The 72,089-nt window shown below is 40.1% G+C and overlaps 2 protein-coding genes across 2 annotated transcripts; one reads left to right on the top strand and one right to left on the bottom strand.

Moving 5' to 3' along the window:
• Positions 1–3,370: 3,370 nt before the first annotated feature.
• On the bottom strand, positions 3,371–4,780 carry LOC111237049 (D(5)-like dopamine receptor). The gene has a single exon (XM_022766007.1). It carries the CDS (start codon positions 4,778–4,780, stop codon positions 3,371–3,373), a length of 1,410 nt encoding a protein of 469 aa, XP_022621728.1.
• A 20,006-nt stretch (positions 4,781–24,786) lies between these two features.
• Positions 24,787–52,213, top strand: LOC111237048 (serine-rich coiled-coil domain-containing protein 2-like). The gene is made up of 14 exons (XM_022766005.1): positions 24,787–25,608; positions 25,651–26,107; positions 26,896–27,042; positions 27,153–27,329; positions 27,437–27,510; positions 28,224–28,397; positions 32,959–33,049; positions 33,995–34,079; positions 35,444–35,539; positions 36,002–36,116; positions 38,135–38,218; positions 38,376–38,462; positions 38,849–38,974; positions 51,779–52,213. The coding sequence occupies exons 1-14, from the start codon at positions 24,787–24,789 to the stop codon at positions 52,211–52,213; spliced, it is 2,970 nt and encodes a 989-aa protein (XP_022621726.1).
• The last annotated feature ends 19,876 nt before the right edge of the window (positions 52,214–72,089 follow it).

The raw sequence follows: 72,089 nt of genomic DNA, 5'->3' as shown, positions 1-72,089 counted from the left end.
CGTCACTGAAACAAAGAAGAAACAAAGAAAAACATCCTTGTAACTTGAATTCTTCCAAAAGACAAACATTTTCTGTTGGGGTAAGTGGAGCTGTGGTTCCTCGGGCGGCCATTTTTTTGAAAAAAGTTTTAATTTTCCCAGAATTCATTGTACCACAGTCTGGTTGAAGATAGTCAAGAACTAAACTGCGTTCTACAACGGATGAATTCAGACTCAGTCTATCTGAAGTCTGACTGTTATATCTATAGACACAGTCAAAGTTTGTCTTTGTGAAACCAGCTTCTGAACTATCAGGAGAATGTGCAGTAGGTATATGACACTTTCAAATGACACATTTCTTTGTATTATAAAATCCTGTAGCCCAATACTAAATAATTGAGCCCACAGGTCATCTCAAAGAGGGAAAATCTCTAGCGCTGCCTCTGACAGTCACATGACTCCTACTGTTGCCCTCCTGTGGAACTCATCAGGATGAACACTTGTGAAGACACACACTGCGCATCCCATAAAATCTGTATTAAATCACACACACAATGATTCTCCACCAGTAAATCTCCTGCTGACAGTCACACCGCTGCCTCGGTGTTTGAAGCTTTTGTTCCACTTGTAGCATCGCTGCTGCTGTGAGGTCGAAGGTCAGGGAGCAAAACAGACAACAAACACGAGAGCTGTTTCTAACACACACTCCACTTTCATCTCCGGGAAGAAGAAGGCTGGGATTGTGCTGCAGCCTCTTTCATTCGCTCTCTGAAGTCACTTCAGCTCAGTCTCATACAACATCGGCTTTTAAATGACGGACTGAGACACTGGAGAATAAACACTGCTGTTATCCTCTCGGTGATGTTCAAGTCGTCCTCAACATAAATCTCACCACACTGAGTCTGGAACATAAGACCATTCAACTTATGTTTGGTAAAAAAAAATTTCTGGCAAATACTTGCACCACACGTTGTTTTTCTTCTGGCTCATTTAAGGCCCGGTTTCTCAGGCCGAGGATCCAGGTAGATGTTGGGCCAGAAGTTTAATTTTTTTGCATCCCCATTTTGAAAATATGCAGACGAACATGTGGATGGAAACCGACTCTGTCTCCGCCTCCATCAAATGTCATCCTCTGTGGAACATGAATGTGTGCACAAACTTTCATAACAACCCATCCAGTGGTTGTTTAGATATTTCAGTCTGGACCAAAGTTGTTTGCTGACAGACCAACATTAGCATCCACAGAGCCATGAATGTTTGCTATTGTTCTCACGATTTGCGGACCTCCAACATGGTCGCTGGTCCTCTACAGTTTCCTAGCAACAGCTGGAGATGCAATTGGCGCTTCAGTTTGGCATTTGTTGAGTGGCACTGGCCAAGAACCAGCAGATGAAACCCGTGTGAAGAACCCTGGCGAGGAGCCCGAGGAGGGCTGCCTGAGATAATCCAGCAACCTTCAGCTGGACCACACTGAGACACTCACCACAGTCACTGTCAGACCTTTACAACACGATCCAGTCTCAATGGACTCAAACACTCAAACCAGCGCATCTGATCTGAGCCTCCGCGGACTCCACCGGAGCTGGACGAGCACTCAGATGGAAGCAGCCCGCAATTACCTGAAGGGCCAATTAAATACTGAAACTAATGATGTAATTGTTATTAATTATCCTTCCTTGTCCTATTGGCTGTCTTTAACATATCAAAGGCAGGTTCAGTGAGAGCTGCGGGACAATGACTGAGTGAACCTGAACACTCACATCAAACAACTGTGGTTCAAAATGTCACTGCTGCTGACAATCAGCTAGAATCTGTGAGTATAAAGCAGGGGTTAAATTCTAATGTTTAACTTGTAAATGAACACCTAGACTTGGGAGGTATGGTTGAAACTAATATCCATATACTAGTAAGAATATTTTGGCAATCATCACTGCAGAACTCCCTTCAGAATCTTCATGTTTTTAAATTTTCTGCAGTATCACAGTGATACGATGACAGTTGTCTGTACACCCAGGGGTGCACTGCAGACAGGAGCTCCTGATAGCTAATTCAGCTACTTTTAATTGTGCCAAAATGTAAACAATTACAGAGAAACACACAAGCAAACAAACAAAAACAGGGGTTTGAGGAGGGGCAGTTGTCTCAGTTTTGTCTGATGGTGACTTTATTGGAAGTAGATGCAAAATTAAGAACTAAAATAATGAAACTGATGTTCTGTGCAATTTACTGTCTCCAGCATTTTTTAATATATCAGACAAAAATCTTGTTTTTGTTTCTTGTGATTATAAATTAAATTAATTGTTGACTTCTAGTTGTACCCAGCAGTTTATGGAGTCATAGGAGTGCCATAAAAAGAATAAGAAATTAATGTGGAAATATAAACAGGAATAAACAAGTCAATTTAAAAATGATGAAATATGAAGAGAAATATTTGAAAGAAAAAAATAAATGCTTTCCCCCTTTTGCTGCCTAAGCAATAGGGGGAGACAGATATATTCTTTCTTTCTTTTTGGTACTCCTATAACTCTACAGCAGCTGTCCTGTCCAACAGGAAAATGTCACATCACTGTATTGATCTGTTAAAGCTTGTCAATCAGATCAATAAACATGTCTTTTAAAGATCGATCACAGGTTCGTTAATGTTGACTTATTTATTTATTTGTTTTTATTTGATGTGTATCAGGCTATGTAACCTATTAAAAAGCTGAAATCCAATGACACGTATTTTAGTTTTCAGCAGAAATACAATATTTGATTTGTAACAGATCTGGATGATGATGAGCAGAAAGTTCAGATGTTCTCACACTTTAAACTTGATGAGGTTGAACTTCAAAACAGGCAGATGGAGTGGAGGGTAAAACACCGTATAGAGATGTAACAGAGAAGTTTTAATATGGATCACAGCAAAACAAAACAATATACAGTTCTGCTGTGAGAAAGTATTGATCATCTGCAGCTCATAATTTGTCCTTTTATCTCTGCTGACATTTACAATCTGCTCCTTGTGAAAAATACTCTCCAAACAGATAAAAGTTAGAAGAGTGGTTCCCAACCTGCAGGTCCAGACCCCGAGAGAGGCCCCGACATGAGTCTGAAGGGTCAGAAGACGGTGAGAGGGAAAAGAACATTTGTTACCTCAAATCATTTCTCTGGAAATTCTTTAAATGAAACAATAAAAACTCCAAATGTCATCTTCAAAACAGTTGGGAACAACTGGTTTTAGGTCATTTTGGCATCATGTGTTTAATAGCGTCATCAACAAGAGGTCAAAGGTCACCCACTCACACCCCTGTGCACTACTGTGCATGATATGGAGAGAGGCCCAAAACTCAACAGGGCCCCTGCCTCATGCAATAAAATTGGTATTTATTGTTCCAGGGGTCCAGTGAGCTCACAGGTCCTGGATTTGACCCGGGATCACGTAACAGTCTGTGGGTCCGGACGAGTTGAAGGGCATCATGTCTAAAGAGATCTCTGCCTCGCACTCATACTGCAGGATGGCGGGAAGCAGCGGGTTCCTGTGGTTCCGGGATTCGTCTGAAATCACAGAAACTTTGTCGAAGTTCTGCTCCAGGTCTCTTCCTCCTGTGTGGGGGGGCGGCGGCGGCGGCGGTGGCATGCAGGTGGCGAGCCTCTGCGCCCCGGGCCCCAGCATGGCGCAGGCCTCCTTCTGCATGGTGGTGTCGTGGTGATAGGACACCAGCTCGTTGCTGAAGTCCACCGTCTCCACCGTGGAGCTGGAGCAGTATTTGTTGCAGCCCAGGATGGTGGAGAATGCCTTCCTGAAGTCGGCGTTGAAGGCGTAGATGACCGGGTTCAGAGAGGAGTTCGCCCAGCCGAACCACACGAAGATGCTGAAGGTGGTGTCGCTGACGCACGGCTCTCCGACTTTGTCCAGGTGACAGAAAGGAACCACACAGTTCAGGACGAAGAACGGCAGCCAGCAGAACACGAACACCCCCATGATGATGGACAGAGTCTTTAAAACTTTCGTTTCTCTCTTAAAAGATGTTTTGAGCGAACTTTCGTCGTGCGTTGACGAGCGGTGGCGGTGGTTTTGCGCACGGGACCCCGCCGCCCTCTCCAGAGAAGAGATCCGTCTGATCTGGGTTTGCGCGATGCGGAAAATGCGCGTATACGTCCCCACCATGATCACCACGGGGATGTAGAAGCTTATGAGGGACGAGGAGATGGCGTAAGTCCGGTTCAGGCTGGCGTTGCAGTCGTCCGGGTTGTCCGCCGTCAGGTTGTCCGCGTCCGCGCGGTGCCAGTTGAGCTGCACTGGGATGAAGGAGATGAGGATGGAGAGAGTCCAAGCGACACCGATCATCAGGAAGGCGAACCTGCGCGTCATCTTGCGCTCGTACTTGAACGGGCTGGAGATGGCCCAGTAGCGGTCCATGCTAATGATGCACAGGTTGAGGATGGACGCGGTGGAACACATGATGTCGAAGGCGACCCAGGTGTCACAGAAGCGGCCGAAGAGCCAGATGCCGGCGACCTCGGACACCGCTCTCCATGGCATCACCAGCACGGCCACGAACAGGTCGGACACCGCCAGAGAGATGACGAAGGAGTTGGTAACTTTGGAGCGCAGGTGGCGGAACTTGATGACCGCGGCGCATACCAGAGTATTACCCAGCAGGGTAGAGACGATCAGGACGCACAGGACGCAGCCCGTCAGCGCGCGAAGGCTGACACCTCCACCAGGCCCGGGGCTGTCCGCTCCCGCTGTGACCACCTGGAGCCGGTCCCGATGGTCCTGGTGGAGATTTTGGGTCTCGTTGTAAACGCTCTCCATGGATGGCCAGAGTCACTCCCTCGGTGCCATGTTCCTCTCTCCACCATCGCCTGCAGCGTCTCACCACTACACTCTCTGCTCCTGTTCCCAACACGGAGACAAGAGGAGGAAATCCACCTGTGGTCCCGGGAGTCTCACAGGGAGGTGATCCTGCACGAGACGCGCTCACTTCATCCGGTTCCTCCGCCGCTGTCAGACTGACTGAGGCAGCAGATGGCGACCCTCAGCGCCTAAACAGCCTAAAGTATATTTACCTCCTCTCAGCCTTTAACATATTCCATTACAGCATATTAATTTCATTGTCTCCTGATCAGTTTATTCATTGATCTTAATCTTTAGAGATTTACAATCAGAAGACTTGGAGGATAAAGACATCAAAACATCTCAAATGATAAAACTAAACAGAATAAGAGAAAACTTTCCTCTGTAAACTCAAATCTTCAAATAATTAATGAGACTGATGATTGAGAGTCTGAATAATGCAGCAAATAAATATTAAAATAAAGTATCTATCTATCTATCTATCTATCTATCTATCTATCTATCTATCTATCTATCTATCTATAGGAACAGGAAACTGCAGGACAGAAAAGCAAAAAACAGAATTTACATTAAAAAAAAAAAGAAAAAAACTTTTGTATGCAAAAGCCCAAAACAAAGAGGAATGGATGGATCTGGGCCGGGGGCCAATGAGAAGTTTCTGTCTGTCAGAGTGAAAAATCCTCCACAATATCAATTTTGGGAAGAAAAACTTTTAGTTGATATTTTATTGGTTTAAGGTGTTTGAGACAGTTTCATGAAAGTCACTCAGTGGAGAATGTAATTGTCCAGAAATGCATTTATAGATATGAACTTTTCACCTGACAGTAATGAAGTTTAATTAAGTTTCCTATTAGATGAATATATATATAAATATATATATTTATGTAACATATGTCTACAATATAAACATACACCACATATTTGTATGGGCTGGACATATATGTCAATATATGAAATTAGTCCAACTTCTAATAGGTTTTATATATAATTTTACTTATATTACCAGTCAAAAGTTTAGACACACTTGAATGGGGAAGTGTTTCCAAACTTTTGATTGTTTTTGTATATGTTTTTATTTATATGTACATATATGTCATATATGGAAATTCATTAGGCCTATATGAACATATTTTAGATTTGCTTATGTGTTGCCACAATGACACAAGTTTTACTTTGAAACTGTCACAAATTTATTGTTAGTCCTATATGACATTCAACATTACAAAGGACACACACATTACTAACAATCAGAAACATGTAAGTTTAAACATGACACTTCACAGCCACCGTGTTTTAGTTTGGGTAAATAACACAACAGTCATATAAAAAAAACCAACACAAACACTGGGTTTGATTGATGAGCCAAGGTGACACAATTTTGCACCTGTATTGATTTATAAACTTTATATTCACAGATGTAAATGTTCCTATAACAGTTTGTTGTGTTTGTCACCAGAACTCCAGCACAACAACACGCAGGATGAGGAGGAGTCTTCAGAGCAGCAGTGACAGTGAAGGAAGGTAAACTCTGCCCTCTAGTGGACAAAGGCTCACAACACACCATCAGCAGCACAACACACGAATACTGATTTCTGTTATGGGACAGTTTTACATTTCCACATGTCCACATCTAAATCCTTAGAATTTTTTACATGTTTAAAAAATTTGACAAAATCTTGCCCCTACTCTATAATTTCTACATGATGGAACGGTTAATGAAATACGGCACACACAGTGTAAAAGTTGGACATTGATATTATTCCCATAAAAGTTTGTGGTATAAGTATATTTTTCTGTGTGTTTTTTCTCACTGTAGAGAGATGTAAACCTGCTCTGTAACCTGATTAATCCCTTATAAAAACTATATTGCTAAATTCACACGGAGTTAGGCCAGGTGTGGTTTTGAGAAGGTGAGGAACTCACATGAAAAAAACAAAACACACATGAGCACATGTGGTTTTTATTTTTATTTTTATGGGAGCACATTTCTGCCATGAAAATATAAAAAAGGAAAGAATCTATGAATGAAAAGAATAAAAATACACATATAAAACATATTGTTTTTATTTGTTAAGGAAAAGCTAATGGGTCTCAGTACTTCCTCCACCACTTTCTTTCATTTTTAATTTTTTTTTTTAACTTTTTGTTTAACTTATATAATCTACACTGTCTGTTTAACTTTGCTTTAGTTATTATTAGTGTTATAAGCTCTATTACATATATTTTTAGCTGCCTTTTTTTATTTATCTTATCTCTTATCTTACAAGTATGTTTACATGTATATATTATTTATTATTATTTGTATTTATGTATTCATTTATTTAGTGTCGTATTGCTTTATGTAGCTTTTTTGTTCAGTTAAATTTTTACATTAGATTCATGAGTCTGGGCATGAAAGGGTTATGTTTACAGTGAGGGGTGACGTCAGTGTCAGCTGTGTGTGTGTGTGTGTGTGTGTGTGTGTGTGTGTGGATGATTCAGCAGCAGCAGCAGCAGTAGTCAGTCAGTCGTCAGTCTCGTCTTCATGTGCAGCACAGACAGATCTCAGGCGGACAAACGGCTTTACTTTGGCTGTTTTTTTTTTACTGCTAACAGGACACTAACAAAAATAAAGGTAAACCCGCACAGGTGTTGAATTATCTGTGGGAGACCCCGTAGTGTGGGGAAGTGTTTGGCTCGTACAGGCCGGAGAGCAGGAGCAGAGCGCCGCAGAGAGGTTGCCGCCGTGTCCTTCTATCGGCTCCCGGTGGATTTTAACGTCGTTTATCGGGACTGTCGCTGTATGTTGTCTTTCATCAGAATCTCTCCTGACGGATTTAACCTGAACACATCCTCACTGACGTCCAGCTGCTTTCATTCAACCACCTCAACTTCGACATTTCCGCATTTTGACGACTGATGCTTCGTTTTCCCGGCAGGTGAGTCTGAGTCTGTTCGTGTAGAAAAAAACAACAAACTGAGAAAATATCTGCGTTTAACGTCACTTTAACACACACGTTCATTTATAGTGACACACACACAAGTAACATCATACACATTAACCTCCACTTATATAACACGTCACAAAGGGGACAGATACACCTACTCACTGCTAGCTAACTGAATGAAAATTGACGGTTTTCTCAACGAGGTTCTGAATGACAGTTAACCATAGTTACCAGTACGTTTGTGGTGCATGTTCAGTGATCGTGACTTTGTATTACTATATGGTGTCTTTTTAAAAAATATATAATATTCTATACATATCTAGAATATTTGAAAATATATGTAAGTACAACACAAACCACATAATAGATCCATAGAAATGATCACCAGTGACTATCTGTTTATAAAAAAGACAGTACATATAATTTTAGTGATATAATTATACTTTTGAACATGTATTCTGTTGAAATCACTGTTTCTAATTTGTCATGAGCCTTTTATGAATATTAATGGTGGTAAAAATTATTGTTATGTTTCAGCGGAAATCGGATCGGTTAATAACAATAACTTTATTTATAAATAGTTTTACAAAGTGCTTTGACAAATAAATCAAAAGCAATGACAGAAATAAGTTGAAGTTACAGAGGGAATAATAATATAAAATAATATAATTCAATATAGAGAAGGACAGTAAGAGGGAGCAGATGTATAAAAAACACAATCCCTTAACTGATCACAGGAAATTAATCAGCAACTATTTTGATAAGTAATTTTTAAAGCAAAAATGTCCAAACTGGTTTCAACTTTTCTAATATGATGATTTGATGCTTTTCTTTGTCATTTATGGCAATCAACTAAACATAATAATTAGAAGATTCCACCTTTATATCGGACATTTATCACTGTTCTTAAACTTTATAGACAAATTGATTAATGGATTAATGAAGGACATAATCTGCGGATCAATCAATAATGAAAATAATTAGTCATGTTCTAATCTATAATATTTATAGAGACTGGGTGTTTGTAGATTCTGTGCATGTTATAGATGTAAATACATGCATAACTATTATAGCTGCAGCTAATGATTGTTTTCATTAATCATTTAAGTTAAAAAGCTCCAGAAATAAGAGAAGAAATAAAACTTGATTAAAACTCATTGATTTCTTGTCAGTTGTATAGTTGTGTGTTTACTGTCTTCTAGTCTGGTTCTACTGTGGTTATGTTTTAATAGAAGTCGTCAGAGTTGTGTTAAAGTTCCCACAGACCTGATGATCTAGAGACATTGTGAGGAACCGTCCTGAGGCTAATGACTGTTTTCATTCCTCATGGGACCATCCACATTCCTCACGTCTTTAGCCCCATTGTTTCCATCCTTCAGCTCCATGTGCTTCACTTCTTCAGTTCCACCGGGTTCTTTCTAAAGGATCGCTGCCAGCTGTGTGTGATGGAGAACGTCAGCCAAGCATAGAACCTGGTTCTCTGTGTTGGTGTTGGATGCTTTTTATCTCTGCACCACTTTGTTCCAAACTTTAGATCATCTGGGTTTTGTTCTTTTGTTTTTTTCTTACCTTTTAATTTTCTTTTCACTCATTGTCATTTGGTTCTGTAGGTTATCTTTGGCTCCACTGCTTGTGTTCTGCAGTTTGGGTTTCATTTGGTTCCTCAGACAGTCTTCAGGTTCTCTCTCCTGGTTATGTTGTTCTACAGGGTCTGTCCTGTAGTTGTTTTGTTCTTCAGGTTTTCTCTCCTGGTTGTTTTGTTCTGCAGGTTCTGTTTTCAGGATGTCTAATTTTGCAGGCTCTTGTTTGGTTCTGCAGGTTCTCTGCTCTAGATCTTTTGCAAGTTCTGTTTTATTCTCTAGGTTCTGTTCTCTAGTTGTTTGTTCCCCAGGCTCTTTTCTGTAGTTGTTGGTTCTGCTGGTTCTTGGTTCTCTAGTTGTTTGGTTCTCTAGGTTCTGTTCTCCAGTTGTTTGGTTCTACAGGTTCTGTCCTCTGGTTGTTGGTTCTGTTGCTTCTCCAGTTGTTTTGTTCTCTAGTTCTCTCCCCTGGTTGTTATATTCTACAGGTTCTATCCTCTGGTTGTTGGCTCAGTCGGTTTTCTAGTTGTCTGGTTCTCCACTCCTCAGTTCTGTGGTTCCACTGGTTCTCTGTCTCTGTCCTCTATATCAGGTGGAACCAACAGTTCACTGACAGTGGAACAGAAGCTGTTGCCCATCTGGTGTCAGTCCAGAGAGACCCTGCTGACACGCTGACACCGTGACCTGTGTGTGTGTGTGTGTGTGTGTGTGTGTGTGTGTGTGTGTGTTTGTGTGTGATGTGTGATGTATGATGTGTGTGTGTGTGTGTGTGTGTGTGTGTGGGGTGCCAGCAGCGGCCCAGTCAGTCTTTCCATCTGTCTGACTGATGATTGACTCTCGGCTGCTGAGATGAACCGGCTCATGAAACTGAAAATAATGACACAATCAAATCAGAATCCAGTAAAACTGAAGAACACACTTACTGTGGTTTCACTGGTTTTGTGGGAACATGAATCCAAATCCAGACTGTAATGGAGGCCTTTGTCTCCAGCATATAGACTGTACCCAGCCCTCATGCTCCTAGATCTTTGAATGGGACTGTCCCTTTCCTTGAAACATATAATGACGATGCAGAGGGAAGCACAGACGCTGAGTTTGACTGATCAAAAATTTATATTTTCCAGACTGTTCTCAAAGAGCAGAAACTCTTTGGTGAATAATTGATGCACAAAGTGAAGCTCTATCCCTGCAGGCAGAGGAGGAGGAGGGATTCACTTCACTTCTTCTGTTTCGGACAAATCCCACATTTCTCCAGGCTCTTTTTTTAACACGCCCTCCTCCAACCACCATAATTTAAACGCAGATGACTACAGCTGTTCTACCAGTTCTGCTCAGGGAATATAAGGGCCACATCAGGCCCAGCAACAGCATCAATAGGAAGGTCACAGAGTCGGTGAGGACACGAGATGAAAACTGATTTTACTTTTTATTCCTCCAAGCCGATGGCAGCCACATTGTTTTCAGGTGTTCAGTTGTCCGAACGTCTGTCTGTCCCCTTCCTGTGGACACAATATCTCAGTAACACCTTGATGGAACTTCTTCAAATTTGGCACAAACGTTTACTTGAACTCAAGGATGCACTGATTAGATTTAGGTGGTATAAGGTCAAAGGTCAAGGTCAGTATGACTTCACACAGAAATTATGACAGAATTTCACACAAATGCTTTACATATATATATTTGTGACTCTGGATAAACAGGGTTGTAACCTGAAACCGGTCTGAGTGGAGGAGGCACACAACAACCAGGAGGTGATTCTAGTTTTTATTGAACGAAGACACTGTTTCTAAAAGACCTTAGACTTTTCTCTGAGCTTTCCTCTGTCTCATATATAACCTGCAGTGTATGATGATGATGATGATGATAATGATGATGATGATGATGATGATGATGATGATACTGTACATCTTCATCGAGCCTTGGCCTGTTGTTTCCTGCATTTTAAACTCAAACCATGAACCAGTCTTCAGATTGTGACACGATTCCCAGACTCAGTTTAAAAGCAGGAAACGTGAGAGCGGTGCTGATGTGAAGGTGAGACCTCTCTGTGTCCTCAGGCTTCGTTAAGTCTCTGTGGTTTATTAGTGAGAAGCTCTCAGCCTGGACTTTAACGACCTCAGTTTAAAGCACAATCATCGTTTAGCTTCCCGGCTAATGATTAATCTTGTTAAGACGAGCTATAGCTCTCTCTCTTTCTCTCTCTCTCTCTCTCTCTCTCTCTCTCTCTCTCTCTCTCTCTCTCTCTCTCTCTCTCTCTCCCTCTCTTTATCTCGCTCTCTAACTCTGCTTTAATGACTCACTGACTTTTCTTTTTCTACATCACTGCAGCTCTGTCTGATGTTGATTCACTGTTTCTGTTTGTTTGACCTGTCTCTCCTTCTCTTTGTTTGCTCCCTCATCTTCGTCCTCTCTGTTAAAGTTGGCTCTAAATGTGGAATCTCAATTATTTGCCGTTGCTCAAAATCCAAGTTGAGAAGACGAAACAGAGAAACACACCACAGTATGTTGGGAATGTTTGAACGTTGACTCTGCACAGAGACTAAATGGAAGCAGCGATACACAAGTTTATTTATAAAGCACATTTAGAGCAACCAAAGTGCTGAACAATAATATACAGTGAAAAACTGAAATGGCTAAAATGTGATGTCTTAGCTATTCCACAGTCTGAAACAGAGAGGGAACAGTTTTAAATACAAACTGGATGATAAAAGTGAAAGATAAAAAAAACCTTAGGGACACACACATGGGTTTTAATGTTGATGGAAGGAAAACACTTAATTAAAAGAGGTAACTGTTCCAAATTATTGGGACAGCTAAAAGTCACAAATCTTGTCTGTCTTTCTCCTGTCTCTGTCCTGTCGTCCTCTTTCTTCCTCCTCTTCCTCTGACTTTATCTCGGCCTCTCAGCTGATGGATGTTTGTGGCAGGAAATGTTTGGTGAATCTTTTCATCTCTCTGTGCGTCCTCTCGTCTCTGAATGGGTGGTGACCGTCTGCAGTGTTTCCTCCCTCTCATCAGATCATCTGAGCTGCTGGTCCTGCTCAGCCAGTTGTATATATACAATAAGAATGTACATGTCATTTTCTGACATGGTTTGTGATAATTTTCCTCAGTTTTGCAGACCAAAAGGAAGTTCTTTCTCCTTCATAATTCAGAGACAAACTGTAAAAGAAGCTGCAGTAAACCGACTAAACTAACACAAACTGCTGCAGTAATTATCATAAAAATGAACCAAATGTGTTCCAGTAAAAATTTAAAACTCATTAAACAGTAACAAAGCTGCTGGTAGCTGTCAGAGCAGATGGCACAGATGGTTGTGTGTTATTAAAACAGCATCGGGAACAAATAATAAATATTATAATATTCTCTCCACGTGGCTTAACTCAGACTTTTGCTTTAGGAGATGTGCTTGATAATCTCATTGATCTTATTTAAAATGAGGCCGGTGTTTTACAAAGTTGTGTAACTGATGTGGCTAACTCATAGTTTTTATAATATTTTTTAATGATTAATTTATAATTTATTCTGTAAATTGACTTTTGCACAGTTGGTAAAATTCAGTCCAGAAGCGTATTTTTTAATCCAAAATCTCAAAGATAGTTGACTAAGAACAATCCTCATCTTTAAAGGTTGAACCAGAGAATGTTAATCAACAAAGGAGTTAAATGATGAATCAGTTACTGATGTTGGTGATTAATATTCTGTCTGACCTAATTAATCGATATTGGACTGAAAAATGTCAGTATCTTTGCTTTGATGACCGATGCTCTGAATCAGGAAATATCTAATGACGGATGACAGATAAATCTGGACTGACATTTGCTGCCAACTTTCATTATTTAATGTTTTCCAAACTCAATGTTACAGACATATTTATTGATACTGAGCTGCAGTGTGACATTGCTGTAAATGCCCTGCTCAAGGCCATAACAATAAGAGGCTCTTCTTTACCCACTCAGAGATTCTAGGCCTCCTCAGGATTTAGGCCACGTTACCAGGTCTCCAGGTCAACTCGGTCTCATGTGAAGTCCTGCTCTGTTCAAACATGCTGCTTATTAGCTGCTGGATTTCCAGGACCAGGTTCCTGGTCTGTGTGGATGAAGTGGAGGATTAGAGGAGGGAGTTTAGTGCAGAGCAGCAGAAAGAAAGAGCTGCTTTGTGGCAGATTAATGATGGTGTTGGTTGGAGGAGGTGGGGGGTGCATTAGAGGGACTGGAGGTCCAGAGCTCCCTGTACAACAGGGATGTTGTCTGTGCCAAGTTGCTATGAGACCCGGGGGGATGGGGGTGGGGTGTTGTGGTACTAAAGGGCTCCCAGGAAACGAGCGCTGCTTTCATCTGTGACTCCTGACGCCACATGTTCAACATGAAGATGAATTTACATTAAACCAACATGTGATTTTATGTTTCTCACTCCTTCAACATGAGATTTACTGAAGATTAATAACCTAGAATATTACATTTCATTAAAGTGTAGTGCTACAATGATTATTCAATTAATCAACAGAAAATTTATCAGAAATTATTTTGATAATCGATTAGTTGTTGAAGTTTACAACCTCTCAATATGAAGATCTTTGGGTTTCAGTCTGTTACACATGAAGCTGTCACCTCAGACTCAGAGAAATTGGGACTGATTTCCTTTTTCCATTTTCTTTCTTTTAAATTCTTTTTTTCATTGTATTACTTCATGATTCATTTAAAGCCTTCAAAAATAAAAATAATGAATCAAAGTCAAAATAGATATCACAAGAAAATTAAATTATAGGCATCCATCAAGAAAATTAAATAAAATACAAAAAAATAAAAAAGTAGAATCCATAAAATGTCAAACAGAGAAACAAAACCTTCCAAATAACTAAAACAAATGATTTTTCTATTTTCACACACCAGACACTGACAACTCACCATGTTTCTGCTGCTATTTTTTATTATATTTAAATAACTAATTGTACATGTTTTATTATTATCTACTATTTCTTTAAATATTTTATATTCACATTTTTCAGTTTTTCTTTTCTTTGCTCTGTCCACATTGCTGTGGCAACACTGCAAATTTCCCCACTGGGATTAATAAATAAAGGAATATCTTATCTCTTATAACCAAAACAAACCATATCATATCAATTATCAGAAATCAGATAGGAGACCTGAGTAAATGTTTAGAAACACGTCCAATACAGATGTTCTCATACGACAAGAGGCATCACTCTGGAGTCAGAAAATGACTCACTGTGCTTTATTGATCTACAGGGTTTAACATTAAAACACGCCATGGTTTCAGACTTAACTCAAACAGCTGGTAACGTTTTAACCAGTTAGACTAGTTATCAGTGTAAAAGTTAAACAGACCTGCAGACAGGCAAAGAGCTGAGCGTGGTGGAGGTGAAGCTGTGACGTCAGAGTCTCAGCTCAGACTGTAGACCGTCTGTCTGTGGGCGAGGCTCAGTCAGGCATGGTGCTGGGTTCATTCAGCCATAGTGTGTGTGTGTGTGTGTGTGTGTGTGTGTGTGTGTGTGTGTGTGTGTGTGTGTGTGTGTGTGTGTGTGTGTGTGTGTGTGTGTGTGTTAGTGTGTGTGTGTTACTGTGTGTGTGTTAGTGTGTGTGTGTTAGTGTTAGTGTGTGAGAAAGTCAGAGTGAGGAGGGTGTGTGTTGGTTTAATGCCCAACAAGGCAGGGCATTCATGTTATGTGTGTCATATCTGGCCTGAAGCTGGGTTGTGTGTGTGTGTGTGTGAGAGAGAGAGAAAAAATATATTTATATTTATTTTGTTGTACTTTGAGACCTCATCTTGTGGTTTTAAATGATCGTTATTTTAGAGTAATTCATTGGATATGTTGTTCTATTTATTGCTTTATTTACTGCTTTTATTTATTGTTTTACTTACTGGAACTGTCCCATGCCTTTTTTAATATGTTTCCTCTGACATTTTAACTATATCTGGTTGGTTGGTTGGTTGGTTGGTTGGTTGGTTGGTTGGTTGGTTGGTTGGTTGTCTGTTGAGCTCGAATGTATGGACCGGGAAGCTACAAATGAATTGCCCATGGGGGATAAATAAAGTTGTCCGAACTGAACTGAACATGTAAAAGACTCTCCTGTGTTTCCTATGTGTTTTGCTATTTGAGGCAGTGTGTCCCCTGGAAATTGCTGTAAGGCTGCCGTAAAGTGTTGGTTGTTGATGAAACTGTTGAAAACTGTCTATTTGGGTGTGCACCAAAACAATTCTGAGACCATTCAGAGGAAGTGGTCTCTGTAGTGTCTCTGCAGTGAATTAAACATCTGACAAATGGCAAACTGATGCAAAAATCAGAACCAGAACTATTGAATATGCAGATAAAAAATGTTAGTCTATTTCTTAAAATCAAAGACATGAAATAAGAAGCAATTTATGATTAAAAATTCAAGAAAGAACAAAACGTTCACTTAGTAATCTTCTTTGGAGTCAGTCAATAAAATATGAGATGTTTTCTGTCCGTAATAAAACAACTGAATCAGGTCAGAACTTCATGTTATAACCTGATAAAGTCTCCGGGCAGACGACAGCAACCTGTTTCTTTTTCTGTCTGACTGGATATGTCAGCTCACACTCTGGACATCAGGCCGGGAGGAAACATGTCGCTCATTCTCCATGGATCAAATGTCGTCCGTGGCCCGATGACACGCTCAGTCTCCCAGATGCCAAAACACGCCCTGCGTCCAACCAGCAGCCATGAATAATACAGCATAGCAGCTAAATGTGGCTTCACTATTTGATAAGGAGAAAACGCACTGACTTTAACTTCCTATATTTTAATAGGCAGCTAGTTTTAGAAATAACTCAGGTGATGTTGAACTGTAGAACAGAGTCTAGTCTAGTTCTTCATTAGTTAAATCACTTTCCTGCCTGTTTACTGGTTAGATATATTTGTTGGCTCATTTCACTGATTCCTAATAATACATTTTAATTCATGTAAAATGTCTCCAAGAAAAGGAAACATCATATTTATGTTAAAGCCTGTCCTCTACTGGATTCTAGTGCAATATGTGTGCATCATAAAAATCCAATAATACATCAGATATTATTTTTATTATATCATAAAATTATAATATATAATAATAATTTCAGATAAGATACGAGAGGAGGAGCAGGTTGTGTTTCTCTTGACCTCTGCTAAGAATATCTGTCCTCCAGTGATCTGCTGTAGAGAGGCTGAGGAGGAAAACAAGGACATGATGGAGAGAGAGAGAGAGAGAGAGACAGATGGAGGAACAGGAGAGGAAGAGGAAGGAGATGGATGATGGATGACAGCTGAGGCTCATCACTTTAAAAGTTCATAACCCATGAAGAAATGAGCATCAGTCCAGACTGGTTTGGTTGCTCTGCCTGGACCCTCTGCACCCACAGTCCTTTGCTGTTTGGGTTTGGTTAAGATTAGAGGAAGAAGCTGCTGTGGATATTTGATGCTATCAGAGTCGTATATAAAAACAGCAGAGTTCATATGAAGTTGACTTTATCTCCAGCGTGGAGACAGAAGCTAACGTGTTCTCACGAGTGCAGTTACATCACATCTGACCTTTGAACTCTCCACAGCAGCACAGAGTTCACTGGATCTCTGAGAAGGAGCAGCGGGAACAGGTCATGTGTTGCGTAACAGACAGACTGAGGCAGTGAACTTTACTGCAAGTGTTTGTTTTTAAGCATCTTATTCAGGATAAACCGGATTTAATTTACATGTATTTATTTATACATGAAAAAACTCAGTGAAAACAATCTCTGTTCTGCCATCGATTAGTGGTGTAACAAGATGAAGTGATGAAACACAAGTGGAAGTTACATAAAGTTTAAAAGAAGAAAATAAAAAAAAATTATTAATTAAAAAAACAATAAAGATAATGGGTAAAAATTCAGTCACATTCAGACTGTGGTCAGGTTTCAGTGATCCAGTGAATAAATTTAGATGAAATATGTTGTAGTGCACTGCACCAACATACTGAAAACTCCAAAACATATAGTCAACATTTTGGTAAACTTTATACTACATGTTCCGCTCAGTAACTCAGTCCAAGGAAATTAAAGACTGGCCCGACTCTGAACTGGCAAACTGCTAAAGATTCCTACATACATTGCTCACGTACACCAAACGTAACCAGGAAGTGGATGGGGGGATGTTTTTTTAGGGGGGATGAAATCTGTTGTGAAACAGAAATTGGCACAATTATTGTTTTATCTCAATTATCTTGTAATAATTGGAAGACAATTGTCAGTCTGGGTGGGCGTGGCCAGAAATGCAACATTGAGGCAGCTGTTTTGATAAAAAATTTATATTTTAAGCAAAAGTGTTCAACAAACTCTGATTCCAGCTTCTCAGGACGCCTCAGGACATTGTGATTAACATTTTTCACTGATTTATAGACATTTTAGATGTTTTATAGACCACACAATTAATCAGACAATCAGGAAAATTATTAATTGACATTCAAAATATTGATTAGAAGTGTCCAAAAACACTAAAACGTGTTTTAGGTTGTTAACTGATATGTTTTTTTGAGTTTTTATGACATTAAACATGCCTGGATGTAGTGCAGTGTTTTCTCTGGGTTGTGTTTGTGATTCAGACTGAGCAGCAGGAAGCTGATCAGGTTACTATTGATTCATTTATCATTGAGCGATAATGGAAGATGATCCCGCTGCTGTTGCAGCTGCAGAACTTCGGCCTGTGAGCATTTTTATTCTCAGCTGCCGAGAGCTCGTCTTACACTGTTAATACAGCACACGCACACACGCACACACACACATGAACACACACGCACGCACACACACCAGGAAACTGTTCTGTAATAAGAAAGGGTGTGTGTGTGTGTGACACAGGATTGATGGTGTCCAGTTTTACACACACTCAGTGGGGTCTCAGACCATCTGTTGTGTTGCCGTTCCATCTGTAAGTTCTGCAGATTTTTGGCCTTTTCTCAGCCAGAGTGTGTTAATGAAACGTGACCTGACAGAGTGGAAAGACTCACCTGAGAGACCGGGCCGGTTCAATATGGAGGAAACGGCATCTGTCAGGAGACAATGAGACTGTTGTCACTGAGAAATGAACCCCAACAGGCATCAGTGACATTGTCTGCTTATTACACAGCAAAAAGTTTAAACAAAACCACCAAAGCTTAATGGATCATCTGTGTGTTCATCCTAGAGCTGAAGTAATGAGTCAATTTAACAATTAGTCGATTTTCTGTCAATCGACTATCAGCAGTTTTGTTTTAGATTAATCAGTAAACAATTTTTTTTAAATAAAAAATGCCAAATCTTGAGAATATGCTGCTTTTCTGTCCTTGTATTTTTGTAAATTGAACATTTTTAGGTTTGAGCTATTGTATGAAACTACTCGGCTAATATAAAGACCAATCTGGATACGTTTGACCTTTCCTGGCTTTCTAGCTGCCAGCTCTGGATTCCTCTCAGCTCAGTGAACAGAGAAATAGAGCATGAAGATATCCATGACCTAGTGTTAGACTGAATGATCTACAGTACAGGCAGAGGGGGCGGAGGGGGAGACGGAGGAATAAAAATAGGCTAATGAAAAGAAGAAGAGGGAGGAAGAAGATGGGGTCAAAGGGAGACAAAGGAAGTCAAGAATGGAAAAAAGAGCAAGAGGAGTCGGTAAAAGAAAACAAAAGAGATGCTTCATAACTTGGTTTGATTTAGACTGAATCAGATCATTTAACGTTTAAGTTTTAATATTTGTAAGTTATTAAAAGCAACTAAAAAGATGAATGAATCAGTTTCAGTCGAGACAAGTCACCTCTGTAACATCACTGTTAGACAACGAGACAACGACAACGAGTGATGCATGATCTTTGTTTGAGAACAAACACTGGTCTGCAGACAGCACGTTAACTAGCCTGCTAACATGACCTGAATGTTTTCTGCATCGATCTTTGCTAATAAAATTAAATGTGTGGGAAGAAATGAAATATTTATTAGTGTCAGCTGAAGCTGAGTCCTGATCAGAGATGATTATTTGTATACTGGATATACTGATTATTATAGACCGAAAAAAAACAGCGAAATAGCGAAAAAATTGGTCCAAGGTGTCTTCTTAAAATGTTTTTCTGCAAATATACTGCAAGTATTTCTTTGAAGACTCTTAAAGTTCCACATTTCTCAAAGCAGTTTTTAAGATCGAGTAACTAAGAGTGAGCCGTACTGTGTGTTTTTAAAAGAAATATATATCCATCACAAAGTTTTACTGTTGTAAATAACACAAAGAAGTATTGTATACTCTGAATTGTTCAGTATAAAGTGAAGCATAATGAAGTTTGAAGAAATGACGTTTAACAAAGTAAACTCAGATTTAGCTGCTACTCGATGCACGAATTAAACTTTAAGTAAAGCAGCGATTGTTCCCATTAGTTATTCTGTCATTTCTGTGTCAGACCTGCTGTATATAAACATGTGGCTAACAGAAAATAGGCTAAAAGAGCTGTAGTGGTCTGCAGCCTCTCCAGCAGCTCACCACTGATACTGTGGAGTCTCCTCTGACTCTGTCTGACTGTCTGGAGACTAAAGCACCAGGTGAACATCAGCGGTGGATGTGGTCCCTGCAGGTCTGACCGTGACTTTGCAGCTGCTGAGTGCAGCTCTGTGTCCTGATGCCTGATGGGCTGTGAACTCCATTAGTGAAAGTGACTGGTAAGCACGACACAGTCGGTCTCAGCTCATCATGGGATCCTTTTTATTGATTAGGGTTCAATCGATAACACGGCTGTCAAGGTCAGGATGCGTTAGCAACACCGTGGCATCACTGTTGAAAAGATCCAGACTATGATATTTTACTTAGAATTAAATTCCTGTTAAATTAATCATTGTATATTAAATGTTTTTAGCCACACTGTCATGTTGACCAGTCATCCCACCAGCTGAGACAATTAGTCGATTTATCGATTATTGAATCAGAAAAATAATAATGCAACTATTTTGATAATCGACTAATCTTTTTTATATCTGTACCTGCTTTCTATCACAGTAAACTCTCCCTTTTTTTCACTATTTTTTTTCATTTACTAAACAAATTATCAGAAAAATTATCTGAAAATAAATTAATTTAAAGTAAAAATAATTGTTAGTTGCAGTTCAAGTCCAAGACAAATATTGATAAATATGAATTCCAATCATTTTTTTTGTTGATCCTCTGATTTTTCAACTAGCGCTACCATCAGGTCAAAATGATCATTTTCTGATACTTTATGACCAAACACCTACAAAAGCCTCAGCTGTCTTTGTGTTCAGTGCTAATTAGCAAATGTTAGCATGCTACCTTGCAATATTAAGTTGGTGAACGTAGTAAACATTATACCTGCTAAACATCAGCATGTTAAAGGTTAAGTTCTATGTTTTTCTCACCGTCAGTCTCTCGGTTCTTCCTGACTTCCTGTCTGTGGCTCTCAGCTCTGAATTCATTGGTTCCTACTGAAGATGTAAATCTTTAAAAACACATCACACATATATAGTTCCTGTTGGATGAGTTCATTGTTGGTTTGGGATTCAATAACAAGATGAAGGATACAGAATGGATCAGCTGTGTTGGTATCATCATGATTTTTACCTTCACTTTTACCACCCTCTCTCTCCTCAGGCAGAGAAGCTGCAGCTCTGCACAGTGATCATCCTCCAGTAGTTTCATATCCATTAAACGAATGAATGTTGTTTCCTTTACACCTGGAGTGTCATTCATTCATTCATTCATTCACTCATTCAAATGGACTCTCTGGCTCGTAGCCAAAGACTGAAAGCTTCAGTGTTCATGGTGAGACAGGAAGTTACCCGTGTCGTTCGAGGTCAGCTGACTCATCAAAGTGTTTCCTCATCTAAAACACACACACACATTCATCTGACATAATGATGTTACAGTTTAAATGTCTTGTGCATCAGCCGAAGGCAATAAAATCAAATTGGATTATTGATGACACATGAACCTTTAAAGATGCCTCCTGCTGGGAAATCAAGAAATAGAAGACGTCATGAAACATTTGATCTGAGAGAAAAATATAAAAGGACCCACTGGGATTCATCAACTATGAAAGTATTTTATTGCAGCTCAGTGTCTTTTTTCCTTTCATGCAGCTGATGGTTTACTGTGTTGTGTTTTGGGCAGCAGCTAGTTCAAGTCAAGAAGTGACATAAGTGATTGAACTTCCACTGTCGGTGGTCACATGCTGACACTTTGACCTCATTCCCCTTTTACCTCCAGCCTACATGTTCAATAGGAAATGGACACCACGTTTTCCCAATGTGCCTCAAGGCAACCTTTCACCTCGTCCATTTTTACACTCGTGTTCAAAAACTTGTACAGATACGGACCAGTAAACAAGCTGGACAATTATCACACACTTTTCATAACTTCATCCACATCAGATCAGACCAGGATCATAATTTGACAGTGTTATGGTTTCCTTGAATTCCTTACTGACTGTAGACTTGTTTTCTCTCTTCTGGATCACATACAGTGCTCTCTATGTTCATGTCTGTACCATGAAATCAGTGTTGGAGAAACGTCACAGTGCCTAGTTTAACAAATGGAAGCAGTGCAGTTAATGTCATGTTTCCTCAACTGGCTTGAGATTCACTGATATGTGTCAAATCTAATCGTTACACACATGCTGCACATGATGGATTCAGAGACTTGGATGTGACCTTTTTCAAGTTATTCTGGTTCATTTATTGTTTTTCATGGTTGTGTTTTGAGACTGAATGTTTCATATGAGTTCAGCTTCCTGACCAGTGTCCCTCTGAATCCAGCCACCGTGAACCATCAGTGTCAGAGCTGTGAGAGGAAGTGTTGTGGAAACCTGTCAGACAGGTGGTGATGATGCATTCATGAGGACAGACAGACTCTCAGCTGAATAATATATATCCATTATTTCCTCTCTTTCTGAGCCACAATGTCTTTGTTATAGTTAATGAGTAAAAGCAGATTTATGCCGTGCATCCACACCTGGTTTAATGATGTTGTAGCTCACTTTAGGTGGAGAGAACAGGGTAGAAACAGAGACCAGAGGCCGAGATGTGGAGAGACAGTTCCCAGATCATCCTGTCGTGACCTCGTTCATCAGTCTTTAATCCTCCTGTGTCCTTGGTATCACAGCAGTGAGTCAGCAACACACACACGCACACACATTCACTGGAGGAAAACGTGGCTGCAGCATCTATAAAGTCATCATGACTAGGTATTTGGTGGTATATTTTAAAAACCTGGAATTTGGTTCTAATGAATTCAGAAACCTGTTAGTTTACTGTAACTGGCATCTGTCAGGTAACTATCATGGGGACTGTCACTTAACTGTCGGGTTACTGTCACGTTACTGTCAGGTAACTGTCACTTAACTGTCGAGTAACTGTTTAACTGTCAGCTGTCACTTAACAATCAGGTAACTGTCACGTTACTGTCACTTAACTGTTGTGTAACTGTCACTTAACTGTCAGGTGAAGGACAGTTAACTGATTGGCTAGTTTTTTGCTATGGTGAACGAGAGGCAGGTCTCGGTCTCAGTTGTTATATTGAAGGTCGTGACTGGAGGCCTTGAGGGTCGTGATGAGTCTCTCTGCTGCTGTCTCTCGGCCTGTGGCTGTGACACAGCAGTGGGGAAGTTGTGAGTCAGCTTAATGCAGCGTCTCTTATGGGAAACACTTATTTAGTTTAACTTCCTCTTTAAAGTCAGTGTGTGGTGGGAAAATGTTGAATAAAATTAAGTCTTGGTTTAGAGATGAGGCCTCATGCTGCTGGGTCTGTGCACAGTTTTCTTTATGTCAGTGACAAATGTATCTGTGACTCAATAATATCAGTAGTTATTTGTGTCTGACCTCAGCATCATGTTCCTGCTCTGGGGTTTTTTTTTCTATAATCTCCCTTCAGGACATGCAGATGATCATTTTAAAAGAATCCAGTCATAATGTTTTGACTTTTCTGCTTCTCTCACATTGAAATCACAAGTTGTTCAGCTGCGTTTTGCCTCTTGTGTTTGAGAGAACACACGTCAGCTGTTTTAATTTAGGCTTCGACAGAAGCTTGTGATGCTCAGGTTAGTTTAGGGTACGGTGGCCTTCAGGGGACAAATGACTGAGGTTGTTTTTTAATTTGTTCTTACAGAGTCTGTGCCATGTGCTCAGACTGCAGGGTGTGTTCTGGTTTTAGTTTCTGGCCTGATGAGAAAATGGAAAGGTTGCTGAGTAGACTGATCAGTTGTTTTTTTTTTTAATTATATAATTACAATTACAATTAACAATATAATAAAACAAGTTTTTTATAGTGAAGTGTCACTGTGTTACTTCTGCTCAAAGAGAAGCTAAAGTGACTCCACCCAAAATTTGCCTTTTTAGTATCAAACACTCTCACACCCCCATTGACCTGAAACAGGCCTGCCTTGTTTTTTCCTGCCTCAGGGCTTATATCCTGTCTCACCTGTGTGTGTGTGTGTGTGTGTGTGTGTGTTTCAGTGTGGCTTCACAGTCAGGATGTAATGGGTGTGTCTGATCGCTGTCTGTCATTTTTCTGCAGGAACAGCTGATTGTTTTTTATTAGGGGTGTGGCGCGTGTGTGTGTGTTTGTTGTGTGTGTGTGTGTGTGTGAGAGAGAGAGAGGTAGAGACAGTGGTGGTTAATGTGTTATCTCCACACTAACCTTTGTCAGCACACACACACACACACACACACACACACATGCTTGAACACAGCCTGCAGTGTTGAAGCTGCAGATCAGTCCAGCTGCCACGTGTTCCAGCTGTTAATCACAGTTTAAGTCAGAGCTGCTGCTCCACTCTGAACTGTAATTGATTTTCTGTAGAGGCTTCTTTCTACGTGTGTGTTAAAAATCTCTCAACAACCACAACCAGGTTCATCTTCAGTCTTCAGGGGAATCTTTTTGTCTGTTGTCTAAAATGTCCAACAAACAGAATAAACATGAACGTAGACTGATTAATCCTTTAGTCTCTTAAATGTCAGAAGGTCTGGGCGCCATCAAAGTAGAAAAGAACAGTCCAATATATGTCGAATATAAAGATATTTAATTTACTATGATTTAAACACTCACATTAAAGTTAAAACCAGCCAATATTTCAATTTTCTTGATAAATGACCTAAATGATAATGATTTTTTTTAATTGTTGATGATTCATTTTCTCTGTATTGCTTCATTGCACATTAAACTTTCTCTAAAACCCACTAGTCATGTCTGTTAACCTGTAAAGTGAGATTTTAAAGTGTTTTTTAAATATTGAACAAAGCAGAAAAGAAAACCCAAATAATGATCAGATGTGATGTTAAATGTATGAGATATGTTAAAATAATCAGTTCCCTCATTGATCGATCTTAACATCAGTCTCCATCTTTTTCTCTCTCCAGCTCGTCTTGCTCAGTGTCTCCATGGTGAAGTGGGCGGGGTCTGATGTCAGCCCCTCCTCTCGTCGACCCTCCTGCCATGCCCACCATGGTTTCTAGACTTCCCAAGTTCGGCTTGCGTCCCAAACCTGCCACACTCTCCAACGCCGCTCAGACAGGTCCGACTGCTACCGCCAATGCCGCCACCTTCACCGGCGCCACTGCAACCAGCACCCGCCTCACCAATGGCTTCTACCATCACCCCGGCCCGGCAGGGGTCAACAGCGGTCTGACTGCGCCCCCCTCCTCTGTTAAGCAGAATGGGTCCATCAGAGTGCCGACCTCCATGAAATGGAGGAAAGAAAATGGGGCGATGGAGGAGGGAGGGGCTGATGCAGAGAAGGAGTGGAGAAGAGGAAAAGGCGGGAATGTTGGACAGAATCACCCCAGTAACAACATCCATCAGTATTGTTCCCAAAGGCAACACGGATCACCAGTGGTGTTGCAGGGTGACCCCAAAAAAATGACCACATCCTCTGCAGGAAAAGGGCGTGGTCTTGGCCTGCCTGGGACATCATCATCATTGACCTCGCCACAGCCCAGCCCCAGAACACTTCCTGTTTGTAAAAGTGGATCTGTGGGTTCCAAACCGAGCCAGACTGTGTCCAGGCCGACCAACGGCACAAAGCAGACCCTGAACGGTCTTCCTGGATCTAAACCCCGGAGTGGAACCAGTGGGTCTCTAAGACAGCCTCAGGGTTTTGCTCGTCCTGGCGGTTCTAGGCCAGGTTCTGGTCCTGGGTCTCGATCTGGTTCCCCCCTCCAAAAGAAACCGCCAGCCAGCCGCTCACAGTCTAGTGACAACCTTGGATCCACTGCATCCGTCCAGCTCACCGAAAGCGACCGGTTTCGGTCACGTAGCCTCACCCAGGTCCGACAGCAGCCCTCCCCCTCCCCTGCCCTTACCTCCACCTCCACCTCCACCTCCTCCCTTGCCCGCTCCCCCACCGCCACCCGCTCCTACTCCATCAACAGGGCCGCTGAGCGAGGCCTCAAAGAGCTAACAGCTTCCTCCGCTCAGGCTCCACCCAGAGGCAGCTCAGCAAAATCACCTGTTCCCAGCCAGACTCTGGAGGGCAGACGTGGAGGAGTCAAAGTTCAAAGTGCTGTTGCTTCTGGTAGGTCAGGGTTCAGCATCCCTTCCCTCCTACCCCCCTCTGCCTTAAAGAAACCCCTCCTGCCCAGCCTTGGCCCCGCCTCCAAGCCCAGTGGCATCAGCTATAAGCTGTCACGCCCGTCACTCATGAAGCAGTCCCGCCCCCTCCGGGTGACCACAGACAATGTGTCCAGAGGTGACCAGGAAGTGAAGCAGGCACTGAGAGGGCGGAGGAACTCACTAGAGATTCCTTCTACGACAGAAAACAGCCCAGGTACGAGATTATCATCAAAGTCCTGTCTGAAGTTAAAACCAATGATCTCACTGTTTTTGTTTTTAATGATGTTTCATCTGAACAGATTTTCAGTTTCATACCTTCAACCATCCAAATCATTATGAATTTCTCCTCTCAACTAATCTCATCCCATCTCTTTCTTCTCAGTTCCTCTATCTCATCTTATATCATAAAATCTCCCCATTGTCATGTTTTATCCCTCATATCTCATGTCATGTTTCATTTTCTTTTTCATCTCAAATAACTGATAAAATCATTTCCCACATTTAATTTCAACCTCTCTTCCCTTAACTTCCTCTGTGTAGTTATTTTAAACCTCATAAAATCTCACATATCTCATATATCTCCTTTTTCATTTGAAACCTCATTTTAAATCTCTAATCTCTCATTGCATTTAATCTCATCCTATCTCGTCCCTTTACTTCTGTCACTTCTTATAATTCATAAAATCTGCATTGTCATATTTTATCCCTAATGTATTATTACTTATGTCATCCTTTATATCATATTTCAAATCTTTCATCACAGTTTATCTCATCTTATCTCACCCTCCTCTTTCCTTCCATCATCATTCTCATCAGTTCTATAGTTAGTTATATTTTATCTCTCCAGTGTCATCAACTGAAAGATCATGTGTCGTCTTTTTTTTTTTTTTTTATCTCTTCTCATCTTCTCTTCTTCTTGTATCCCATCAAATCACATTGATAATGTGTCACTCAATTCCCATCATATCTCTTATTTCATATATGCCCCCCCCCCACTATCAGAGAGCACCCCAGAGGCTCCAGAGCCAATATCCCGGGCAGAGGTGTCGATTGTGGGGGAGACACTGGAGGACATGTCACTGTCTTCAACCTCCTCTCTGGATAGGAACGACACCAGTCAAGAGTATATGGACGACTTTGACAACCTCGGTAAAAACGAATAGAAAGACAGACAGATACTTCACTGTTGTCCACTCTAATTTATAATCAATCACTCCTGTATGTGATCACTGGAAACCACTGACACCTTGTGTTTGTAGGAAGCGGAGGAGTCGGCATTATGCTGCTCTCCTCCAAAAATGATGAAGACGACTCAGGGCTCGACCAATCATGTGCCAGGTTTGATGATGACAAGGTGGCCATCAACGGTGTCACCAAGGCAACAGGACTGTGTTTCCTGGACGATGGTATGGACTGGACCGGCATGAGACTAAGTGGTGAGTTTTTTTTTTTATATATATGTGTGTGTGTATATATATATATATATATATATATGTATAAATATTCAATGAACAAGTTTTTAAAGACGTCTGTTTCTCTCCAGGCGATCGAGGGGAACATCGTCTGACCCAGCTCTCACGCCGGAGACAGTCCAGTCAGCCAGATTATCATGACCAGGTACCGTAACAATCGATCAATCAATAAACAGATTGACAGAAAACCTCTGTATCTGCGCGCTTACAGCTATCACCATCTGTAATCTGTTCACTGTGAAGCTAATTAGATTTCCATTCTTCACTGTTTCATTCTAACATAGATTAGTGCCACATAAATTTCGCTTGCTAATTTGTTACGATGCAATTATGTCATTAAAATTATGTAATATCACAGATGCAAATGATGTGTCATGTGTCATGATACTTGACTCACAGTTTAAAGGTGCAGCAGTTACCGTTGGTTTCTCTGACCTCACCCAGAGATACTTAGAACATAGTGACAAATCAGTCCCATTTTTAACAGGGTGAAAGCTTCTGACAGCTTCTAACATCCTGCCATTTTTATTTCCTCCACTTCTGACAGACTCATATTTTCCTTTGTTTGTTGTTAGCTTTCAAAGTGTCTCGTTGTCAGTCAAACTTTATTTGCACAGATAAATGCATTTTCTATAGATGACTGATAAATAATAAAATGATAAAAACCAATAAAACACGGCGAAATGCATCAAAAAGAAGACAATAAGAAATAAAACAGATTTTAAGGAGTGAAAACATTTAAAAAAGATGAAGCACTTAAGTTCATGTTTAAACACAACAACACTTTCAGCTGCAGTGAGTATTCACTACTATAAACTCCTCTCTGACTCTAATGTTCTCTGGCTTTTGCCTCTGCAGGGTGGGTCGTCCCTGGATCTGTCCCCCTCCGACAGCTGTGGGTCTGGGGGAACCTACATGTGGGACGAGGAGGGTCTGGAGCCACTGGGGGGTGCCGTCACGACCGCTTCCATCACCACCAACGGCAACACCACCCACCACATCGGGAGCTTCGACTCGGACCTCAACAGCATCGTAAGGCCCGAGTCTGAGACATGAGAATTTGGTGCAGTGATTTAATGTGATTTAACTAAGTGGTAACAGCATACAAAAAACTGAGATTTTTTCATTTTATTAAATTTGAAATGATTGTTTGATTGATATAATATTATGTATAAAGTTTATTTAATCAGGTCTGCAACAAGAAACCTTCATAATCAAACGACCAGCACACAAAGCACAGATACACAAAGAACCAGTAAAAACAAAGACAAAATTCATAAAAACTTCAGATAATAAAGCTTTTAGAGTTTGCAGTTAATTCCATTTAAAAGGAGCAAAGAACCTGAAAGTAGTTCTGCTGAGATCGGTTGTTATTAAGAACTTTCCTTGGTTTTTCTTGGTGAAACACACTGAACAGAAAAGAGACAAAGTGAGTATTTAATATTCCAGCAGCGTCAGCTCCGTCCTGCCTCTCTCCTCTATATGAGGCCGTTTTTTTGGCCTCAGAAACCACAGACCAAAAACCGGGTCAGGGCTGTCTCGTGGTTGGCAAGTGGCCGCCAGTGAGCCGAGCGAAAAGAACGAGCTGAGCGTGGAACGGGCAGAAACAGGCCGTCGCTGATGAAGTGAAATGTCAGAGCGTTGCTGCCGGTCACAGTTGGCAATCGTTGCACATTTCTGGAACTAGTCTGAACTTGAGGACTCTGAGAGGAGCTCAGACCTCAGACCTCCTCCAGCTCTGCACAGATCTGTAACTATCACAGCTGCTGCTTCTACAACCATCTGATTGTCCAACACTTGAATTTAAAAGACTTTATCACCACAGCAGAGGAAATCAAGTCAGTTCTGAGCCTAGTTCTGCTGAATCAAAGCTCATTCTCGACACTTCCAGTCCTAACTGAATCCATGTTCTGATCCCTGTCATATCATGTAAGTACAAAAAGCAGAAATAACCAAAAGGTGTTAAAGTCCTCACTTTCTTTTAAATCAGAGATCAGACCGGCTCCTGGTCTCGGAGGTTTTTCATCTTTAAATCATCAGCTTCTACGTGTTCAAATCTGGCTTCATTAGGACTGTTGAGGTCTGAATGAAATCCTCTGGCTCCATCTGGTGTCTGTGCTGTGAATTACAGCTGCCACTGTAAACACGTCAGCCTTTAATTGGCTCAATGTGCTGAATGAAGGTGACCCAGCTCGAGGGTTTTTACTCTTTTATCACATGACTTTCAGTAATTAAACTAAAAATACAGATGACAAATCAAGACATGACATTGTTGTATTTTATAAACAATACGTTTTTGTGTTGCTGGTGATACAAGAAACAAGAACATGCAAGAATTCAAATTTCACAAACCCCAACATTTTAGCAGTCAAAATAATATCAGACTATTACAGTTATTTTTAAAGTAAGTGTATTTCCTAAGCACGTTTCAAGAGCAGATGTCGAAAATATTATTACAATATTATTATTAAATAAGTATAAAATAAATAACATACTACAAATTAAACTAAAACAAAGTCTAAACAAGTAGATCCAGTCGATACACATACAGAGAGCTGATAAATCAGTGCAGGTTTTTAAGTTTATTTAATCAACATCTCACTAATCAGTTATCAGTCAGAGCTTTAATTGTCTTCAGCGGATAGTGGTTCAGTTGCATCTGCACAAACCACCGCTACAAGCACTCCTCCTGTCTCCTCTTCAGTACTGTTAATACACCTCCTGAATAATGCTGAGCGGTCGTTAATGAGCTCCCTGTCTTTATGTGCCCTCTGTGTTAATGAGCTGTGGGTCTTCAAGAGTGATTGACCCTAATGAGGCTCAGGGCCTTAATGATCTGAAGACATTAACGAGTTCTGAGCTGATGTCTGGAGTCTAAATATTCATGACACCTGATCGTCTTTTGAGTTTGTCGACCCTGAGATTCTGAGGCTTCTGAGTTTGTTGGGTGCAACAAAAAATGACCAGCAGGGGTCAGTGTTGCTCTAAGGACAGGTCTGTGTGTGTGTGTGTGTGTGTGTGTGTGTGTGTGTGTGTGCGTTCATGTGCCCTTAGGGCTGAAACTGCAAACAACACACTCTCACAAAATAAACAGTTGGTTCTCGGGTCAAACAGCCTGAAATCAGTGGAAGGCTTGTTTATGTGTGTGTGTGTGTGTGTGTGTTTGTGTGGCTTCCATACATGACTAAAACATTGATTGATGAATTAGCAGACAAAGAGGAAGTAGGATACGTGTTGATGAAAACTCATGAAAAACATTCATAAATAACATTTTTTCATTTCAAAAATCAGAAGCTTTGCAAATGAATATTATGATGAAATATCTGACCCTGATCCCAGTCTGAGTCCTTTAATATCAGATATCTGCCAATACTGAGTCTGATCCTACACTTAAAGTATAAGTACTTCAATGTTGATTAAATATTTATCTGACATCTTGACATAACAGCTACTGAATCTGAGAGGTCCAGGTTCATAAATATTAATGTTTATTAGCTTAAATCAGTGTTGCAAGTTTAGCTGGATAAGGTGACTCCTGAAACTGACGTGACATGATCCACAAGAGAGAAGAGGTCTCACTCTGGAGTTTTTGACTGACTGTACAGTGGTGTCACAGAGTGGAGCTTCTTCCTTTAAAAAAAAAAAACAGCTTTGGCTGAATTCAAACACACAAACCAACAACAGATGAGTTCAATGTTCTGTTGTCAAGTTACTGACGGAACGTGATCGTGGCTAAAACGAATAAATGTCAAAATCAGGTGCCGGACTTCCCAGATTCACATTGCTAGGACATGAGAATGGAGGATGAAGAGGTTAAGGCGAAAAAGAAAGGGCAGGGAAAAGAGAGAGGAGGACCAGAAGAGAGGTTTGGAAGAGAAAAGCAGAATCAAAGTTTGGTGGAGAGGAGGTGAGGGGAAAACAAGAAAAGAGAAGTAAGAAAAAGACTGAAGGTTGGGAGAAAGATGAGATGGAGAATAGGGAGGAAGGACAGAAGGGGAAGAGAAAAAGGCATTAATTAACAGGAGGAAAGCAAAGAAAGGGAAAAGGGAGAAAAAGTAGGGTGAGAGGAAAGTAGAGGAAAAGAAGGAGAGAAGATAAGAGGAGAGGAGGAAAGTAGGAGAAAGGGAGACGAGGACAGAAGAAGGAAAGGATGAGAAATAAAGGAGGAAGAGAGAGATAGGAGAGGAGGAGAGAGCAGAAAGAGGAGATTAGGAGGTAATGTGTTGATGTGGATGGCTGCTCCCAGCCACCGGGGACAGGCAGGAGTTTCTGCAGGGGTGTGTGTGTGTGTGTGTGTGTGTGTGTGTGTGTGTGTGTGTGTGTGTGTGTGTGTGTGTGTGTGTGTGTGTGCAGCAGTTACTCAGGGTGAACGTTTGGTTTCCTCTCAGGTCACTGTGCTGTGACTAAGCTTCCACAGGCAGAAAACATCGAAACACACTTGTGTGTTTTTGTGTGTGTGTATGGAGACAAACTCTTCATCTCTCCCTCATCTTCGTTTGCACTAAACAAACTCTCTGTCAAGCTAAAGTTTGTTTTCAATAATGAGCTCAATTATTTTGAATTGTGTTCCAGATACAACCTACAGTTCTATTCCAAATCCCATGATCAGATCCGGACCAACAGTGTGTCGGTCCGTCTCTCAACACTTCCCTCCTCTATCTGTGGCCCATTGGTTCCTACTGAAGATGTGAATTTTAAAATATATGGTTTCTGTCTTTCTGACATCTGTTACTAAATGGAAATAAGTTAAAGAAAGTTTAAGTTTACCGTTTGCAAAGTAAAAGAAAAAAAACATTTCAGCCAATATTAGAATAAAATCATTTTAGCCACAGTCTCCAAAAACAAATAAGTGGTAGTTTTTGTATATCTTGCTTCAAAATCCATCATAATTGAATCCTCAGCCTCTGCTTCATAGCACAAACCTACAAAACCTCAGACTACCATTGACTTCCTCACAATAATGGGAAGGTCTTTTAGTCTTTTGTCAGCATCTAGTTGAAGTTCACTCTATCATAGTTGTTTTGGGTTTTGTTTTTTACAGAAAAGAAAAAGAAATAATTTGGGTTTTCATTTTTATTCCTTTGTGTCTGTGTGTTTGTTCAAGGGTGTTAGTTTGTGCGAGGTCGAACAGAGCTGTGCATGTACAGTATGTCTGTCTCACAGTGTTGTTCAGTTGAGCAGCTAAAATATGTGGTTCAAGTACAGGGAACAGTTGTGTTGAGCTGCTAAAATATTTCTTATTTTTCCTGACAACAAAAAGTGAAAATGCTCATTATTCAGTAGAAAAATTCTACTGTATATTTGTCATTTTGCAGTGTTGTTCAAATGATCATTATAATATCCTGCATATGGTGAGTAGGCCAACTTACAAACTAAAGCTAAACAAGATGTTTCAGTCTCAGCAGTGTTGGTGCTGACAATTTATTTTTTAATTAATATTCAGTTGATAAAAAAAGGTCTGAATCAAAATGAAAAGTCATCATTTTTTTTATTTTTTTTTTACCTGTAGGCTACATATAAACATAGCAAAGTTGGGAAATATACAATGCAGCAGATAAACGACCATGTATCTGTGTCTTTGTATCTCTTTCAGGACATCTTGAACAACCTGGACTCCTGTGATCTGGAGGATGATGATCTAATGCTGGATGTAGACTTTGCAGAAGACGCCTCGCTGCACAGCGGTATGTTAGATGTCACAGCCTCACATAAAGTAAAATTATGGGTCCCAGCAAGGTTTTTAGTTTGTTGTTAGCACCACACACTACAGTATAATCCCCTTTCAACGGCCTGAATCTGGCTCATATACAGCATGATTAGCAGTTACCTAACTTTGGTTTTGAGAAAATGAACTGGATTTTCACAGCAGGAACTTCTGAAACGACTCCTCTCTGGATGTTTAGCTTATGAAATGATTGAAATGATTTTGTTCAGTTGAATTAACACTCCCATATCGGAGCTAAAACGGTTAAGTTCAAGCTAACAGTCAGTATAGGCACTAAGATATTTAAGATTAGTTTAGCTAAACAGCCAATTTAGGAGCTAAAACAGTTTAGTTCAAGCTAGCTAACAGTCAGTAGGGCCTATAGGAACTTAGTTATTTAAGTTTAGTTTAGCAAACTGGCCAGATAAGGAGCTAAAGCTGTGCGATTCAGGTTAGTTCACAATTCAGTTTGTTTTTGTTTTTTTTTAATAAGGTTTCAATTAAGGAGCTTAAACATTTTGGTTCAGCTTAGCTAATGCTTCTGTTTAGCTGCTGAAAAGCTAACAGTCCAACTAGCAATCACTATAGGAACTAAAATTGTTTTGGTTCAGTTTAGCAAACATTTCTTTTAGAGTAGCAGCTTAAACAGTTCAGTTAAGCTAACAGTCCAGTCTAGGAGCTAAACCAGCTTTGTTTAGGTTGGTAAACGTGAACAGCTAGCTAACAGTAGAGGTGTACTCACTGTACACCTGCAAGAAAACAACATTTCTGTTCTCTGCACAGAGGACATTATATAGTGCTTATGGTTTTTTTTCCTTTTTAGCTTTTTGGTACTCCAGATAAATGTTTTCTTTTGTATAAAAAAAAAACAAACAAACAAAAAAAAAAACCCTGTTTGACCATGCTGCTGATCTGAACTCTGCAGATGGAGATGGGATGTCCCACATGGCTCAGTGGAGGATGAGACAGCTCTGCTGGGGGACGCAGGATGTCCACAATGACAATGAAAGGTGAGGGAAGGTGCTTTTTGCTTGTTCTGAATCAAACTGCAGAGTTGTAGTTATTTTCAGTCTTGTTGGGGAAGAAACTTCTGCTCAAAAATATTATAAGTAAGTTTGTATTTGAAATATATATAGAAATATTCAGATTATCTTACTTACTTTGCCAGAAGACACTTAGGAGACTTTTGCTAGTTTTCTGGCATCTTCCTAATTATACTGTTGTAGTGCTGCCAATAGTTCAACTGATGGTGGCAAAAGGAAAGGTCAATGGGTCTGCCAAGATCAACAGTTTTCTTTTTGTTAGTTGCATGAATGTCATCAGCAAATACCGCTTATTCACCCACTGAGGGCTCAGGGTCAGAAAGGGTCGTTTCAAAGTTGAGAAGTTGGAGATGGTCGTGGATGCACCAAATCAATAGGTTTCTTTCTCTTTATAGAGAGAAAAATATATATACACATATAGACATGGAATATGTGCTGCCATATTTGTCCAATTAACAAGTCAGTTGAATGGGTCCAGAGGGCAGTTCACAGGGCTACTGAACTCAGTGTGTGGAGCAGATTTGGTGTAAATCTGCAGATTTTTTTGGGGTCAAATGATCAGGAGGAGGTGATAATGTCTGCTCCTTGGAGGAGAGAAAAATAGGGAAAGTTGGCGCTTTGAGCTAAATAGTTCTATATGAAATATGAGTATGAGATTTTAGTGGGAACAGTTTTGCTGCATTTTTACAGTTTTAATGATTCTGTGACTCACTAAAACAAACTCTGAAGAACAGTAATTGCGGTGCATGGTCAACTGTAAACCAACTGCACTGCATGTGCAATCCAAGAGAGACAACCATTTTTTGTTCTAAGCTGACGAGCACCTTTAGCATCCGAACCAAATTTCACATGAAATTTGTCCAAAATTACAAAGGCTATAAAGAACCGTTTATATTGGTGTGTTCCCAGTCAAACGTCCCATGCTCATAGAAATGTCAGACACGAGCATTAGCATTAGCAGTTTACAAAATGTTCAGGGCTATCATAAAATGCTGCTAATTTAAGAAGCCTCAAGTCACCTGAGGCAGTTAATAAAATCACTGCCTATGTTTGCTGCTGTTAATGTGGCAGCAGACTCATATTTTTGAAATAAAATTGAAATATATTGATACACTTTAATTAACATATATACTGACTGGTCTGGGAGGGACAGATACACACCACTAATGGCAGGACTTTCCAGACAATTCTGGGTCATGAAGCAGTATTGTTGCAGCAGGACAGGGAGAGAGAGGAATAAAAGAAATGGCTGAATTTATATCACTCTGGTAGCTGATTTTGAACATGATCACTGTGCATCATGTTTACAAGCTTTTCTATCGTCCCCTCAGTGACTTCCAGTGTTACAAGCTAACTGAGGATCCTGGGAATAAGAGGACAGACACGATCAGGGACAGTGACCTGATTCTGGACCTTTGTCCTTCAAGGTGATTCAGCACAAAACAGTATCAGTATCACTGTGCACTAAAACCAGAGCCCACAGGTTACTAGATTAGTACTTGAAGTTATTTTGCATGTGTGATCATCCCTGTCGCAGAGTGAAATAATATTAATTTCTAATCCCTGGTAGTTCATTGACAGTCAGCCTTTGTTTAATATTATTTTGAGTTGCCAGCCTCTTGTGTAGCTTGATAATTTTCTCGTACTGAGTTTATTCAGTGGAATATTAAAAGCTTATGCAGAAATATGTGAGCTTTATAAACGCTGAACCACATTTTTATATAAGTTTTTTTTTTTTTTTACACAAAAATTTTGGAATCAGCGCCAAAAGCCATTTAGATTTACAGTATTTTAGGCTTGTTCCTGAACACAACAGGCTGAGGAGCACTTACTGGATGTTGATGAGTTATAATTGTTAACATCTTCTATCCATCCCTTTTTCCTTTCAGGTCTCCTGGCCTGTCTCCTGGTAGTCCTGGTTTGGGTCTGGATGTGGAGGAACTGGCTGAGGACTGCTCTGCGGTGCGATCACAGCTGGAGTACCTGCAGAAGTTACTGCTGCAGGTGAGAGGGCAGGAAGATGAGCACCAAAACTGCATTTTACTGTGAAAATCAGAATTCAAAGACATGTTGCTCCTTTGTTTTTAATGTTGTTGTTGTTTATTTAAAGGTGTAATGTGTAAGATCGTGCAACTTTCTCCAATTCCATAGGGGGCAGCATTTCACCTCTTCGCCCCTGTCCAGTTAATCATGTTGTTATCCTCATGTTCCTTATAATTTATTATTTATATGTGCATTTATTGTTGATAGCACTGAAACAAATTATGAGTACTTGTAATACAAACAGTATGTTTTTATTTACCTATAAAAATATGAAGGCAAGGGGATACTGCATGACACATGGGTGTCAGGCTACAGCAGCATGAGGAAGGGATGATGACATCATCACAAAGGCAGAGTCAGAAAATAAGGTTTATTGCCTAAGATAAGATATTTGGTTTGGTGTTTGGTGCAGTATCCAATAAATATATTAACAGAAAATAACAATAAATAGGTAAAATACTGCAAGTCAAAAATATAAATATTCATAGAGACACATATTCAAAAAATAAAAGAATGAAAAAAACTATGTACAAAAGGGTTGACAAAAGATCACAGTAAAATCAATATCTGCATCTAGCTGGACAACAGCCGCAGGAACAGGCTAAATTCTACTAAATCGCTAAAACGTAAACATTATACATTTTAATGCCACTTAAAGTGTTTGTCAGTACGCTTTGTCATTAGTTGCACTAAAGATACTTTTTGATAAAGACCAACATAAGATGTTACTCACCAGTCTAAAAGAAAAGTTGCGAGCTCGGCATCAAACAGCGTCTCTTTACCCGCCTGGAGCGCTCTACGGCGGTGGAAAAACACACCAGGATTCACCCGTGTTTTGCTTCTTTTCTTTGCCGTTGAACGTGGTTTCTTGTCGGAGCGGCCCTTTGGAATGGAGATAATGGTACGAAATGGGACACAGTTCTGGTCTCCCTCAAGCCAAGGCAACTGGCATGAAACGGGACAGAAGCATCTCGGTTTTCTGTTACTGTCTCTGCTTCAAGCTCTGGAGGAAGCGGTTCTTCTTTGTTGGACTGAAGGCAGACTACACACTGCACTGACTCACACAGCATCTAGTGTCATAAAGTGGTATTACAACAGGGTGCGGGACGCAGCTAGTTGGTTAGCATGCTCATTTCAATAGATATCTCTGAAATACAATAGATGAAGGCCTTGGTCATGACATCATCACTGTGGCTCCTTCACATACTGTTGATAGTGTTAGTTCATTTTTTGAACATTTTAAACTAAAATTCTGGCCAGATCTTACACATAACACTTTTAAGAGATTTAATCAAACCTGCCAAAGATTGCAGAGGTAGATTAAAACTTAGTGGCTGTTCTGGCATCACACTATTTTTGTTACTGTTAAAAATTCCCTAAAAACACCAAAACCAACAGTGTGTTAGTCCACTTCCCTCCTCTGTCTGTGGCGCTCAGCTCTGAGTCAACGTAAATCTTTAAAAACACCTCACACATATATAGTTTCAGTTTTAAACAGGCTCAGTAGTTTCCTCAAACAGCTGCTCACTGTAGTTTTATCAATGTGACTCAAACAGCTCTCAACTAAAATAGATCAAATGTTGCAACAGTGTGAAAGAGTTATAGTTTCTATGATGTGAGAGTTTTATAGTTTCTTATGCCCCCCTACTTCACAATGATCTGTTAGAGTTTGGCTTCTTTCTGTATTTATATCTGGGCCTGTTTTGTGTGCAGAGGTGAGTTCATAGTCGATCTAACAACTCTACAGACATTAGTAAAGTCTGCACTGACTGTGTGTTATTTTCTTCACGTCTCTCCTTTGCTTCTTGTTTTTTTAAAGTTTAAAGTTTTAAACAATTTCAACTTGCACAGTCATGTCTCATAGAAAACTGCTTTATTTGCATCATTAATTATCTTTTCATTGACTTGAAATTTGGTTTGCTTTCAGACACTTTAAGATGATGTGTGTGTGTGTGTGTGTGTGTGTGTGTGTTGTTCAGGAGGAAGATGTGGATGATGACACTCTGACCACAGACACTCTGAGTCCTGAGACCAACGACTCGTCCCACAGCTCCAACACACAGGTCAGTATGTTTCTACCTTCATTTACACAGCCGCAGCAGCCGTATTCAGTCTGTATGAAAAAACATCAAACTGTGTTGACCTGCACTTCCACAGCCCTAATGTGTGTGTGTGTGTGTGTGTGTGTGTGTGTGTGCGTGTGTGTGCGTGTGTGTGTAGGTGCAGGCTCTGCTGCAGGAGGTGCAGCAGCTCAGGGAGGAGCTGAGGAGCAGAGACCGAACCATTGCGCAACTCACACTGCAACTGGTCTGTGTCCATGTTTCTCTGTTTACATTCTAACTGTGTATCTGAACATGCTAACCTCACCATGGTAACATGTGGGTGTAGGTCATGTGACTGTATATAGCATGACAACATAAACTTCTAAATGAACCCTCTGCGATTTTGTCATAATCTTTATACTGTAGTAGATTTTTCCTTTAATATATTTATGTTTCTTAGGTTGTGACATTACAGATCAATGTGCATGATATTCATATTATGAATAAACAACTGTATTTATAACTAATAATAATAATCTGCTGGTTCGATGTTTGAAATTGTGACAGTTTAGTTTGAAAGGAGCAGAATTCAGCTACTGACTGAAAGCTAACTAATGAATTAATTGTGCGTGTATGTCTGTGTGTGAGCAGACTGTTCCCACGGTGACCGCCAGGTGTCATTGCCAGGAGATGACAGGGAGGATGGATCGACACACACAGACGAGTGTGGCAGAGAGCGAGAGCGTGGCCTCGCAGACGCCCTGGAGAGAGCACGCTGTGAGGACACACACACACACACACACACATCACACATCATACATCACACATCACACACACACACACACACACACACACACACCCACACACATCACACATCATACATCACACATCACACACACACACACACAGACACACACACACACACACACACACACACACACATCACACAACAGCACAACACAACTCACACTTTTAATTGTATATCACTGTTCATGCAGATACAGCCTAAAGTGTTTCACAAGACTGAATTAAGCAGAAAATATCAACAAAAACAAAAGTCCTGAAACTTTATAAACAATAAAACTAAAATAAATGGAAAAGCAGAGACTGAAATCTTAAATCTGTATGATTCAGTGATGAAGCTGATGGAGGGTTTGTGTTGTTTTCTGTCCCCAGAGGCCAGATCAGTGCAAATCTTCAACCCACTTGGGAATTTTGGCTTTCTCTCTTTTTCTTTTGTAACTTTTTTGTTTGTTTGTTTTCTGTTTTATATAATTAATTCACCTCGTTTTTGTTTAGTTTATTTATCTTTGCACAATTTAAAATACACAGAAAATAACAAAGAAAACAAACAGTATACAGTGCAGGGAGAGGCAAAAAGCCCACTGGGCTTATTTAAAGCCTGCACCAAAGTAATGTTGAAATATCACAAAATTATAAAAAATACAAAATGAACATACAAGATGATTTATTTATGTCTTCTCTGTGTCTTCTCTTTCTTCTTCCTGTAAAGCAGCGTGTGTCGTCAGAATTGCTATGGTTATAAAATTTGCCTGCTTCCTGTTGTTTGAGCCTGAACAGACAGGCTTCTGGGTAATGTAGTCCTGACAATTCAAACAGCTGCCTCTAACTACCGTTGATGGGACCTGTGGAGGTTTGTGTTGCTGTAAATGTTGCTCTTATGCAGGACTTTTCCTTCATGAAGCCAAACGTTAGAATCCAAAGTCCGTCTCCCTCTTGTTCTTTTCATCTCTCTTCTCCTCTTCATCTTTTTTTTTGCTGAATCAGCATCCTGTCCTCCTCTCTCTGTCTTTCTTTCCCTCTGTCTCTCCTCAGGCTTTTCCTCCTGTTCCTTTCCTCTCTCCACCCTGGCAGTATCAGCGCTCCAGGCCTTACAGGGGGAGGCCGAGGCCCAGCATCCCCTCCCACCTCGCTAGAAAAAGTGAGTCATGTGACCCCCCCCAACCCACCACCTCACTCCATAGACCCAAAATTCCACCTTAACCTCTGTCCATACTGCTGACTCTTCTCTTCATCATACCCTCATCTTCCTCTTCATCATGATCATCAAAGCTCAACAGGAGATTCAGGGATTCAACCATCCAGACTCCATAATCATCCTTATTTAGTAGATGATTGGTAGGACTCATTTTTTTTTAGTTATGTATAATGTAACTATGTATTTTCAATTAATTATTTTAATTAATAGAATTATTTCAATTAATGAAAAAAACAGATGAACATTGAAAGAAACAAATAAATACTGCAAAGAATCAGAGTGAAAATCTGATTATATCAATACAATTACAGCAGAGGAGGATGTAGTTGTGTTTCTTGCAATTATTTATAAAATGTACGAGGGCTTTACAGTCCAAGTTAAATTGTGACAAAAAGACAGAGACCCTTGGCTAAAAGCTAAAAGTAGAATCTTTGCAGTTTTAAAGCTGTGAACAGCAAGTTTGGTATTTTGATTTGATTTAGGTTCAGTCAACTTAATGTGGCTCCACTCTTATTGCAAATGTTTCTTTTTATTGAAAAACTATATCTGCATTTTGCCAAAATGAGACTACACAATATTTTAGTCTTTTGACTTGATCACTGTGATAGATTCATAGTTTCAAAAGAAGTTCTTGTACACAGTCTTAGTCTCAGGTGCATAGGATCGTTCCTCAGACTCCAGCCAATCAGAGCACAGCTGATAAGAATCCCAGGTCCGATTCTTTCACTGTTCCACCTGACGGCACATTTTCTGAATGAAAGTGACGCTGGACAGCAGACCCACCCAGCTGTTATTAATGTGGTATAACGCTACTGACACAGGATGCTGATGGTCAAATGATACCAGGTTCACTGAAATAAAACCTCACTGTGCTGCTGTTACTGACTACATCATAGAAGCTGTAAAAACTAAATTCAACAGAAGTCAACAGGTGAGGGGTCAGAGGTCAGAGGAGATGTATATTAACGGAGTCTGCTCTGCTAACACGAAATGACTTGAATATTATCCTCAGAATTACCCTCAGCTGAGACGCCACTGCTCTGAATCAGAGCTCCATATTAAAAGTTTCTGTGTGACACTGAAGGTTATTTTAACTTATTCATGGGGATGAACATTAGTTGAGCAACTTCAGAGGCAACATAACTAAACATGACTTTAATCTGCTGATCAGTTTAGGTCTGTTCACTCCAAGTTAGTTTTACTTTTCATTTAGAGTTTTTTAACCTCAATAATCTGGACTCAGCCCGTCCTGTGTTTACTCACCTCTTCTTTTCAAACTTTTCCTGAATTCTTCCTCATACATTCTCCCATCCTTTCTCTCCTCTTCATCTCACATCCTTGAACTGTACCTCCGACTCCATCACTCCGAACAGAAATCTGTTTTGTTTTTTCTTCTGCTGTATGTTCTCCTGTAACTGTCCTCCCTCTGTCCTCTGTGTGTCCTCTCCTCTCTGCCCTCGCCCAGGAGTGGAAAAACTAGTGCTTTACTTCAGTGACACAGCATGGTACAGTAGCAACTTTTTTTTTTATCTTCCTCATGCTCCCCCTCCTCCTCCACCTCGTCTTCCTCCCTGTCCTGATTCTTCCCTTTCTCCAGCGCATCAGATAAAGGAAATTTATTGTCCCCTAGAGTAGGTCAAATATATAAAACCTTAAAGGTGTTTCAGTAGATTTCTGGCCTCTAGGGGGCAAAACAGCTCCACATTAAGCTGAAAAACCATCACCATCATAGCTGTGTGTGTGTTTGTATGTTACTGGTTTGTATGTTGTTACCTGGAACTCCACAGCTTGTTTGATAAAACCAGCTAACGCAAAACTAGGAGCTAAAAGAGGCTGAACATTTCCACACAGTTCCACAGCTGCAGAGATGGTGATAAGTTCAACACATCTGCGTATTTTAGGATTTCACTTTATCTTTGATTCTTTGCAAATATTAAAAAAAAAAATAAATGAATCCAGTAACTCAAACATCAAAACCAGGATCAGTTTACAGTCAGTTCTCCAGTATTTAAATAATGGTTAAAAAAAAAAAAAAAGGCTCAGACACTATTTGAATATATGTGTTCATTAAGTCACAAAGATTTAGAAAACAGTGTAATTTCAGTAGTTTCAGCTGAGGCTGTTTTGAAAACCACCAACCCTTTTTCTTTTGGTTAGGTCGTACCGGCCTTTCCAATCATTATCAATGCTGAATCTTACTTTTGGGTAATTTTTGTAGCTTTTTATAAGAGAGTCAACAGTAGAGGGACGACTTGAAACAGGCATGTTCATTGTCACCTTCTTATCCTTAAGCCTTAAGCCCTATCCTTAAGGTTTGGAAGCCCTGTAAGAAAAATTTAGTTTTTTGTTTGCTTTTGTAATACTCATTTCAGCCACAAGAGACTGAAGTGCATTTTCATCACAAGTAAGCACTTGAGCCCCCTTTGGCTGAAATGAGTATAATAGCCAAAGCCTCTCAGGGCTTCTGTCGAAGGAAAACGAGCAAAGAAAAGCAGATTGAAAAATGGTGAAAATGTAATGAAAATTTGATAAGTCACAACCTTCACTGGTCTAGAGTTTCCCCAGCTCTTATATTATTGGAAACTTCCATTTTTCTGAACACTTTAAAGGCGTCTCACCCATGTTGGCGCCACTAAATGAACCTTGTGGAGAGATTGTTTTAATATTAAAAGAAGAAATCCGATTATTAGGACCTGAAACATTCAAAACTGACATGGCACCATTGTAATAATAAAGTAGGAGTGGGTACGAATTCATACGTAAAATTCTCCAGACCAGCTGTCTGGACTGTTTTACCCATGATTCATTGCTCCCTGTAGGACAGGTCACATCTTTTCCTTCACACTGAAATGAGCCCAGTGAAGTCCAGAGGCTCGTTAGCAGGCAGCGGCAGGCTAAAATTATCCTTATAAATGGCTCTTAAATTTTGCATTAGATGAGGTGCACTTCACTTCGGCTCGTTCAGTCAATTGAAGCAGTCAAACCACTGGAGATGAGATCACTCACGACGCCCTTCAACTCCTCAACATGACGGAGAGAAGCTGCTGCATCTCTGCTCGGGAACCTTGTGTCATGTCCGAAACATAGCTGATGATTACTGGTTAAACACTGACCTCAATGAACTTGGCGTCAGGTGTTTCCTCACCTGAAAGCACCTTTAACAGCACCTTAAATCCTGCTCTGCTGCTCTGCAGACAAACCCCTACACCTGTTTCTTGTGTTAGCATCATGTGCTAACAAGAGATTAAAGGCCATTTTACATGGAGCCTGTCACATGTCATAACAACACTGAGGTTGATTTTCTCCAGTTTCTTCCTGCGATAAGTCTCAGATCACAACAAGTAATATAACTCGTGACAGCAGCTGCGTGGCCAACAACATAACATAAAGATTTAATCTGCACCCCATGTTTATTGTTTATTATTATTATTATTATTAATTATGTTGTTTACTCTTTATTGTTTATTATAATTACATTGTTTACTCTGAATATTTATCTGTTTGATTGTTTTAGAGACATTAAACATCAGCAGTGATCAGATCAGCTACAGTATGTAAATATACATGTATATACAATAATATAACACTTCTGTTATTATCATATTATTCTTTGTTTGAAAACTGCTACCCAGGTCACAAGATGAATAAATATACAGTCAGGTGGAAGTTGATGACAGAACAAAATTGAACTTGTTTATGTGTCTGAACTCAGCCAAAGATCATTTATGAGGGAAGACGCTCCACTCTGTAACACCACTGTTCAGTCAGCGTGGACTGAGTGTTTTACCCTGTGTTCATATGGTGTCGGAATAATCAAAAAAATGAAATTTCGAGGAAAATACATGTGAACACGTCCTCAGGTCAGAACAACAACTTAAACTTTTGATTTAAATTGTGTGAATTCACATATTCCTTACTTTTGTTTTTTTTGTTGTTTTTTTTTACTAATATTTAATTTATAATAAGATATTATATAGGCTGTAATCATTAGTTGCCATCCACAAAGTGTGACCTAGAGTAGTTAGAAATATTATTTATGAGCATTAACCATGACAACAAGTAACACAATCAATCAATCAAATACTGGAAACGGTGTCAACATGTTATTCCAACACTCTGACCAGCATGTCTTCTCTGCAGCATCCATATTGTTTCCACATTCTGAATTGAAAGCACATGAACACACCTAAGTCAGAAGAACGAGTTCCCAACTCAGGAAATCCAAACATCCCAGGAGCACATGAACGCAGCATTAAATTTTAAATTTGAATCTTGAATAAAGTAGCTCATGAAAAATATGGCGTCAAATTTATTATCTTCAATTTTGTAAAGATTCATGCTGTGTCAGAATCAGATCAGACTGAATCTACAGATGCTCAATATTAAACTTATAATGATAAAAAGAAAAAAACAAACACTTTAAAGGAGGAAGGTTTTCACAGACACTCAAATACCTTATTATTATTCTATTGCTAAACATAGAGTAAAGGAGTCCTTTTCCCTCCGGCTCTCTGCCCTCAGCTCAAAACTACGACCTCATGTTTATTCATTATTGTTATCATTTTCATAATTGAGCTAATTGATGATGCGGCGTGAGGGGATATTATTCATCTAAAGAGCCTCCAGGGGCCAGTGACAGGACAGCAAGAAGGGGGGTTGGGGGTGGGGGGTGGATCAGCACTTTGTGTGCCAAAAAGCGTGCGTGCGTGCGTGCGTGCGTGCGTGCGTGCGACTGTGGGGACGTCCTATAAGTCGTTGTCAGGGAAGCAGAACAGTGAAAGAATTTGGCAGTGGATCGTTTCCCTCCGTCCAACAGAAGCTGAATCCTCCTTGAAAACAGCTGCATGTGGTCGAGGACACTCTCCATCTCTTCTCCTTTCTCTCTCTCTGTTAATCTCTCTCTCTCTACTAGCTCTCTCATCCTATTTATCTCTTTTTCCTCTTTTTCCACTCTTCCTTCTTTCCACTCCTTCTCCTTTACTGTCTCTCTCACTTGTTTCATATCTTCCTCCTCTCTTCCTCCCTCTGCCCTTCTTTCCCTCTCTTTAATCTGTCCATCCCGTCATGCATTATTTATGAAGGATGGACACAGACACACTTTAAGTCATTGTTAAAGGAGAAAGACAGGAAGACAGACAGGCTGCAGTACCACTGTCCGCCACAAGGTGTCAGTGTTCACCAGCGAATGTTTCCCTCGTATAAGCGGAGTTTTACTCCAGCTTTACGTTCTACTGAGAACCTCCAAATATTTTCATGATATTTTGTCTTTTTCTTGCTGTCAACAAATCCCATGAAAACCAAAAATAAACTGATGAATGATGACTGATTATTAAGTATTGTAAACCTCATATATCTGACTCCTCTGAGGTCCACTGTTTCCAGGACTGGGTGGCATGTTCCTTCCTCACCATAAACACTCACACTGTAGTTTATTCTGAGTCAATCCATCACACACCCTAACCCTAACCCTAACCCTCAACTGTACCAAATACTCACTACATCACCAAATGTGGATTCATCCAGCACTGAAAATACTCCCAACAAATTCACTATCTCCTCCTGTTTCAGTAACATTTGCTGTAAACTACAGTGATCCGCTGTTTTAGGAAAAGCATTTTTGGTATTTTCATTCGATTTGTTGACAATAAAAATATAGAAAAATGTAGATAATGAATGAAGTAAGCTTTTATTTTGGTGGTAGACTGGGTTTGGCTGTTAGAGTTGCTGGTTCGATCCCGCACCTCCTGGAGTAAAATATTGATCCTCAAAGGGAAAACTGTAAGTCACTGTGGATAAAAGTGCCTGTTAAACAAATTTCGTCTAATGTCAAATCTGCAGCTGAGGGTGAGGTTGTTTTTCTTTTCCTGACATTTTGTTTCCGTGCGTCTCATAACAATATGAGGGTTCAGGTGGTTGTAGTTTGCTGAAGCTGCAGACAGGTAGTAGACATGACGGCTACTGCAGATGAGAGTTTATTGTTTGTGCAGGTTGGTAGGAACCTCGACTCACTGTCACTTTGTAAAGGTGGAAAGTTGAAACTAGTTGATTAAAGGCAGAAGAAAAAATTGCCTCTTCTTTGTTTTGTCTTTAAAAGTTTCAAATAGGCTTTTGACCGGCGCTGCCTTTTGTCTTTCCTGTTAATGTGAGCAGCCGTTAACTCCCACTGAGCTCAACACAACAGCAGCACACTGAACCCACGTGTGTGATTATTACTGTCAGGATCAATAAGAACAGACTGGAGTACGTGACCGATCTAACCGAACTGATAAGTCTCCTCAGTTTGTTCATGTGGAACTTAAGAGCACGAGGGTCCGAGTTTCCTGAAGACAAACGTGTCTGTTTCCCTGATTACGACCGCTGTCGCGCAGCTGATACTCGAACAAGCTGTTCACAGTTTTCAGGTTTGGTTTCAGACGTAGACTGAGAATGCTGAGTTTGGTCAAGCTTCACAGCAGCTGAGCAGTTGCTAAATCTGATACAACGTCAAGCAGCAACAACAAATCGACAGGTTTGACTGATTAAAAAATTAATTGTAAAGTCATTTTTCAAGTGTAAAAGGTGAATATTTGATGGTTTTTGCTTCCTGTGTGTTAAAAGGGTTGTAAACTGAACAGCTTTTGGGGTATTGTTTTTTTCTTAATTATTTTTTTGGGCTTTAATGGACAGGACAGTAGAGAGACAGGAAATGGGGAGGCAGGGAGAGGGGGAATGACACGCAGGAAAGGGCCGTCTGAAGCGGGAGTCGAACCGGGGGCTAGCTGCAGCGAGGACTGTAGCCTCTATATATGGGGCGCCTGTGTAACCCGCTACGCGACGCGACGCCCCAGCCTTTGGGGTTTTTGACTGTTGCATGAAATAAGAGATTTGAAGATGTCGTCTCGAGCTGTAGAAAGTTGTGAGCGGCATTTGTGATTCTTTTCTGATGTTTTGTTGACTATGAAAATAACTGTTAGTTTTAGCCCTAACGCAGAGCATCTCCTCTATTTGTATGAGATTTTAATTTTTTTTTCATTGTTCCTAAGACTAAAGCGAATGCACCACAAAGACATAAAGCTGCCTAAATTGAGTTAGTGGTTTCTAATATAGAATATGGCTGGTTATCGAACCACAACACTTTTTGACGCTACTCAACATGTGTCTGTATCAATAACTGCTGAAAGTACTGAAAGCTGGCAATGAATACCTGATTCACAGTCTGGTTTATTAATTCTTTGATCAGACTGTTTCTAAATTAAATCAAAATTTGGCAAATTTTACTGTATTTTATTCTGACAAGCTCAATAACTTAAGCTTTTGTTGAATGAGAAAAGCATTTTATTTTATTCTTTTATTTAGATTTTTTTTTATTATTTTTATTATGGAAGCCTCGAGGGCAAGGAAAAGAAAAATGTTTTGTTTTTGTAATACTCATTTCAGCCACAAGAGGCTGTGAATGTTTTGAACATGAATGCATATTTGTATTTAGACTGTGGTGGTGGTGCACTTCAGCGTCTTGTGGCCGAAATGAGTATTACAAAAACACACACAAAAATAACTTTCACTTGCCTCGCAGCACTTCCATATTTATTCCTAAAATTAAAGAATCAAAAAAAGTATTGTTTTGTATTGATACCAAACCTGAGGTACATCAGCGCTAGTTACCAAAAGCTTTCATATTTCTCTTACATCAACAGAAGATTTTCAGAAAGAGATTTTGAAAATTAAAATAACAAAATTTTAACAATTTAAAATTGTACAGACATGTTTACAAGATGATGTGTCTCTGTCCACTTACCTTTCGCTTTTTCATATCAGTAACCACATCCATATGAGACGTTGTTGTGGGACAAAGAAAAGAAAGCAAAATTGAAAATAGTCCCCAGGTGTAATTAGTTGTCCCAACCAAAGAAGAAGAACAGCTGCTGGATGTAACTGAGTGTGACTGATACAGATGTGTTAAGCTCCTCCATGCTCTTCACACTTTAATCCTGCAGCCTGCTCTCATCTACACCCTGATAATCTGATTTACACTGAGAATTAGAGTAACACACACTGAGCGCTGACATCCATCATGTGCTGCAATCTTAGTTTATTGATCCTGGCAAACTTGAAGTAATAACTAGTCAGCTGTTATCACCTTGAGCTGCTGCTGTAAGTCTACACCTGAGGGAACTCACTTACTTTACAGTCTTCACTCATGATTTCTCCTTAATTTATGGGTTATTCTATATATATATATATATATATATATATATATATACATATGAATGCTGAGATTTATAATGATGTAGTAATGTACACACCAGACCTCAGCCAAACACAACACTTTGGGTTTTAGAGATCGTATCAAGTTCCTAGTTCCTACATCTTTTATTTCCTATTTACATGTTTCCACTCAGCCACATTTTCTCAAACACACTGTATTGATTTTCATGCATATGCGCGCTGGCACACAGCTATATGTGCTAAACCTGGTGAGACTTTAGATATAACTCAGCTCCTCAACTGTCAACAGCTGGACAGCACAGAAGTATCTTAAAATCACTTCATCTTTCGGTTCATTTAGATTATTTGGTCCAACTGACCTCCTCTGCTCACAATCTGGTGGATTTTCGACTTATTTGACAAACAGTCCTGCTTCCTTCGTCTAAGGACAATATGTCTAAAATTATACAAAAGTAATCCATGCCTCCCTCTGAGGTTTAGAATAGATTTTAAGTCAAGTCGCGTATATTTCTAGAGCACAGTTAAACTCAGCTGGAGTTGGACAAAGTGTTGCACAAAGGATATTAAAATAAATAAAAGTAACTAAAATAAATGTATAACATAAGTAACTAGAATCACCACCTCGCAGTTGTATCCCTCCGCCAACCAGCCAAGTTACAGGAAATATGGTCACAATCTCTCCTTCCTGAGTTACCGCACTGAATAATGTCCAGTGTTTTTGGAGAACATTATGATGTCACAGTGAAGTTGACCTTTGACCATTTGGATATAAAATGTCATCACTTCATTTTATCCCTATGGATGTTTGAGTTCAATTGTGTCATAATTAGTGTATGAATTTGTGACCTCACGAAACATGTTTTTGGCCATAACTCACAGTGACTTTGAACTTTGACCTTTGACCACCAAAATCTAATCAGTTCACCCTTCAGTCCAAGTGAATGTTTGTGACAAACCTAAAGAAGTTTCTTCAAGGTGTTACTGAGATATCATGTCTATGAGAATGTGACGGACGGCCAACCTGAAAACTAAATGGCTCCAGCTCTGACTGTCGGTGGCGTGGAGGAATAAACAGAGTAAATATCCTTTATACAGAAACATATAACCAAACTAACAAGAACACGAAGACAACAATGACAAACACTCAATTATGATTATGAAAACGGACTAAAAGGCCAGTGAATAAAAATGTGTCTGTAGTGGAGATTTAAAAATAAAGATGGAGGGAGCTCATCTGATTTCTAACGGCAGCTGGTTCCATCAACAGCCACTGCAAAGACTCTGTCACCTTTTAGTTTCAGTGGTGACCGCGGGACATCTTTCAGATCTAAGATAAGCTGCTCTTTAACTATTGTTTATAACGTTTAATGCTTAGCATGGTGAGATCCCTGGTTACATTACTGACATGTTGCTAGGACACGCCCCAGTCACGCTGGGGTCTTTTTTTTTTTTTTCTTTGTTTTTTTCTTGGGCATTTTTTTTGCCTTTATTTGACAGGACAGTAGAGACTGACAGAACGTGCAGGGACAGAGAGCAGGGGAATGACATGCAGCACTTTGTAACTCTGATTAGGAAAGTTCAATATAAGCAAAGGTATTATTTATATGTATGTGTATGTCTTTGGAGTCGGAGCGGAGAGCTATGTCAGTAGAAGCTGTTACAAAAGTGAATAAAACCAGATAAATAAAGATGCTGAGATGAAAACAAACAGGAAAAATATTGTTGTCAGGCTGAAGCGTTTTCATCAGATTTATTTTCAGCCTCAGTTCTGTTTGTGTTCATCCAGCAGTTTCAAGTTGAAGAGCAGCATCAACATCAGACTTTTTTTTTAAAGACAGTATAATGTTCAGATAGTTCACATTCAACACACACGTACAAAAGTAACAGGAGGGACAGGAGGACACACACACATCAAAGTCAACGACATAGATCAAAAGCAGCCACACACACACACACACACACAGATCAAAGCGGTGATGTGTAAAATGACCAGTCATCTGAGAGAATTACTCTTTCTTCCTCTTCCTCTCTCAATCTCAGACACTGAGGTTCTTTTTTTTTTTTTTGTGCAACATGTGATAAATTATAAAACAAAGGAGATTCAGTTTCTGTCTCTGTTTCTCTGTCTGTCTCTCTTTATTATATTAAAACAGGCTGAGAACAAGAGGCGGATCAGACTCTGTCTCACAGCATCTGTTTGTGTTTCAGAAACTAGCAGCAGAGATACAGACACCATGAGTCCTGATCTACGTACAAGTCTGGATTTGTCTTTCTTTATTTATTATGGTGTAGTATTAGGGGGAAAAAAATCTGAAATGATGAGAATTTAGTTGTAATTTTATGAGTGTAAATGTAAAATGTGAAATTTCGAAAGAGTAAAACATAGAATAATAATAAATGCTCTACATTCCTACATTTTAAAGCTTCTGATATTCACCCTCTAAAACAACACCTAAACTAAAATTACAACTTTATTCGTGCAAGATTATGACCTTTTTTTGTGTAAAATTACAACTTTATTCTCATAATATAATGACTTTATTCTCAAAATACGACTTTGTTCTCGAAAGTTATGATTTTTCCTTTCCTCAGTGTGGCCCTCATACACTGACGTCATTTATTTTGGTCGTTTGGAGCTGGTTTCAAATTCATCTGCAGCTTATAATTAACTGACCTCATTGACTCAAATGAATATAGAATGAAAGAAGCTGATATACTTGTGATTTGTGATGAGAACATGGAGGTTAGTGAGAAATCATCGTGATCTGGTGGTGTAATTATCAGATTTAATTATCAATTTAATTTTCATTCTTTTAAGTAATGAAGTGTCACCTATACTTTCAGAATGTAAAGATTCTGACTTTTCTCTACTGTTCTAATCTATTTTAACAAAAACAGCATTTTTCCTTTATTTTATTTATGAAGCTCGGTCTCTTTACAGACTCAAACATGTTTGTTTAAATAAACAGCCAATCACCAGCATTATTAGATCTTGGTCCAAGCATGCTGCATACTGATTGGCTCACTGACGCTGATGAGATCTACTCATTTACTCCTTAAATTTGGTATCAAATGACAAGATGAGGCATTTTCGTGTCAAACAAATTCAGTTTTTCCATAAAAGTATCAAAGTTTGACACCCAGCTCTGTTAATGACCTCAACACTCAGTCCAACCACATTTGACAGTGGAAACAATGTGAACAAAATAACAGCAGTGATAACAAAAGAAAACAAATAAAATCAGAATAATGTCCAGTTCCTCAGACCCTCTCTGCAGCGATTCCACTTGGTTCCTGATTCAGTGTCTGATTTTACACCTATGACAGAATAATCTCAATTAACTAACGATCAGTTGGTGTTTCTCTGTGTTTTTCAGTTACAGATACTTCACTCCTCCACCCAGGAAGACCAGGAACCACTGATGGACCGAGTCCCACCGCCACCGCCAACGCGAGCTCCGCCTCCAGCCAACCCCTGCTCTAAGATCCCCGCTGACACCGACACAACTGACTCCACCACCGAGGAAAGACAGGATGATGGGAAAAAATCAACAAAGGAGAAGAGAGGAGCCTGCAGCAGATCCCTGAAGCTCCCCCAGCCCTCCAAGCTCCACCTCTTCCTGTCTCAGACCTCCAAACCTGACCCAAGCTCCGCCTGCACCTCCGCCGCTGCCCTCCCTCCAAAGACGAGGGCGCCCAAGCAGCCGTCGACGCCTCATGACCCAGAGAGCAGCGGCTCTTCTGGGGTTAAGCTAAAAGCACTGGCCTGCTCCTCCAGCTCTTCTCGCCTCCCCAAACCAAAGAGCCACTGATCCGCCGGTCTCGACCCGGCTTCCTAACACGCAGCGACGTGACGTTTCCCGCCGTGTCACTCTGGTCCATTTGATCAATTTCACTGATCCGAAACTCAACCTCCAAACTTCCTGTTCCTCTAAATTCTCACATTAACACTGTGGCTGTAAAGATCACCACATGATTTAATCTGTACATGAGGTTGAAATATACACAGTTAACTTATTTATTGTTAATTTAATGAACGCTGTGGTCGATCAATAAAGGTTTGTAAGTCTTAAAACACAAGTGCAGAAGCTGGTTGTTCTTTATTCCTCTAAAGGCCTGTTCACTCGCTGTGTGTTAGGAACCAGTCTAACTGTCTAAATGTATACTGGTGCCTGACGGACTGACTTCACACTGGAAACGGCCGACAGTGTGGAAACCAGTCCAACCTGGCTGCTCTTCCTTCACCTCTCCAAAATCTCCTCCAGGAAGTCTTCGTCACCGAGGAGTCACCCAAACACAGAGACCTGTATCTCACCAAGACCTGCAACCCAAACTGGATCCTACTATCTACTTATCTATTCATCTGTTCATCTATTCATCTGTTCATCTATTCACTGTTCATCGTAGACGATCCAGCTCAAACCTGCTGCTCTGCAAAACAACTCGTCTCCAAGGTCAGAAAATCCAACTTTTATTTTTTGTCCCCTCTCAGAGAAAATGAGTTGTTTATCGTCTCTCTGTCCTCGTGTTCACTCTGTGGGTTTGACATGTTCTTTACAGACTGTTTCCTCTCTGCTGCTGTTTACTGGAAAAACCTCCTGCCTCCAGGTCTGATCATAATTTAGTTCCTGTTTGAGTTATTTTTTATAAAACCTGCTCAGAGGTGGAAGAAGAGTTAACATGTTGGAGGTGAGAGGTTTTTACCAGACAGTGATGACTTGATCAGAAGGACGCAAGCTAAAGACTGTCTAATGACTGGCTAACGACTGGCTAAAGGCCGGCCAAAGACCGGCCAAAGACCTGGCTAAAGACCGGCTAATTGCTAGCCGAGGTTAACGGTCTCATTATGCTTCAAACTAAGTGTTTGTCTGCAGTGGTTGAATATAACTAAGCACATTTACTCAAGTTCTGTACTCATGTACGGTTTTAAGGTAGTTTTCCGTCATTATTTCCACTTCAGTTCAGAGGGAAATATTTGACATTTATGACAGCCGTTGCTTTGATGATCATAATTTTACATACAAATTGTGATCAGCTTATAATATATGATACATTGTTATTGATTAAACTATTAGTTAGCTCCACTTTAAACAACTACTAAATAAAAGTACCTGCCTCAGTAATAATGATCCAGCAGTGGAGTAATGACACTGACAGGAGCTAATGAGTACTTTTACTTTTCATACTTTGAGTACATGCTGCTGCTTCTGTACTTCAGTAAAACTCTGAATGCAGGACTTGGATTATTTTTACCATGATACTCTGCTCTTACTGATCTGAACACTTCTTCACCACCCATCTAACAACACCTAAAACCACTGTTCCAACCATGGGATCAGCTGGTGGCTGCAGCCCATAATTTTCATCACTTTCCAAACCCGACAAACAGACAGTTGCCGAATCCGTGCAGGGTTTGGACTGGATTGATATTTATTTATTTATGTGCAACATCATGAATCGATTGAAAACTGTCTGGAATGTTAATGATTAATCGCAGCAAGGCTTTAAAGAGACACAGCAGACCCTAACCCTTACGACATGGTTGGTTTGAAGCATCCTGAGGCCTTTAACTAACCAGACCGATCATTAAAATCATCACAGAGACTCACACAAACAGAAACATGAGTGTGTTTTAGTCTCAATATTCAACCGAGGACTGAAACTTCCTCTCTCCTCTCAGTCATTTTTAGATGTTATTCCTGCTCTGATGTCACATTTAGACTGAACGAGCAGCCAGGAGACGTCTGCAGGATCCACAGCCTCACATTAACATTTTGTCACCTGTATGAACCCACTGACATTCACCCTCCTCTGACGGATCACACACAGTCTGACAGGTGGAACATAATCTCATTTATATCGGTGAGACAGAGACTCTCCACCCAGCGCTGCTTGCTTTGATATTATTCACTGTATATGCAAAAGAATATGCAACACAAGTCGCAGGTTCAAGCCCCAAAAACAGACACTTTGTCCTGCTTGTGTGCCCTTGAGCAAGAGCAGAGATGGCGTTGAAAATATATGCAAAAACAAACTTAGCGTAGTTTCACATTGCACGCAGCTGAGGAATCTACAGACAATCCCACCATCAGCCGGACATCATGTTCTATTAATCAGGACTCGCACACGTGTCTGCAGCTGCGGGACAGTCGAAGTACCGGTGACAAAATGTGACACAACAACAGCAGCAGCAGCAGCAACTTTTTTTTTTTTAAGCAAAAAAGTAAAAAAAAAAAAAGAAAAAAAGAAGAGTCATTTATAGGTGAATATTTTCTGTGACGATATTTGGCTTTTAAACTGTTATTCTGACAGAACGAGACATTTTCTGACAATTTATTGAGTTAAACTATTAATTAATCGAATGATCAGTAAAGTAATCAATAAGGAAAATGATCTTTAGTTGCGATCTGAGTCAATATAACAATCAGAGTAACAGGTGATTGGCAGGTGACGCAAACCCTTCCTGCACCTGATTGGACAAAGGTGTCACTGGCTGCGCTGTCATTGGTTGTCTGAGTGAAAACAGCAGCTTTATGTAGGTTTTATTTCATCATGTGAAAACAAACATATAACACACGTGTCCAAAACAAAACATGGAGTCAACACAACAAACCATGAGCAGCTCGCAAAGCACTACGAGTTCAAATAAAATATTAACTGCATTCAACTGTATCTGTTTTACACCTTTTATAAAAAAAAACGGAAACAGATTCCAAGGATCTCACATCATCTTCCCACTGAGTTTCTGAATGAACCTGAGAACCAGGAGCTGCAGCTGCAGACGCTTTATTATTGACAGCTGCTAACGAGCTGTGTGACGAGCCAGCGTCACTTTAACATTAGTTTGATTGGTTTTCTGATTGGGGGGAAACATCTGATCTGGTAATCACATGATGTAACAACACTGTTGTTGCATAAAGTTTAAAAGTCATTTTAAAAACACAAACATCAGTTGTGACTCATCAGAACTGATGCAGGTCCAGGTCTCCCTCCTCTCCCACTCCTCCTCAGTGTCTCCATCCACTCCTCTTCTTCGTCTTCTTCTTCTGTTTTCCTCTCTCTCTCTCACAGAAATGACGGACATGTCTTCTCTCTGCCTGTCCACCTGCTTTATGACTCTCCCATCTCTCTTTTCTCGTCTCTGTCCATTCATCATCTCTGTGTGAAGAAGCTGCAGCAGGGAGGATAACAAGGCCGACAGGGAGAGGAGGAGGAGGAGGAGGAGGAGGAGGAAGAGGTGAAGAGAGAACACTGTCAGCTCTAATTGGTCTTTTTTTTTATTATTCCAGTTTTGTTCTGCTCTCCTCTCTTCCTCTTTCTCTCTTTCTGTCCTGATCACCAACTGGCCTCCAGAAACTCCAGGGGCCTCACAACACCTATTTTTCCTGTGGCCCCTTAGGACATTAGTCTGACCATGATCCTTCCATTCCTCCTTTCCTACATCCCCCTTTCCTTTCCTTTCCGTCTATATTGCCTTTACTATCATCTTATTTCCTTTTTTCTTTTCTTAACATGGCCATACACACACACACACACACACACACATACACACACGCACACGCACACACACCTGAGAGCAACAGCAGGTACCACTCGGGTGTTGTAGATAAACCCAGTTTCCATGGAAATACAGCCGGGCAGCCATGGCAACAGCTGCAATGGGATTCAACCTGAAACCAAAAACAACACACTCCTCCTGATGCTGGTTTAAATCTCAGTGTGTGGATGAACTCCATCTCCCAGAATCCTCCATATCTTCTCCTGTCCTTCCCTACCTCCTCATTTCCTTCCATTTGTTCTAATTTCCTTTGCTTCTCTGCTTTCCTTCTTTTTAGTCTCCTTTCCACCTTTCCTTTTCTGCCTCATTCTCTCCTTCATTCCGTCTTCCTTGTTCCTCTTTCCCTCTCTTCTCTCTCCTTCTTCTATCTTCTTTCCTTTCCTACCTCCTCTTTTCTTACCTTCCCCCTTTTTATTCCTCCTACCTGCCCCTTTCTTTCATACACCTCCTTTCATTTGTCTCTATCTCTCATCTCATTCTCTACCTCCTACCTTTCTTCCCTTGACCATTTTCTTCCTAATTTCTTCACTTTTTCCTCAACCTCTTTCTTCCATTTCTTTCCTCCGTTTCCTTTCCTTCTCATAATCTCCTAATTTTCTTAATTTCTTTCCTTCCTTCTTTACCTCCTTTTCTTTTCTTCCCTATGCTTAATTGTCTTACTTCATCTTAATCCTTTGTTCTTTTTTCTTCCATACTTCCCCTTCTTCCTCCTCTCCTTTTCTTCCATGTCCCCTCCTCTCAACTTCTTTTTCCTTTACCCACTTTTTTTTACCTTCTCGTCTTCCCTTCTTTCTTCTCTCCTCTGCCTCCTTATTGATCAAATTTCTCCCCCTACCTCCTCCTTCTCATTTCCTTCCCTTCCTTCTCATTTGATTCCTTCTCCTTACCTTCCTTATCCCCCTCTCCTTCTCTCCTTTCCTTCTCTATATTGTCCACCCTCCATCTCTTTCTTACCTTCCTCCTTCTTTTCCTTCCTCCTCAGTTTTGTAACTCTCCCTTTTCTCTCATACACCCCTTTTCATTGGTTTCGTTCTCTTCTTCTCTACCTCCTACCTTTCTTTCCTTGACCTTATTTTTCCTTGTTTTGACATTTTTTCTCAACCTCCTCCCTCCATTTATTTTCTCCTTTTTCTTTTACCTCCTCCTTTCCTTTCCTTCCACATCCCCTCTTCTCAACTTCCTTTTTTCTTCACTCACTTTGTTTTTTTACCTTCTTGTCTTCCCTACTTTCATCTCTCCTTCTCTGCCTCCTTATTCATCATATTTCCCCTTCCTACCTCCTCCTCCTCTCTCCTTCCCTCTGAGGTCTGACACTCGTCCTGAGAAACTCCTCAGGGTTAAAACTGTGACTGAATCTAAAGTTTATTGTCCGTCAGCGCCTCGTTTGTGCTCGTCCTGTTAATGAGTGCTGTGCGTCATCATCAGCCCCCGGCAGGGAGGAAAGCAGGGAAGTGGGGTTGGGGGGGGGTTGGGGGTGAAACAGGAGCAGATTAACTATGTCTTAGCTGAAGCTTACACTGGATTTAACAGGTGCACGTTCTCACCCCAGAACCGCGGCCGCCGGCTTAAACCTGAAGGTCATTTCATCTTAACGACGGATTCATTAATGAGGAAAAATAACAGTTAATCTGCCTCCCAGCAGCCGGCCAATTAAAACCCTCTGCTGATGAAACAGCTGGAAGCAGCTGCTCAGAGACAGTCAGTGTGTGTGTAAGTAAACGTTGTTGGTTTGAAACTTTCTAAAAATCTTACCTGTATTTATTTTTAAAGTTTCTATTTATGTATTTAATTTCAGATAATTCCTGACTTTAGGTTTAACTGATCTCAGATATATATTTAATCGAATTCAAATCTTTTCAAAGCTTTTCACCATTAAACTAAAATAACTCAGTCTAATTAACTCAGTCTAATTAAAACCTTAAACCTGAAGAAGAGATGAGCAGCAGAGTGAATGAAGTCAACAGTGTGACTCAAGATTCAGTTTTTTGGAGCCAAGATCATCAGAGTTGAACCGAGACTCACAGATGAGATGATCAGCTGATCATTACAGATGTTACAGATGTTACAGAGTGATGCTGCTGCAGAGAGCACGTTCACCAGAACAGACACACCTGTGTTATTAGCAAGTAATTTTGAATCACCAGTGAGAAGCTGCTACATGAGTGTTTTCTCTCTTTGCAGAGCAGCGATTAAAGGACACGCTCGTTAGCGAGATTCGTTAGCAGTAGGGCTTCACTCATCCAGGAACCAGATCCAAATTGGAGCCAGCTGTAGAAACACACATCAGTGCAGAAATACCAACAACACTGAGAGGTCAATTTATTAGGAACACCTGTATTGTCCAATAAGACACAAATTCTACTTGTATAACACCTGTGTCGTACAGGTGTTAACTCATGTCAGTGTTTTAGCACCGAGCTCACAGTGAGTGATGGTGTTGGACTGGACTGTTTTACATTCAGAAGGGTTCCTAATATTCCGACCTCCTCATCTACGCTAATAGGAGCAACAAAAGATAAACAACCTTTAATTCTGACCTCAGTCAGTTAAATTTACACATTTCAGACAAAAACTCAACGTCATCAGCTGTTGTGTTGAATTGTAACAGATTGTACAGGTGTACCCAATAAAGTGGACACTGAGTGTAGATTTGAGCTCCTGTAGAAGCAGTCTTGTTATCATGTACTTGTCCACAGGCGGGGCGGACACTGTTTTAGAGTTGTCTGTCCATCCCATTCTCGTGAGCGCAATACCTCAGAAACGCCTTGAGAGAACTTCCTCAAATTTGGCACAAACATTCATTTGGACTCGAGGACAAACTGGTTAGATTTTGGAAGTCAAAGGTCAAAGGTCAAGGTTTAGTGTTACTTCACAAAATACTTTTTAGTCATAACTTCACACACACTTTCACACAAATGGTTCATGTTTTCTATGACTCTAGATACACAGGGATGTAACCTGAAACTAGTCTGAGTGGAGGAGACAGGCATGATTCTAGTTTGCGTCATGTTTTATATAAAAAATAAATAAATAAAAAAAAATAATCAAACAACAAATTACAAAATTTTAAAAAATTCGTCCAGTATGATCCAGACTGTGTTTTGTAGCAGCTGTGTTAGCTGATAACCAGTTTCCTGTTTTATTCTAATAAGTAAAACTTTCTGTTTTTGTCCCTGAGCGCGTGGCCGCTCCACGTGACGTGTGACCAGAGAAAGTGTCTGAGCGCTCAGGTGTCTTTAAACCACCTGTACCTGTTGATCTGAGCCACATGGAGCCTTGTCTCTTCCCTCTGACATGTTTCACATCACATCCATCACTTCTTAGCTGCACTAATTCATGCAAGTGACACAGAACCCAGCGGGGTGCGTTCACAGCTGAACACGCTTAAAATTCATCTCCAAACGTACACACACACACACACACACACACAGAGAGAGTACAGCTGCATTGATGTTCCTAACATGTCGGTTGACTCCACAACACAATCAATGTAATTCTCATTAAAAACTGAATCGAGATGAAAAGCAATGAAGCAAGACAGAGATGTAAAAGAAGAATATTAATTTGAAATGAAAGAGGAAACAGATTAATGTAAATCTGTTTCCTCTCCTTCAAACAAGGTTAAAGATTTTCATCTCAGAGGATCCGTCGCTTCATCCAGGAAGAACATGAAAAGCAGAAAACATGTCCGAGTCGTGTCAACGGCTTTGCTCTCCTCATGTCTCCTCATGTCTCTTCACGTCTCTTCATGTTTCTGCTGTGAAATCATGGAAAGGTCATAAATGATAGAAAAGAGCTCGTTAACGACAGGATGAGTCTGAGTGAGACGGCGTCGACTCCTCCACGGTTCAGGGTCTGAGGAAAAAAATCTCCATCATGTAGGAATCCAGATTTTTCATGAAATACAAGTATGAGTAACTTTAATAAATTCATGATTCAGTATTTATATATTATCAGGTTCCCACATGAAGGAGGAAGTGGAGTCAGGACATAAACGACTCGTCATTTTTGTATTTCAACACTGGAAATGCAAAAGCACATTTTCCTCAGATTTGTCATCAAATTATTAACATAGACTTTCCAGTCTAATCCGTTTCATTTTTAATAACAATCAGCACGTCACATGTCATTAACTCTGCTCCTGATCAAACCCATGATAATCTGAACATCGAAACACCTGGAAACTCCTTGACTTGTTTTATTCAAGAAAAATCTGAAAACCACCAATCAGGTGAATTTTAACTACAAATAAACTCCTTCATTTAAAAAGTAACTAACACCTGTCTGTTAACTTGAAACTACAACATCTGTGAAGGCTCCACCCCCTCAACACCTGCTGCTGCTGCTGCTGCTGCTGCTGCTGCTGCTGCTGCTGCTGCTGTTGTTGCTGTTGTTGTTTTTGTTGTTCACCCTAAGACGTCACTGAAATCCAGTTTCAGAGACTAAAAGACTGAACCTCATCACAGACACAAATGATTCCCAAATATTATTTATTTATTTAAGAAAGCCACAGTTTCAAGTTATTTGACAAAATCTGCAGGAAACTCCAGCTGCAGAGATGTTGAAATGCTCTGATGATGATGATGATGATGATGATGACGATGACGATGACGATGACGATGACGATGATGATGATGATACACATCTGCAGAGCAGCTGGATGTGACAGACACAGATCGAGTCACAGATCTTTCCTGAGCTGAAGTCTTATCTTCATGCTGAGCTGTTTTCACTCTGTGTGCAGCTGTGATACTGTGTATGTGTCGTATTTGCATTCACGCCTTACTTGTCTTTTCCTGATATCTCAGATTTCAGTTTGAAAGTGAACATTTAGTTTGGATTTTTGATATAAAGTCAGGTTTGTACCAGGTTTGACGCTGAAACACTGAAACTTTTTGGTTTTAACACAGAAAACGATCAAAGTTGTAAATTATTCAAATTATTTCTGCACCGCCTGTAATAAAGGCCATTTCAAAACACTGATGGGGATGGATGGGTCACATCGTAAATTATTCATAATGTACATTTTCACAGTTTCTCTTTTTAATTCTCATTAATTAATTAATTAATTAACCCCATCATGTCTACTTTCCTGTTTTTCTTATCACTGTTAAGCTTCTATCAATGAATCTCAACACTTCCTGAAGATTTTTCACGTTAAAAGTTTTCAAGGCAAGCAGACATCAACTGTTCGATGCTAGAGGACTTTTATTTTGAAATATCTGTGCAGGAAGTATTGGATTGTTTTGAAAGTAGACAATCAAACAACCAAAAAGACAGAAAGAAGAACAGAGAGGGGAGAAATTAGGTTTTCAACCTTAGAGTTCCCTCCAAAAAAAGCCTCAAAAGTAATAAGCTCTTAAAGTCTGGTATAACTGTCAATAAATTAATGTAGTTGATAAATAACTGTCTCATTGTCATTGTCAAGTCATTAAATATTTCTGCTGTTAAAGGGTCTTACAAAGTCTTATTTGGTGACCTGTGTTGCTAATGAGTCAGTTCTGTGGAAATGTACATTATCCTGAGTTTATACTGTAAAACAGGTAAATATGGAGGAAGTGTTGCATTTTCATCAATAGCAAATTAAAGCAAAGACTGTGTGAAGGTCGGAGTTTCCACCACAAGCTGCTGTGTTGTGGATAATATTTCAGTATCTGTATTTACACGTATTTAAACAGACGTTAAATATCAGCTCAGAATAATACTCACTCCTCATATCTGTACAGTATCTGCGATATCCAGTCCTGCAGTATATCCACTCGGCTGTGTCATGTACTCTACTCTCTCTGTGTGCTGTCTTGGGGAAATACTCTTATTTTGAAAAACTTGAAGGACAGGTATTTTATGTTGACAGACATCCTGCCCTTTCCTGTGTCACCTGCTGGTTTTGCAGAATTTGATTTTTGTGCAATAACTCTGCAGAACTCGGTGTGTTACCTCGCCGCCGCCACCGCGCTAACTCTTATTTATGTGACAAACTGTACAAAGTCTTATCCACTGTAATTATTATTATTATTATTATTATTGTTATTAACACTGAATTGTGAGCTTGTAAAGCATCTCAGTCTGAAAATGCACTTTAAATGAAACAATGTGGGGCTTCATTCAGCTTCTCTTAAAGACGAAAATGTCTCAACTGCTGCATTTTAATTGTGTTTTGTTGTTTTTGTCGTTTTTTTGTTGTTATGTTTCTCAGCGTATGAAGCTGCTGCTCTGGATTCATGCTGCGTTCAAATCACATGGAAACAAATAACAAATGTTAAAGAGATTCATTCAAATCAAACCAATGAATCATCATCTGGGGCCAGTTGCACAAAACACCTTAAGTTTTCTACTTAAGTCTGACACTTAAGGTTGAATTTCTCCTTAGCTGAGGGAGTTACTGAAGGGTGTTGAAAAGTTTTTTGCGTTAAGGAAAAACCTTAAGACATTTTCAGCGATGAAAGAGTTTCTATGGAGACCATGTGTTCGCTGGTGTAAGCGCTTGTGATACCTGTTAACATCTCACCTGTATCGTCTCACAAAGTTGGCCAGAAGAATTAAATGGCAGAAGAAAAGATGGAAAGAAACGCGAATAGGTCAGAGGAGGGAAAAGGTGAAACTTCTAGAAGAAAATAACAAAAGAAAACACGTCCTTAAAAGTAAATTTGATCCTCAAATAACATCCAACAGACACTCAGTGAATGACACGGCTCACAGCTGATCAATGGACATGAATTACTTCACCAATAATTGGAAACTGGAGAAACTGGAAAGATCCCGTAGCATCAAACCACAGAGCATCATTAACTGCAGAGGAGCTGAGGAGCACAGCTGAGGGAAGAGGAGTGATCAGCTCTAGACGGTCGGACAAATCAGAAACTGACTGCCAATATAATCTATATAGCAAAATCAATTCCTGGTTGTTGAAGGTTCTTCCTGTTCATCCTCATCCTCATAATCCTTTATCACCATGAACTCAGACAAACTGAGGTTAAGATACAATCAGACGACCCTTAAGTTTTTTTCCTTAGTTTGGTCACTAAGGTCTTAACTGACTTTAAGTGATTTCTCAAGTATAAGACTAAGATAAGGAGAAAACCTTGAATACTTAAGTGAACCTTTTAAGCAAACCTCAAAGAGAAGACTTTGTACAATAGTTTTAATTTTAAGGGAATTTTTAGTCTGACTTTAAGGAAATCATCATCAGGACAACACGAAGAGTCACGACTAAAAATAAATATCTCACAAATCACTGTGTTAACAGCAAGCAAAAAAACTATATAATTCTTCATGTCACAAACTCCGCTCTAAACACAGAAAACTACAGTCATGGCGTCCTGACAGTGTGACGTCACCTTGACAGCGTTCCCATGTGACATAAATGCAGCATGCTTGTCCAGGAGTCAGCTCGATTCCCATCAGCCCTGCTCTCATTGGTTGATACAGATGCAAGAAAAAAAAAAAAAAATTAAACTAATGAAGTTTAATATCTGCTCTGTTGAAGCCTGTGCGACTGATAAATAAAAATCTGCTGAATATTTCCTCATCACCTGCGTCACACCTGTGAGACGTTGAGTGCTGAAGGTTTCATTGGACGTCTGTGTTCCTGTTATAATTGGCCGATACAGCCCCCCTTGTTGCTCATTGGTTAATATTTATGGTCCTCTTCTGTCATTGGCTGTGATGTCTCCAATGCTGCTGAGAAGCCGAATGCTGAAATAAAGATAATCTACACTGAAGCTTCTCTGAGTCTGAGTCTGGTTCATTGATGCTGTTTTACTTTTATTTTGACAGAGCCTGGTTGTCTAGGTAACCTGATCTGAGTTTAAATAACTGCTGGTGTTGGAAGAAGAAGAAACACTTCCTATAAGTACTGGAAAGGTGTTAATTAATCACGTGCATGGAGATAATGAGGTACTTTTAATGTGAAACATCTGTGCAGGAAGTAGTGAGTTTTAATGATGGTAGAGTAACAGTGAAGTAGAGAAAATGTACATTCCACTGAATTTATTTCTTTTGGTGCTCAGCTCAGCAACTTGTTTAAACAGACAGATGAAATGTGATTTATGTTGGTTGCTATAGTTTTCCATCGACATAAAGTTTGTCTTAATTTGAGATGTAATTGATTTATGAATAAATCAATAATAATACAATTGTTTTTTTTAAAGGAAAAAAATCTAATTTTATAGTAAAATCCCGAAGGTTGATGTTTCTCTATTCTGTCGTTAATTTTCATGGTGTTTTTACAGTAGCTTGACCTTTAAACAGATCTCTCTCTCTCTCTCTCACACACTAACACACACACACACACACAGAGGAAAGATGTATGTGTATTAATCATATGAAGCTGTAAGACATCATGTGTGAATGTTCGTCTGTTTGTTGAGCTTAAATAAAGCTTTGAAACAAAAGACTGAACTACACACACACACACACACACACACGCACACACACACACACACACACACGCACACAATGACTAACTGGCTTTCTTTGCTGCTTAGACTTTGAATGAACCTGAAGCAGAGGAGCTGCACTCAATTACAATCATCTCCCTCCTGACAGAGTGTGTGTGTGTGTGTGTGTGTGTGTGTGTGTGTGTGTGTGTGTGTGTATATGTGTGTGTGTGTGTGTGTGTGTGTGTGTGTGTGTGTGTGTGTGTGTGTGTGTGTGTGTGTGTGTGAGAACAGGTAAGTGTAGTGAGTTTCTCTGACATCCCTCCTGATTAATTCCTTTCCTGTCTGAATTCCCCAGGCTGGAGTTTTTCATCCTGTTTCCTGCTGCTGCAGATTAAAAAACAAAAAAATAGACAAATCCTTAGGGTCACACACACACACACACACACACACACACACACACACACACACACACACACACACACAGACACACTCACAGCTGGCCATAATCCCCCTCACACTGGGCAGGAAGCTCTTCTCATTTTGCGTCCCCCTCCACCAAGGACAAGTCCTACAAAATAAAAGCACAGCTTGCAAAGTTAAGGATAGTGGACCTTCATNTTTCTCTGACATCCCTCCTGATTAATTCCTTTCCTGTCTGAATTCCCCAGGCTGGAGTTTTTCATCCTGTTTCCTGCTGCTGCAGATTAAAAAACAAAAAAATAGACAAATCCTTAGGGTCACACACACACATACACACACACAGACACACTCACAGCTGGCCATAATCCCCCTCACACTGGGCAGGAAGCTCTTCTCATTTTGCGTCTCCCTCCACCAAGGACAAGGCCTACAAAATAAAAGCACAGCTTGCAAAGTTAAGGATAGTGGACCTTCATCATCATCATCGTAAATAAAAGAAATAAACTGACTGTTGGCGACATGTTCATTTCATTCATTTTCTACCGCTTATCCTCNACATCCCTCCTGATTAATTCCTTTCCTGTCTGAATTCCCCAGGCTGGAGTTTTTCATCCTGTTTCCTGCTGCTGCAGATTAAAAAACAAAAAACAGACAAATCCTTAGGGTCACACACACACATACACACACACACAGACACACTCACAGCTGGCCGTAATCCCCCTCACACTGGGCAGGAAGCTCTCCTCATTTTGCGTCCCCCTCCACCAAGGACAAGTCCTACAAAATAAAAGCACAGCTTGCAAAGTTAAGGATAGTGGACCTTCATCATTATCATCGTAGATAAAAGAAATAAACTGACTGTTGGTGACATGTTATTCATTTTTATCTCAGTTTTTGTCCGGATTAAACAAATGAGAAATAATATATTAGTCAGGGAGCTAACTCTTAGAGGAACTGGGAAGATTTTGTTACGAGAGTTAGCTGTTTCCAGTCTTTATGCGTTGTTAAGCAAAGCTAACCAGCTGCTGCATGTAGCTTCATATTAACTGTACTGATGTGAGAGTGGGATCATAGATAGATAGATAGATAGATAGATAGATAGATAGATAGATAGATAGATGTTTTATTTCCAGTTGAAGCATCTGAATTTTGTCTCTGTTAAAGTGAGTGAAGACAGCTGTGGGTCACCAGCTGTACAAAGTGTGAGAAGCAGTTAAATACTTCATCTTCAGAGCTGAGTCATCCCCATCTTCCTCTGATGTGTTTGTGTCCAGCTCCGTCCTCAGAGTCCTGACTGTGATCGACCTCTGACTGCAGCCGTGACCTCTCCCAGCTGCAGCTCTGTCTAGACGCTGGGTGTCTCCTGACAGCCCACTGCTCATCCTGACCTCAATATGTGTCCTCGTCTGTCACGGCCAGCCCTCGCCATGTCCTCGCAGACGTCCTCCCCCCCCTGTCTTCAGCGGGACTTTAATCTCCGAGCCTGACGCTGGACTAACACTGAAAAATGTCCCCATTTGTCCCCTGACACCCTGAACGCAGCAGGACGGATGGTCAGCGGAGATGTCGCTCCATCTTGATGCTGGAGGCCGAGCTGAGAGACAGAGAAGATGAGGAAGATGAGTTGTTGTTATGGAAACAAACGGCTGCTCCTCAAAACTGTGAAACATCTTCAGCCACAACAAAGTAAATCTGATCTTTACTATTTAATTGTGTTCAAATAAACTAACGACATGTTAGTGTGAGGTCCAACAAAAGTATTTATAAAAGTATTATAGTTGTAGAAAATATTAAAGTAGAGTTTCTAAATTTTAACTGTGATATTTTGTATCAAATAAAAATAATGTAAAAAAATATATAAATTAAATAATAAAATATAGTCATAACAATAAATCTAATAATGAATAATAAAAAATATAATAAAATATAAAAATAACAAATAACAAAATGTAATTAATAATTAAAGTAATATTAATCAATATTTTGTCTTAAAATTGATAGTTTTAGGCCAAAAACATGAATTAAAATAAAGAGATTATAAACTGATCAGAATTCATCCTGTAGGAATATAAAATGTTTATAAAATATATTTTGACAGAACATTAAAAACAGGAAAAAGATTTACAGACATTTTTTCAGGTGGATAATCTCAGCATTTATAATATGATGTTCTGAAGTCTTTTGTGTTGCTTCTTATTTCTCAGATCACATCAGGCTGTGTTAACAGTTTGCACATCTGGACAACAGCAGCTGCATTCATCAAATTCTATAATTATGAAAAATAAGTCATGGTTTGTAGTTCAGTCCACCAACCAAAGGTGGAGTAATACACAAAAAAAGGAAGCAGGTGTCCAATGACCTTTGACCTCCAGCCAGAGGCTCTTGTACAAGACAGATGTAGTTTATGGAAGTAAATATATGGATGTATGGAGAGTAAAATGTGCTGTGTGTCTGATTGTTTTAGCATTTAGCAGCAGCTGCTAACAGTGTTAGCATAGCAACAACCTCTTCCCCCTTTCGTCTTCCTCCTCTCACCTCCCTCTTCCTCCTCTCCTCCTTCTCCTCTCTCAACCTCTTCCGCGTCTCCTCCTCCACCTCTCCTCTGCTCTTCCTCCTCTCATCTTCTCCTTCCTCCTCTCCTCTTCCTCTGCCTGTGTGAATAATCATTTCAGTTTATTTTCACCTTCTTATCTGCTGCTGGACGTTTTCATGCAGCAGGAGAATTAGAGGAAGACGGAGGAGTATGATGCTGCTGTAGCTGCTGTAGCTGCTGTAGCTGCTGTGAGATAAGACCACGATGAGACAGGAAGACAAACGTCCTCCCATCAGCTCATCGTCTCCACCTCCTGCTTTCTGCATTATAAAACCAGCTTATACTGCTTTTCTAAATCCTGAGCGTCGTCAGCCATTTTCACCCCAAACAAATGATTCTATTAAAATGATCTTTTATTATGACGAGCCGAAAGCAGCACTGTCATCCTCATCATCATCATCATCATCATGGTGTCTCTGTGTGTATATTTCTGGCCGTCGAGGTGAGTAAATGTGTTTTTAATGAATCCGGCTCAGCTGTTAGAAGATGCGAGGAGGTCAGTGAGGCTGCAGCAGAGAAGGTGCAAACAGCTGCAGATAGAAACTGATTATTAATGAATAGATGTGAGTTTAATGAGCCGTGCTCAGCAGTTATCGCTGGTTATTACAAACAAATGCTGCTGACTCTTTTCCCAGCACTTTGTCCTTGTGGATGGTTTGGAACAAGCACTGTGTTCTCTTTAAATGAACGTCAATAAAACCAGAATTTAATCATTAAAGCTCCATATTGTATGAAGGTATGTCCATGTGTTGTTTGATTATAAAGCAGGTCTAGGTTCTATATTAATACTGTGAAAGTAACAAAGCCTCAGTCCACAGAGAAATGCACACAGCCTGTATTCAGAAACTGAGCCTTAAAACCAGCAGTTAGGACTTCTGGAACTTTGTGATGTCACAACAAAGCAGTCAGCAAGCCCTGCCCACTTGGACCCACCATCCAACCTTGCTGAATTTGGTTTCTTTGAGTGTTTACCTGAAATCTGCTATATTTTTATTTGATCACTGAAAACAGTCAGCCAATCAGAAGAGAGGCTCAGAGCCTCCTCTCCTCTGATTGGCTCACCGACCTGTTGTTACTAGAGCTCCAGAGAGAAGCCTGAGAGAGGAGATGTAAAACTAGATTGGGATGGTTTTTGGTTTTTAAAACCACAAATATATCTTCTTATGAATCAATACTTCAAATAAAACAAAGAAGAAGAGGAAAATATGAAGCTTTAATAAAGAGCATCAGGACAAAATGGCTTCAAAAACTACAGCTGAGCTGAGCGAGTCTGACAGACAGGATTTGCATTTAGTTTCAGCAGGATCAGAAGTGAAACACGAAGAAACCTCTGTTTATGTGACATGATGAGAGTGGATGATAAAATTGAAAACTGATCAGCAGTTTAAAGTGACCATGAGAAGCATTAGGCAGCTTCAGCAGCTGCACCTGCAAATGAAAATTATTAACAAACACATCATTTGCACAGGTGTGTGTGTTTGTCTCTCTTCTTCGTTTGAGGAAACAATCAGATGTTCCTACAGTCAAGACGACAGTGCACACTTCACTCCAGCTCCAAGTTTGTGAGTTTCTTTTCTTTTCTCTCTCACCATTAAACAGATGCTGCACATTTTCTCTCACATAAAACCAGCACATCAGGAGTTTCAGTTGATTCTCAGGAAGAAGAACTGGATGATAAAGTTTCCAAACCTTCCTGCCACACCATCTATTCTCTCTCCCTCCGTTAGGAAGATGTGAGGCATGAAATGGGGCTGCTGGAAAAAAAAATCAGGAAGAAAGAAATTATGTTAAATGACACAGGAAACTATGAAATGACTGAGGTGGATTGAAGTGAGCAGCTTTTTGAGCTCATTGTTTTGGTTTCTGTCTCACCTTCATCAGGTGAACACAGCATCAGGTTTAATTCCCCCTCAAACACCACACTGTCTAATCACCACGGCTCTGGCTGTGCTGCTAACAGTCTCATCTGAACACGAGGAAGTGGCTGACAGTTTGAAATCTGTGGCTGAAATGTGTCGGTCAGCTGAGACACACAGCGGCGGAAACATAACAAACCTCCATAATAATTCTCCTCAAATCAGTAAAGAGGAGGCTTTTCACCTGAATACAGTGCATGCTGGGAAGTACTGTGTGTTTCTAAACCACAATATTTTTATGAGTTAAGTGAAAGGTGTGTGTGTGTGTGTGTGTGAAGGACATGGGAGGATTTTCCAGTTTTTAAACTTCTTACCTCTCTCTGCACCCGATGACGAAAAAAAAACAAATAAGAAGAGAAGAAAAAAAAAAAACAGGTACCAACAGCAGTAAAGCATCAACATGTTGGTGCATCTGAACTCTGGAAAATAACCTGAGAATGAGCCTCAGTGGACATTTAAGTTTATGTCTTTTTATCTAAGACTTTAAAATAAATAAATAAATAAACAAGAAGTTATTTCCAAAGTTATTTTCCATGTCTGATCTGAACCAACAAACATGACCAGAGACAACAGACTGCTGTGTGTAAAAGATTCAACAAGCAGAACTGTATGGAGTTTTAATCGTGGCCAAAACTTTAGTGAAGCAGGGTTTAGTTACGAGAGAAATTCAGGCTTTATTATATAACAGGATACAACTGAAAACATGTATAACGTACAGCTGTATGTACGTACCTGTTGATGCAAACTGAATCTTTCCTGTTGTGGCTACTTCACATTAAAAAGCTTTCCACTGATTAACCTTGGGGATGCTTTTATTGTGAAAAAGTTACTGTAAACGCGATTTGTTTATCATCAAGTTAGTGGAACTTCATTGTTAATAAGTCAAGTCTGATCTATCAGTCCTGTAATAAATCCTCCTTCATGACATTACTATTTTTTACATTGGTGTTGTCAGACATGTGTTTCTATTATTGTGTCCACTCCATTCATATCAATGAGGGGAGGCTGTATAACTAAACAGTTAAACTGTCAACAGAGATTATGTGAAAAAAAACCTTTTGAAGTATTTATGCATCAAAGATCCTTGACATATTTTCTGTGACTCATCCTGCAGCATCCTGCGATTACACACAGATTTACTGAATCAAATTTCTCCTCAGTCAACTGTGTTTCTCTCTAACACGTAACACCACACTTGACTGTGAGCGAAAAGAGCAATTTCATACATGTGCCTGAGCAAAAACTTTCTGAAACATCGTGTTTGTTCCTGATTTCTTCCTCATCTTTCTCCTCCTGAGCTAACAGCTCAGGCGGAGGAGGTGTGATGGAGGCCGGCAGTCCTCCACAGCTCACAGACTCCTGCTCTCCATCCAGGTAATCCCAGATCAATTTGAAAATCCCTCTCGCTGTGATACTCCACCCACAGTCCTGTGGAAATACGTTATGTCATCGAAGCTGAACATGATGAAGCTGCTGTTTTGCTCTTCTATGTATTTATATTTTTGTTCAATAATTATTCACATTTTTAATGTAAATATTTTAATCTTATTAATTATTTTATTTATATTCTATTTATATATTCAGCTATCTGACCATAATATGATCTGAAGCTCCTCTGACCTGCAGTACTTGCTTGTATTGGTTGCTTTGTTTATACAGTATTTCTTGTCTTTTGTATGTTGAGAACCTACTTGTCAATAAACCAGATTCTGATTCTAAATGAATCACTGCAGGACGACACTGAGGGATTTTTCTTTTCCTTCATTTTTTATCTTTAGTTGTGTCTCTCATCACACCTTACAGTGCAGCTTTACACACACACACACACACACACACACAAATACACATGATGGTGATCCCTCTAGTGGACTGTTACCTGTCAGCTGTAATATCACCTTGGTGGAGAAGCAGGTTAATTTCCAGCCTCTATTTCCTGCTTCCATCTGGTGGGGATCAACTGATGGTGGAAGGTGACAGAGTCTTTGCACTCGGGCTCCTGGACTTTGGAGTCACCTGTCTGAGGAGATCAAGGCAAACTCTGTCTCGTCTTTCAAATCACTCACTTTTTAAAAATGACTTTTCTGTGATTTTGTTTTGTGCCAATTTTTTCTTTAAAACTCTATAAAAGCTTTAAAGCAAAGAAAAATCCTGACACACAAAACATGATACTGCATGTTACCAAAATGAAAGTCTGCTATTTTAATTCTAAATGATGTGCTGGCAACAAGTGGCAGCAAGTCTGCATAGCTCGTAGTCTTTTTGCAATATATTTGTATATATTAGTATATTTTTTGTTGATTGATGTTTTTTATTCTGTCGTTGTTTCATCTGACGATGGAGAAATTAATGTACAGAAAGGAAGAATAAAGGTGGAGGACTGGTTCTGCTTGTGAACAATAGATGGTGCAACCCCGGTCACATCACAGTGAAGGAGAAGATCTGCTGTCATGATATAGAACTGTTGGCAGTTGGTCTTAGACCGTACTATGCACCGAGGGAGTTCTCACACATCGTCACCACTGTTGTTTACATTCAACCATGAGCAGAGCCTGCAGTCGCATGTGATGTCATTCACGAGACTGTTGTGAAAGTACAGACACAGCCCCCTGATGCATTCATTGCAATATCGGGGGATTTTAACCATGTCACTCTCACCTCTCACCTGACTGGCTTCACTCAGTATGTTGACTGTCCCACAAGGGAAAATAAGACACTGGATCTGTTGTATGCAAATGTCAAGGAGGCCTACCCTGCTTCAGCTCTACCACCACTTGGCAGATCAGATCATAATCTGGTTATTCTTCAGCCTTTCTACAATCC

The sequence above is a fragment of the Seriola dumerili genome, unplaced genomic scaffold (assembly GCF_002260705.1).
Source record: "Seriola dumerili isolate Sdu_G_001 unplaced genomic scaffold, Sdu_1.0 BDQW01000807.1, whole genome shotgun sequence".
NCBI lineage: Eukaryota > Metazoa > Chordata > Actinopteri > Carangiformes > Carangidae > Seriola > Seriola dumerili.
The sequence above is the reverse complement of the archived record's forward strand: the minus strand, read 5'-3'. Positions and strand labels throughout refer to the sequence as shown.

Bases quoted from the DNA above. Each gene is read 5' to 3' on its own strand.
- LOC111237049 (XM_022766007.1), bottom strand. From the start codon at position 4,780: ATGGAGAGCGTTTACAACGAGACCCAAAATCTCCACCAGGACCATCGG.
- LOC111237048 (XM_022766005.1), top strand. From the start codon at position 24,787: ATGGTTTCTAGACTTCCCAAGTTCGGCTTGCGTCCCAAACCTGCCACA. The intron at 34,080-35,443 runs GTGAGGGAAGGT...TCGTCCCCTCAG, and splicing joins GTCCACAATGACAATGAAAG to TGACTTCCAGTGTTACAAGC. The intron at 35,540-36,001 runs GTGATTCAGCAC...TTTTCCTTTCAG, and splicing joins CTGGACCTTTGTCCTTCAAG to GTCTCCTGGCCTGTCTCCTG.